The sequence below is a fragment of the Dipteris shenzhenensis genome, chromosome 17, assembly GCF_047967505.1.
Source record: "Dipteris shenzhenensis isolate YYH24624 ecotype China chromosome 17, Dip_SZ_1.0, whole genome shotgun sequence".
Classification (NCBI taxonomy): Eukaryota; Viridiplantae; Streptophyta; class Polypodiopsida; order Gleicheniales; family Dipteridaceae; genus Dipteris; species Dipteris shenzhenensis.
Genome location: NC_141612.1, coordinates 14,774,058 through 14,846,146, shown reverse-complemented (window position 1 = coordinate 14,846,146; position 72,089 = coordinate 14,774,058). Strand labels below are relative to the sequence as shown.

Genomic DNA, 72,089 nt, shown 5'->3' with positions numbered 1-72,089 from the left:
TAATTATATTTGGGCATAATTGAAAGCACAACAAAATTTATATTCATCTTGAGGCCTTCCTTTACGTTAAATTATTTGACACTCGTATTGGATAGCCCCCAACACTCAGTGATGCTTAGTAGTTCTAGAGCAGTCCTTACGGTAGTATGACCAATGTAGGCAACAACCACAACCACATAAAATCTACCAAAAATTTTCAAAAACATAGACCTTTCTATAGCTTCTTCTTGAAAAAACTTGTGAGTTCAAGCATAGCAGGAGCAACCTTAAGGAGGGCTTGAGTTGATGGATTCCAGCAAAGACTCGAATGCTTCAAAGAGTTGCTAACATATCTATTCTCCTGCTAGTGATTCTCATGAAGTGCCGATCCTTGAAGCTGCTGAATCATTTGTGTTTGGGCAAGCCATGGAAGGGAATCTACCAGATCTCAAAAATACTGTTGAATTATAGGAGCGTTCACATGATCTTGATCATACTGGTGCAGCCACATGATACTTGTACATGCTAGTAGTGATGTCCTTCACTGAGTGTTGAATGTGGAATTGGATAAAGCCAATGCCCACCAACACACTAAAAAACAGGTGAAGGTCTGGTCATGGAACGTGAGAGGCTGCTATGATAAAAACAAATGCCTCAAGGCTGCCCTCTCGCTGCACTGCGAAGGGCGTCCCTAGGCTACATGCATGGCTTCCCAACTCCATGATCACAACAGGTCAAAACTCGAGGACGGGTAATGAAATGGGTCTGGGGGTATGTTAACTATGTGTCAACATGGACTCAAGCATCACAGAGTGTGTGTGTAGAGTAGTGGCAAAGATCCGCTTGTACTTACATGAGCCTAGTAATAATTTCTTAGGAATCTTAGGAATCCTACCTACGCATCCTACATGCAATTCCTACATGTGCATCCTATATGTGATTCCTACATGCAAGAATTTAGATGCAAGTTCTACATGCCATTTCTATATGTGCATCCTAACTGCAATTCCTACATGTAGAGAGAGAAAGTCGTACACATACACACAGAGAAGAGCTCCAAATTTGTATAAATATCTCATGATGGAATGGGGGGCATTGCGTTTAGTTCCACTTTGGTGTTCTATACAATTGTCTCCAAATGTCCATGCTCCACCATTGCATTCTCATGTCAAATAGCATGTCCTACCCTTGTCTCCTAGTCTCCCCCCCTCCAACCTTGTGACTCCTCCTCCCCCTCTCCTCCTCCCTCTCCCCCAACCCCTTTTCTCTTACACCTTCTTTATCTCCCACTTCTGCACTTCTCCTAATGCATTACACTCCTAGATCAATTTCTCAACCCTTGTTCTCCAAGACCTATGAGGGAGACAAGCTCTCAACCATTTAATCTATTCTGAAACCTGAGTCCTCCTTTTAAACCTCGAAACCTCCTCTTGAACCCTGAAACCCCTTCTAAGCCTTAACTCCCAATGGAGGCAAAAGCCTTCAGTCCCCCAAAGTGTCATAATTTTAAGATTGAAAATGTAAACATGTATAGGGGTTTAACCATTTACATGAGAAAATGTTAAAATGCAAGAATAGGGGTAATTTTAACACATGCTTGCTTGCACATGCTTTATGGGTTTATGAAGAATGATCCTGAGAGTGCAATTAAAAGGTAGAGGATGTTGGTTTCTTTTTGCCAAAATAGACAATGTCTTCTTGTTCCCTATTATGGGAAACCTTGCTTTAAACTTGGTGCAAGAAATTGGTCAAAATTTCACAAAATTCATATTTTGATGCACACTTTTTTTTGATGGTGCGAAAAGGCATGATATTCATCTAAATCATGCCTTGTCATTTGATTTGATATGTAACATTATGCCATTTATATTTGACAATCAAAAGATGCAGGGATGATAAAAACTCATATTTTGGGCCAAAACAATAAAATATTAACATCTTGCAAAAATACAGGGATGTGAAAATGTCCTCTTTTGGGCCAAAACAAGGATTTTGGTTCAAAAGATGACATTTTCACGTACCTATATCTTTGATTTACAAGTCCAAATGGGGTCATGTTACATATCAAATCAAATGGCAAGGCGTACTTTAGATGATCATCATGTCTTTGTGAACCATCTAGTAAAATTTAATACACCAAACTATGAATTTGTGGTCAATTTGTTGCATTAGTAAGATTAATGGGAGGTAAGAGTAAATCATTAGGGAAGGATATTTTTGCAGTAACAAAGAAACATGGGCTTTGTTCCAAGGGTGAATAGTGTCAAAAAAGCTAAGCGTTTACATATGCATGGAATCTAGACTAATTCATGCAATGAGCCCTTGGAAACGCCCCACTTGTGTGGAAGGTTGCATTGATGATCTCAATTACTTGTGGAAAGAGAGAACTTGATTGAGGGGGTTTGTCTTTTATACAAACAATGACTTGGAAATTAAACATACAAACTGTCTCATGGATGATGTGATGTTAGTGTTAGGGGCTTTAAAGTTATATGCATATTTAACCTTCTAGCATTGAGGAAACATATGGACTTTTGAATAAGTTATTATTTTTTGCTACTAAAATGGGGGATTTATAAATCTTTTATTGTTTTTTACGCTCATTTTTTTTGGCTCGCTCGCTTTTTGGCAATCCTCATGAGGATCATAATCTATCTTTATATTATATAGATGTTTCCATGGCATTCTTAAATTACTCTCAACACTTTTGTAAGGGGAACCACTAGTAAATCTCTTCTATTTTTTGGGTTTATATCTTAAGGCTTTCACTACGATTGAACAATTATACTTAGTTCTTTTTAACACAACTTTAGTCTTATAATGTCAATAATCTTGATTCTCTTTCACCTTGATGTGGTTGGTTTGCAAATTCCCACTTGCTTAGTTGTTTCATCTGTTTGCCCTAAAGGGATGATACCCAATGGTTCAAGGCTTTCATGAAAAAGTGTGGCGTCATCTGTTCAACTCTTATAGCCAAAGGGATGATAACCTAGAGGTCCAAGGCTATCATGAAAAAGTGTAGAGTCATGTGTTCAAGTCTTACAACCACTATGGTGGTAGCAATTGCACATGTTTTCTAGGGCTTTGGCTAAACAGAGCATTTATTATGGGTCATGAGCCACTATGGTGATCATTGGATAAATTTCAAAGCTGCCAAAGGGATGATAACCTAGTGGTTCAAGGCTTTCATGAAAAAGTGTAGACTCATATGTTCGAGTCTTATAGCCAATGTGGTGATAGCAATTGCACCTATTTTATAAGGCTTTGGCTAAACTGAGCATTTATTGTGGGTCATGAGCCAGATCATTGGATAAATTTCTAAGTTGCCCCATTTTTTCCCTTTCTCTTAAATCATATTGAATTTTACAATTGCAGTCTGTTTATATCATAGGCAGTTCATTGTAATAGGACCTTCCCTATTGGACTTGAAACACTTGATGATTTTTCTTCTTAGAGTCTTCGCTTTTGTTCAAGTTATCACATTTTTCTTCTTTTCAAGAAAACCAAGTTTAGGTTTCCAAAATGGTTTCCCACTAAGCACTTTCTTTATTTGAAAAGATGCAGGTATATCTATTGAGAGTTCACCCTCAACATCATGTGATCACGTGTGCATAGCACCATCATGTGATAATATGTGCATAGCACTAACCCAATAGAGTGCTATAAAGGAAAGGGTTAGATCCCCTAACCCTAACCCTAAATGGGTTTGTATATATTCTATTTTTTCAACTAAATCTAGTGTACAGTTAGTCATTTGTGGTGTGCTCTCTAGCTGTGCCCTCTCTCCTCATCTCCACTCTTCTCCTCTCCCCTCTTCATATTTTGTCATGGTATCAGAGCTCCCTTGCCTTCCGCTGAGGCATTGCGATTCTTGAGAGAGCGAGAGAGATTCAGAGATTGAGTGTTCTTTCACTTCCGTTGAGTGATAGAGAAAATTCCATCCATGTGAGGAATTTTCGTCCATTCATTTCCTTGAGAGTTCTTTCAGAGAATTCTGTTCGTTCTTATTGAGAGAGAGACACTTTTTAGTTTTGTAAGGTACTCTAATTGTGAGAGAGATAGGGAGAGATCTTGTTCTTCATTTTGCGAGTGATTCTTACAACTACTCAAGCCTTATCAATAGGCTCCTTGCGACCATGCGACTTCGAAGGCGCACCTTCTCCAAGGCTTCTCCAAACAACTTGCTTCTCTGTATCAACAAAGGTCTCCCTGCAACCGCCATCAACAAGGAAGGGAAGGCCTTCATCTCCTTTGCCTTCATTTGGCTTCTACTATGACCTTCATCAACCTTCAATAGCTCTCGCTCCATAGCTCATAGCTTATGCAACCTCCAGTAGCCCTACGCTCCATCAACAAGAAGCACACAGACAGCGGCTCTCTCCGACTGCCTCTTCCATGACTAACTCCTAGCCTCTAAGCTCCATCTCCAATGCCTTGTGCAACAAACCTCTACAAAAGTAGCGCATGCAAGCTTACGACCTGCCTCATATGACCTCCAACAGATCTAGTGGCTTTGCAGTAGCTTCAGTGCAACTTCTCCAAGCCTCCTTCAATGGAATCCACCAAGCCCTTCACTGCGGCTCTCCTACGAACAACGCACATCTTCTATAACGCTCTATCTAAGGCTCCCTCATCATGCATGATCTTCTGCAACCTTAGCAAAGCTCTGGGTCTGCCATGGCCAAGCCAAGCCTTCTACTCACAGCTTCCAAACGCTCTCCTCGAGCGACCTCCAAGCGCAGCTCCTAATGGATTCTAAGGCCATCTAGCAAAGGCAACCTCAATCGGCCGACCAGCTCCAACGTAGTGCATCACAGGCGCCTTTTTCAAACAAACACACGATGGAACCTCGGTAATGAAAATCTGTAGGCAAACAAAATCTCCCTAGATTCCATCAAAATCCAAAGATTCCAACAGCCCCTGCAACGGCCACGTAGCCCTTATCCTACTTCACCACACCTATGGTCATCTTTCTGCCACGTGGCCGATAAGGCTGTACCAAGGTTGGTTGGCCAAATTTAACCCTGGTCAAGCTTTGTCACCCAAGGGCTCTCCTATTGACATGTGGCACAATCGACTCCATCCACATGGCACCTTATCACAGCAGTCCATGTCAGCAGTCCCGTGAGGCTACCATGTCATCAACTCATCTAATCTACCACATCATGAGATTTGATCCTCTTGCCACGTCAGCAAACACATCATCAGTGCCACATCACCCTACTAGCTCAACTGCCACATCATTAATAACACATCATCTGGCCATGTCATCTGCCACATCACGTGTGCCATGTCATCTGCCACATCATCTATGCCGTGTCATCTACCACATCATCTACCATGTCAGCATTACCACGTCAACTACCATGTCACCTTTGTTGACATCATCATCTACCACATCATCAGTGCCATGTGGCACACTGGACCTCTGCAGGCACACACAGTGCTCCACAGTCACTGCATGTGACCACTCCTACCACCTCAGCACAGGGCTCCACTGGCACACCTCTTGCTAGGCACAATGCCACATCATCATTGCATGTGACCCACAGTGACACATCATCATTGAGCACCATTTGCACTTCTTTTGCTCCTCCACCTAGATAAAGTCGTATCTCTTGGGCACTCCAAAAAGGAAAGTCACTCGATTTTTTGTGCTCTATGCGCTCATCACATCACGTGCACATTTTGGTGCAAGTTACACTCACATTTGAGCCTCGTCGACAAAACCACTTCCTTCATGCACATTCGCCTCTACATTGACGCATCTGACCCAGCACTTAAAAAGAACAAAAGAAAAGGAATTATTTGATGTTCTTTCATCGATCGACGGTTGGTATAGATCTAGATCAGAGTAGACTAGATCGCCATAGAGGGAATGCTTTGAATTTCCCCAAGTTGCCAATCTAAGCCATGCTCAAAATTCCTGACTAGTACCTACTCGGAGTCAGTCCATACACTCACATACGATTTCACATCATTACATTACCTAAAACCTTACGTTCATTAATTCAGTGAGCAGAATTAAGAGAGTATAGAGGCATTGCAGATTGTTTCAGTGGGCAGATAGCACTTGATTTCACACACACATGCCACCATTGTAAAGCCTATTTGGCTATCTCATGGCATTGTGCACATCATTTCAGCCTTGTAAAGCCTATTTGGCTATCTCATGGCATTGTGCACATCATTTCAGCCTTGTAAAGCCTCTTGGCTATTCCCAACATCATTGCCACAAGCCTTGTAATATAGATCAGATTTTATATATTGCAGTTCTATCTTCATCGACGGTTCAAAGATTTCACTTGGCACAGTCAGTGTATTTGCAGTTGATTCATACAGACATTTTCACAACACTTTTGAGTACATTCCTTGTACCATGTCTACGACTAGCAACCTCAATCTGGAGGCATCTGCTAATTTAGACAACTCCAATTATGGTACTTTTAGCCGGAAAAGAAACCGAGACCAAAGGCTAGAGACTAAGTATGGCGACGCTCAAAGGCCATGGAGAAAAGGAGATCACGAGGCGAAGGGATGTCATAGGGGTGAATAAGGAATTAGAAGTGGAGCGAAGGAAAAGGGAGACTATGACACAAGGGGAAAGGGAGAGTGGGAAGAGAAGCAAGTACATGATAGGAAGAGGAATGTTGAGATGTAGACATCAAGGGAAGTGAACCATACTTTATTGGAAAGGAGGGATGAGAGGGAAATATCAAAATACTAGCTAGGGGGCTTTACAAGAATGAGTGTGTCCCATCAAGGAATCGCCCCTTCCTTTTATAGCCAAAAGAGGGGGTCTCTCCACATTAATGTATCCTCCCACATGCATGGTGTGTGTGGAAAAGTCTTCCATGTGGGCTAGGTGGGTACGCACTCTCAATTGTGTGCGACAACCCTTTGCCTCCATTTTCCGCATAAATCAAGCCCCATATCTCAAGTCTATGATACTCCCTTGGTCTCTTTCCAATTTTATAATAGGTTCAAACCTCTAGGAGGACAAGTGGAGGGTTGGCACAAGGAATCTTGCCACCTCATCCTACTTTCCCCATTATTTAACTAGCTCTCTTTGTCCTTCTATACCTCCCCCACATGGGCCTATCCCATATGGAGGGAATAACTCAATATAATAGCCATCTCCACCCTTTTTATATTGCTTCTCCCATGGACTTTGAGCCATATCTCAATTATTGCATCCTAGGTGGAGGGGTGGCACATGGAGGAGCCATGCCACCTTGCATTTTATAATATTACTATTACGGATTATGTACAACACACCTTATGGGTCCTCTTACATGGAAGGGTGGCACATGGTCATGCCTTGCCACCTCAACCTTGGGCCCTATGCACACCATATTTGATTATACTATTGCCACATATACAAACACACATACATATTAATGCCTTTTTCCTTAGACAATTTTATCCATAACAGTTCCCCCCCCCAGGCAGGGAATGCACCGCATTTCCATGCCTGGGACCATCGCGCACAAAGAAAGGCTTGAGGTAGCGCTTGTTGATCACCTTCTTGCTATATGGTTCATGCAGCTCCTGAACTTGTACAGACCCATTGCTACGTTCTTTGATGACTTTGTATGGACCAGCCCACAGTGGCAGAAACTTCTTATCCATTTGGTGGTCCAATCTGTTATCAAAGCATAGCACAACATCCCCCTCAGCAAAGTGTCTTATCCATCCCTTGCGAATCTTAGCATCCAATCGGGCCTTTTGTCGATTCTTTTGGATCTCTGTTTGATGTAGTGCAAGGTGTCGGGTCTCATCTAACTTCTCAAGTTGTACCAATCTGGCCTCTACATGTTCATCTTTTGTCATCCTCTATTCCTGCGCCAATCTCAAGGCCGGAATCTCTATCTCAAGTGGTAAAACTGCCTCAGTACCATACACCAACTCAAAAGGGGTGTGACCTGTAGATGTTTTATGAGTGATGTTGTAAGCCCACACTGCTTCAGTGACCTTCTGATCCCATTGGCTCCTATTCCCTGCGGCCATTTTTCCTATGGTTTTACAGAGGAGGCCATTGGTCCGCTCTGTTTGACCCATGGATGCTGGATAATAGATGCTAGAAGTGTGATGATCAATGCCCATGCGATCCATGAGTAACTCCACTGCTTCATTTAAGAATGGACTCCCATGGTCAGAGACTATCTCCATGGGTGTCCCAAACCTTGTGCAGATACGTTCAAATATGAAACTTGAAACTGCCTTGCCAATTGCAGCAGAGAGAGCGATAGCTTCAGCCCACTTAGTGACATACTGAGTGGCTACCAAAAGATACTTCTTTTTGCAGGTAGTCATGGGCAAGGGCCCGACAAAATCTATTCCCCACTTCTGAAACGGATGGATGGACATCACTGGGTGATGTTGCCCGGGACGCAAATCCTTCCTACCGAAGAATTGACATGGTTCACAGGTTTTGCAATACAAAGTGACATCCTTGAACAATGTCGGCCAATAGTATCCAGCATGTAAAATCTTCTTAGCTGTATAGTCACTGGCATAGTGGCCTCCACAAAACCCATCATGATAATGCTTCAATACCTTAGGCACTTCATCTGCATCAATGGCCCGTTTGAGTACCCCATCCATGCCTTGATGGTACAACACCCCATCAAGGAGGGTGTAGCGCCTACTATCTCTACGGATCTTCTTTCTCTCATAGCTTGTACTTTCTGAAGGAAAGGAGAAAGCGGTCAAAAACGTATATATACCACCATACCAAGGATCCCCAACTTCTATGGCTGCTACCAGGGTTACATCAAGGCACTCCTCTAAATCAATCAAAGCATTCTTCAAGTTGGAACAACCCCCTTTTACAATTTTGAAAGAAAAATCATATTCTTGTAGAACTGCCAATCATTTGGCCAACCGGCCCATGGGATTTGGTGATTGAAGAACCTGCTTTGCAAGACCAGTGTCAGTGAGTATAAAGAAGGACCTTCCACCCACATAATGCTTAAATTTCTCAATGCAAAACACCAAAGACAAGGCATGCTTGTCGGCCTCTGAATAGCATCGCTCAGTGTCGAGCAATTGTCGAGAAGCAAATCGAACGGGATACATTAACCGATCCTCCCCTTGCTAGAGAAGAATACCTGCCAGAGTGTTCTCTTCAAACCCAGGATTGATATAGAAGGTCTTTGACCAGTCTGGATTGCGTAGAATGGGTTCTGAAGCCAGAGCATTCTTGATTTGTGCAAACCCATGATCACAATCCTCATTCCAAGAGAAATCAACCCCATCTTTTAATAGCATAGTCATGGGCCGTGTCAAAGCAGCATACTGATCAATGAAGCGGCGATAGTATCCTGCTAGATTGACAAATGAGCGTACCTGACGTTTGGTTGTAGGTGGGGAGAGCTTGAGGATGGCTTCTACCTTCTCGGGGTCAGGCTTGATGCCCTCGGATGAGACAACATGTCCCAATAACCTCCCTTGAGTGGCTCCAATGGTGCATTTCTCAGGGTTGAGACTGCCATTTGCATCATTGACCCTTTGGAAGGCCAATCTAACCTTCATGATGTGCTCCTTACGTGATGAGAATATACAGAAATCATCTAAAAACACCTCCAAGAAATCCCCCAAATAAGGAGCAAACACCATCTGCATGAATCTTTGAAAGGTGGCAGGAGCATTGGTGAGGCCAAATGGCATTACTTTGAATGCAAATGTCCCCCAGGGTGTGGCAAATGTGGTTTTAAGCACATCTTCCTCGGCAATTCTGATTTGATAAAACCCAGAGTAACCATCACAGAAAGTATACATCTCATGTCCACTTACCTTCTCAAGAATGAGGTCTTGAAAGGGTAGAGGATGATGATCCCTCTTGGTGGCAGCATTGAGCCTCTTATAGTCGATGCAGACCCGCCACTTGTTGTTTTTCTTTGGGATGACTACCACTGGTGAAACCCATTCAGTATTGTGAACCGGAACAATAAACCCAGCCTCTACAAGCTTCTGCAACTCTGATCGCAAAGTGTCGGTCTGTAGGGGCCCTAATCTCCGATACTTCTGAGCCATAGGCTTTGCATCAGGCTTCAGCTCTATCTTGTGCTCTATGGCAGTCACATGGCGAAGGTGGTGGTAGCTAGTTGCAAAGAGGTCAGGGAAATCTTTGAACATTTCAAGAAACTCATCTTTCTCACCTGGAGTGAGGTCTGGAGAAAGCATTGATTCGAGCTGTTGAGGACTAGCTGTTATCTTTTCTACAGGTGGTAGGGTCGGAGACACCCCCATCATGTAAACTTCCTCCTCTGAGAATTCCTCCCCCCCGTCTGATTCTTCCATGGACTCAGACATGGACTCAGACACTGAAGATGAGAGAGTATCACTGTCATGCTCCTCTTCTTCTTCCGGTTCCATGGCACCAGGTTGCACAGGGATTTTCTCCTTGGAAGCACCAAAAGACATGTGTCCTGTCTTCCAATAGCTGACTGCATCACTTTTTCTCAACCATGGTCTCCCGAGTATGGCAGGGTAACTTCTGCCTGTATCTTCAATGTCCACTACATAGAAATTGACAGTGGTGGTCAGCCCGTTGACAGTGATGGGCAAATCCTCAATGACTCCCATGGTGGCGAGTCGTCGACCATCTGCTACCTTGATTCGAGTGGAGGAACGCCTTGTACATTTCAAATTCAATTTCTTCATGATGCGGGCCACCATGATATTACATGCAGCTCCCCCATCAACACACACATTTTTGACACGGCAATTATCTATGATGACATCTACTGTGTGTGGGTGCCGATCAATTTCTTCAGAGATAGAAGATACCTCTCGTACCTTTCCCTTTTTCTTGCTCTTCCTTGTTGAGAGACCTTGCTGCAGCTCACGTCTCACCTTAGGGCTTAATGCTATTAGTTGAGGGAGTGTGATGCTCAAAGAACGATGAGCAAGGTCTTGAACGATCGAATAGTCCTCTTGCCCTGAGCTGATGGGAAAATCCGAGGGTGACCACTTACTCCTACGAGATCTTTTAGTCTTCTCTGTTGGTGGGTCTGCCATCTCAGCGTCTGAGGGCTCTGAGAAGGACACCTTCTTCCTGGGGCGGCCCGATCCACGGTTTGGAGAGGGGTCCGAGGTAGCACGAGTTCTTTTCCCGAGATCAAGGATCTCCACATCAGAATCCTCAGTGCCTTAGAAGATTCACCCTTGGAATATTGGGGCATTCTGTGCGATAATGACCCTTCTGGTGGCACTCGTAGCATACAACATTAGCACGATCTCTTGGAGGGCGGTTGGCTTGATTTCTGATGCCCACCATCTCAAGCCGAAGATCATTCAGGGCCTTGGCTAGGTCATTGACTCCAGGTTCTGTTGCAGGGGGGGCCTCTTTAGTTTGAGAGGCCACGGGAGTAGAGAGGAGGGGGGCTCGTGGGCGAGGCTGGGGAAATCTTCGAGGTGGAGGATGAGGATATCCACCTTGTTGAGGGTAAGCAGCTAAGGGAGGACCATACATCTGAGGTGGAGGCGGTGGATACATCCCTGAGGGGTGGGGGTATGTCCCTGAGTTAGACCCCCCAGGTTGTTGTTGCAGGAATGGAGGGGGATGCGGAGGGACAATCGTCTTCTTTGAAGCGGGGTCAGACTGAACTTTGTCAAACTTTTGAGCAATCTCATGTGCTAGCACCATAGTTTCTGGATTCTCCCATTTAAGCTTGAGGCAGAATTCATCACTCGCTCCTACTACAAGGTAGCCCAGCACATGCTGAGTCATTCCAGCTCGAAATCCGGCATTGTCCTCCTGTGTGGCAATCAAACGGTCCAAGAGCACGGCCGCTCGATCCACATATCGACGTGCCGTCTCACCTTCTGACTGCTTCAAATTTTCCACCTGCAGGTACACATTCTCCGGCTCCTCTTCTTTGCCGAAATACTCAATCATTGCTGCTGTCAACCTTGGCCAGCTTTGGCGAACATCTTCGGTTTGCTTCTCATAGCACACTTGAGCCAAACCTTCTAGAAATGTGGGGAGAACCAATAGCCATTTGTCTTCAGTAAGAAAGTTGAGAGAGACACAACGGCGTTTGAAAGCCACAAGATACTCATTTGGATTTTCTTCTACCCGTCCACAAAACACGGGAATGTCAGCCATGCTTGGAAGATGGGAAAGAGGGGCTTATCTATGGACGAACAATAGTAAGAGGAAGCTTGAACTAAAAATCGGGTGAAGTTACATCCAAAAAGCACACATAGGCAGGGTAAGGTGTGACTGGTGTAGTGTGAAATATTACACGAGAAGAATCTTCAGCATAGAATAGCACATAGACAATCTTAAAAGGACCAGTCCTCATGATATCACTTTGATCATTACACGCGAGGGTTAGAGGTGCGGCGTCGCATGAGGTTGTTCATCAAGGCAAACAAGAATGCCATGACAAATGTCAACAGTTGGAGAGCTTGCACATCACCTTCAGCTTCTTCCAGTTCGTGTAGTCGCCATTCTATTTCTTCAAGGGGTGTGCGGTCTGGCATCCTTCTTTCGAGCAATGTCCTTGAGAACCCTCCTGATGGTCTGCCGAAGTCGGTGAACTCGTATCAAGTAGGCCCAACACTTAGTTTCATGATGACCACAACCTTTGCATTCCTTACAAATGATCACCCTCCTTCGTGGCTTGCGGCTTGGTTGGGGTGGCGCTTCCACTCGCGTCATGCGTGATTGAAATACAAGCTTCACGTGCCAAGAAATCAGCAACAAGATTTCGAGCTCGAGGGATATGCTGAATTTTTACCTCTTCAAATTGGTTGCAAAGTTCCAAGGCTTGTTGATGTCGTGGAACCAAGCCTTGCTCCGCACCTTCCACCTTCCACTAACTTGTTCACACACTAGTTGAGAATCTCCTTGCACCTCCAATTGCTTGGCATGATGTTCTTGTGCCTTTTGTAGCCCAAAAATGAGCGCCGAGTACTCAACTTGATTGCAAGTATTTGTGGGCGAAGACTTGCTGTAACAAAACTCTTCACCACCCGGTGAAGTGAGCTTCACACCCACGCCAGCTGCCTTGGTCGAAGGTTTGTAAGATCCATCAAATTGAAGAATCCAAGATGTCATCACACCAAGACGAGAATTCGGACATCCCAAGTTTCTCGGTAGTCCAAGATAGGTAGGAGGAGAGGGTGGGGAGAATTCAACACTTGAGCCAAACGTTCAGCACCAAATAAACTTGCAATTCTTTGTTGATAGTTTATCTTAAGCCCAAAAAGAATTACAATTTGAAGCTCGAAATGAGGCACAAAAGGCTGATTAGGTACAAATGGATTCCTTGGTCGAAACATTACCAACCATAGCCAAGGCCTAGAAACCTTTGTAATGAGATTGTGAAATAACCATTCAGGACGAGCTTTTCCACAGGAATCAACAAGCAGATGCGCCAAATCTCCCCCCAAGCTTGGGGAACATCCCACCCTTCGAAGAAGGAAACCGTTTTGATTACCTCTGAAGCAGCAAGTAGTTCGATCACCGCACAATGAGTAGAAGTAAAGTCAAAATCCTCCCAGCGTATCAGTAGTCGGTCACCCTGAATCATCCACGGTGTGTCATTCCACCCGTCATCACCATCAATAATGCACTGGACAATCAGCCGTTGAAGGTCGACATGAAGATCAAGGAATACATCTCGTGCATTGGTAGCCGTAAGGTGCGGAGGAACAGGCACCAATTCCTTAAATGCGTCGAGAAGTGACATAAATGTCCACCCTTCTCGTGAGGCGTGCGTCCGTGAAGTGGGCTTGGAGAAGTTCTGAATTGGCGATCTAGCAAGAGAAGTGGATAGAGAACATAAAATGAAATATTTTTGCTTTTTACAACAAGAGCAAACTCCTTATGGTTAGAGAGTTACAGCTCCCGCAATTTCAATATATGAACAAAAATCATTACATTTTTACCACTTCCAACTTGTTGGCCCAATGATAAGACTTTCTTTTGTGAAGAGGGAGGTCTTGGGTTCCAATCCTACTCTTTAATAAAAAGAGAGGAGAGGAGAAGGAGAAGAGAAAGAGAAAGAGAAGAGATAGGGGGGCGCGGGATCTGCTGTTACTCTTTTGCAGGGGCTCAGGAAACAGTCCGCGACCAGAGCAGTCTAGAGAACTGTCGCGCGGAAAACTGTCCGCAACCAGAAGTCGCGGCAGTCCAGAGAACTGTCCGCAACCAGAAGTCGCAGCAGTCCAGAGAACTGTCGCGCAGAAAACTGTCCGCAACCAGAAGTCGCAGCAGTCCAGAGAACTGAAGCGCAGAAAACTGTCCGCAACCAGAAGTCGCAGCAGTCCAGAGAACTGAAGCGCAGGAGACACACGAAGCGAATGCACGCGCAGTATCTTAGAAAGAGAACAGATGGTATAGTTTTGTTGATGTAACCCGTACGAATAGAAGATTCGCCAACAGCCGTGGAGATTCGTATCCCAGCAGCCACACCAAAACTTTTAGCCGGAAAAGAAACCGAGACCAAAGGCTAGAGACTAAGTATGGCGACGCTCAAAGGCCATGGAGAAAAGGAGATCACGAGGGCGAAGGGATGTCATAGGGGTGAATAAGGAATTAGAAGTGGAGGGAAGGAAAAGGGAGACTATGACACAAGGGGAAAGGGAGAGTGGGAAGAGAAGCAAGTACATGATAGGAAGAGGAATGTTGAGATGTAGACATCAAGGGAAGTGAACCATACTTTATTGGAAAGGAGGGATGAGAGGGAAATATCAAAATACTAGCTAGGGGGCTTTACAAGAATGAGCGTGTCCCATCAAGGAATTGCCCCTTCCTTTTATAGCCAAAAGAGGGGGTCTCTCCACATTAATGTATCCTCCCACATGCATGGTGTGTGTGGAAAAGTCTTCCATGTGGGCTAGGTGGGTACGCACTCTCAATTGTGTGCGACAACCCTTTGCCTCCATTTTCCGCATAAATCAAGCCCCATATCTCAAGTCTATGATACTCCCTTGGTCTCTTTCCAATTTTATAATAGGTTCAAACCTCTAGGAGGACAAGTGGAGGGTTGGCACAAGGAATCTTGCCACCTCATCCTACTTTCCCCATTATTTAACTAGCTCTCTTTGTCCTTCTATACCTCCCCCACATGGGCCTATCCCATATGGAGGGAATAACTCAATATAATAGCCATCTCCACCCTTTTTATATTGCTTCTCCCATGGACTTTGAGCCATATCTCAATTATTGCATCCTAGGTGGAGGGGTGGCACATGGAGGAGCCATGCCACCTTGCATTTTATAATATTACGGATTATGTACAACACACCTTATGGGTCCTCTTACATGGAAGGGTGGCACATGGTCATGCCTTGCCACCTCAACCTTGGGCCCTATGCACACCATATTTGATTATACTATTGCCACATAAACAAACACACATACATATTAATGCCTTTTTCCTTAGACAAATTTATCCATAACAGTACATGGAAATACCGAATGGAGACCATTCTTGTACTTTAGGACAAATGGGAGTATGTCGATGGGTCTACACCTAGACCATTGGACGATCCAGCCAGTGGTAGCTCTACTCCATCTGTTGTCACAACACCAGCAATGGGATCTACAGCTACACACACAATTTTTGCATCAATAGTAGATCCTACCATCGCCCAAGCTCAGGCAGAATGGGATAAGAAAGACAAGTATGCCTATCATCTGATCAAGCAGAATGTGCAAGATGTCATGCTAGGATAGCTCAACATAGTCAAGACATCGAAAGAAGCATGGGATATGTTGGTAGCTCTCTACGAGTCCAAGAACACATCTAGGATTCTCACACTGAGAAACCAAATCAACTAGAGTTTTTGCAACAGCAGTGAAACCAGTCATGCTTATATACTCCGCATAAAAGACTACAACAATCAACTTACAGCAGTAGGAGAGACTATGAACCCTGCAGAAATGGTTCAAGTCATTCTAAATGGACTAGGAGAGGGATACGAGAATCAATCGAGAGTAATGCTATTCAACGGCAAATTCCGATACTGGAAGAACTTTAGTATGTCCTACTTGGTGAAGAACTCAGGACTCAAGCTATTCAAGCTCGAAAAGATCATTCTAATGCTCAAGCATTCATAGCTTCAAACAGAAGCAGAGGCAGAGGCAGATCATATCAAAAAAGTGGTCATCATCAGCAAAGCCAAAATCAACATCAGCATCAGCAATATCAGCATCAGCATCAGCATCAGCAATATGAGAATCAGCAAAGAGGAAGTCATTCCAACTGAGGAAGATTTCAAGGACGAGGTAATGCATCCACCAACGTGTCAAACATTCAGTGCAACTACTGTCACAAGTTTGGACACTATGAAAGAGATTGCCGCAAGAAGCAGTATGACCGAGGCGGTCAATCCAGTAGCAATTGAGGGAATTTCCGCAGCAGAGGAAATCATCGTGGTGCACATTCTAGTCACAATCATTTTGCAAATGAACATGGGAATATGTTTCTTACAAGTGAGGAAATGCAGCAGACTGATACAGTGTATCTAGACTCTGATTTCAATCCCAAAGAGGATTACAGCTATGAAGTCGACCAAGTGGAATAGGATCCTTGGTACATCAACAGTGGTGCATCATCTCACATGACAAATCATTAGGAATGGTTCACAGAAATGAAGCCATTAGAAGGACAGAAGAATGTCATCTACATAGCAGAAAATACACCGAATCCAGTTCAAGGGACCACACCTGCAGCATCAATGGTTCACTTTACTACTTGACTTTTATCGACGACTATAGCTTTATTGTTGGGTCTACTTTCTGAAAGAGAAATCTGAATTGTTTTCCAGATTTCAAGAATTCAAAGCCATGGTAGAAAACCAGACAGGCAGAAAGATCAAAGTTATGAGGTCAGACAGAGGAGGTGAATACATGTCTTCAACATTCATGAACTTTTGTAGAAATCATGGCATTCGAAGACAATTTACATGTGCAGATACTCCTCAGCAAAATGCAAGAGCTGAAAGGAAGAATGGGACTTTAGCAAATAGTGCTAGAGCAATGCTTAGTGAAAAGCATCTTTCGAATCAGTATTGGGCAGAAGCAATAGCTACAGCAAACTACTTGCTTAATCCGCTTCCTACTGAACCGATACAGGGTATGACTCCTTATGAAGCATTCATTAGACACAAGCCACACATTGGGCATCTCCGCATATTTGGTTGCATAGCATATGCCCACATACATGATGATCATCGTAGGAAATTGGATGCGAAGTCACGCAAATGCATCATGGTTGGCTATAGTGAAGAAAGTAAAGCATACAAGTTGTATGATCCCATTAACTGCAAGGTCATTATCTCCAAAGATGTAATCTTTGATGAGGAATCAGAATGGAAAACCTCACCTACATAGGAGATAGAAGCATTGACTTCACAATCATCTGCAGAACAGTTTGATGAAGAAGAGCAAGAATTGCTAGCAACACCCTAAGCAGAGCCATAGCACCTCAGACGGGGTCTACTAGGGAAAGCAGAGCACTAGCCAAATTGACATATGCTTAGAAAAGCAAAGCAATTCAGGTGGAAACCACCAACTATGCTCTTATGACTACCATCATGGCTACAGAAGAGCCTTCGTACTTTGAAGACGCAGTAGACAAGCCAGAATGGCAAACTGCTATGAATGAAGAAATAGATGCTTTGTATAAGAATAATACTTGGGAACTATGTGACCTTCCACTAGGAAAGAAGGACATAACAAACAAATGGATATACAAAGTGAAGTACAATCTAGATGGAAGTATTCAAAGATACAAAGCCAGACAAGTTGCAAAAGGATTTGCATAGCAATATGGTCAAGACTATGATGAGACTTATGCTCCAGTAGCAAAGATGGATTCGATACAGTTCTTGATACCCCTAGCAACACTCAGCAGATGCAATGTGTACCAACTCGATGTCAAGAATGCAATTCTCAATAGTTACCTAGATGAGGAAGTCTACATGCAACAACTAGCAGGTTATGTTGAACCAGGAAAGGAGAATAAGGTTTGCCATCTCAAGAAAAGTCTCTACGGTTTAAAGCAAGCACCCAGAAGTTGGTACAGATCATATGTAGATCATACTCTCTACTACAAAGTTCAAGGAAAAGACATTACTATTGCACTTTTGTACATAGATGATCTGATTGTGACAGGAAGTAAGGATAGCTTTATAAAAAAACTAAAACAAGACTTATTTGCAGAGTTCGACATGAAAGATCTTGGACTTATGCACTATTGTCTTGGAATGGAGTTATGGAGAGATTCAAATAGCATATTCATGAGTCAGCTCAGGTATGTTGACAGTCTCCTTAAGAAGTTTCATATGGCAAATTGCAAGATTGCAACCACTCCCATGGAATAGATTTTGAAACTTACTAAAGATTCAGAAAAGCCTACAATCAATGACAAGTACTACAGGCAGCTCATTGGATCTCTTATATATGTGACTATCACTCGGCCAGATATTTGTTATGCAGTAAGCTCACTAGCATAGTTTATGGCAAATAGTCTCATTGGAATGTAGCCAAAAGATTCTTGAGATACATCAGAGGTACAAGACAGTTGGGGATAGAATACAGAGGAAGTCATCCACGGTTGCATGGCTACTGTGACAGTGACTATGCCAGTGATCATGAGACTAGGAGATCGACATAGGGATATGCATTTTTCCTTAGTCAAGGTGCTATATCATGGTTGTCAAACAAATAGCCAACTATTTCTTTGTCTTCGACTGAAGCAGAATATAGAGCACCATCATAGGTGCATGTGAGGCTATATGGCTCAGTAGACTATTGTCAGAAACAAATTACTTTGATGAGTCAAAACCAACAACAATATACTGTGATAATCAATCGGCTCAAGCGTTGGCCAAGAATCCAGTATATCACTCCAGCAAAGCACATTGATGTCAGAGAGCACTTCATCAGAGAAAGAGTGTTACTTGGTGACATCACATTGCAGCATTGTGACAGCGAAGAGAATGTTGCAGACATCTTTACAAAACCACTCGGTAAAGAGCTATTTGAGAAACACCAACTAGCTCTTGGTTTGACGCAGAGGAAGGACATTCCCATTAAAGGGTTGTGATGGAATGTAATGCTCAGTCCTTCTTCGATTCCCCATAATCATCATCTTGAGGGAAGACCTACTTCATGATGTTGATCTTGATGGAAGGTGTTGAGAGAAGGAAAATTAAAAGGTTTGTGAGAGTATTATCTTATGATGAATTCCAATTGTTAAAAGTAGTTCCTCTTCTTAGCAATCAAGCCTTGTGGATGTGCCAATGCAATTCATTTTGAGTATGCTTTTTATTAATTTGGGTTTGATATCATTGGGTTGGTTGTAAAATATACCATGGAGAGTTAATGCTAAATTTGTGTTTATAAATTCTCCTATTACATGGACCACCATTGATTATGCATGTCAATATTTCAATTAGGCATAAGATGAGTTTAAAATCTCAACGATGAAGATATGTAGAACCACCATCTTTAAAACTTTTGGGATGGTTGAGCCTATGTTCAGCACAAAAAGTGACATTGATAAATGTTTTCTAGCCAAAAAAGATGCACAATAACCTTTAGCAAAAGGGTCACCCCCTATTACAAGAAGAGCCATTTTGAGAGAATAAGAATTCTATGAAATATATTTTGTGGGTTTGCAAACCATCTCATTAAAAATTTTCCTTGTAGGAAGGACTGCACCTTATGATGTTATGATTCAAAGCTCAAGAATACATAATGTAGTGCAAACGGATTTGCAGAACACAACGTAAAAGTGGATAAAGAAAGAGACATGTGTTAGACAACAATCTTGATGGCAATGAAAGTGGGACCTAAAGTGTGAGAAAGAAATAGGGAAGGAGAGAGACTATGAGAGACAAAAGAGAAATTCACTGATGGCACTAATGAGAGCAAAACCTTATAGGAAAGGCAAGCCAAAAAGTGGAGAGAGAGAGAGAGAGAGAGAGAGAGCAAGTCTTTCAAAAGAAATGACTTGAAAAGACATTTGGCAACAATACATAAGCAAAAAAAAATTGTACATATATAATAGTTTGGGGTCTTTTTGTTCGAAGGGGGTACATATTTTGAATAGGGGCCTTATAAGTTGCTTAAGCTTCCATTTGAACATGAGGTACCTACAACAGAGAAAGAATTGAATCACAACAATAGTAGTTGCTATAACTTATTTTTATGTAGTTTTCAAGATTGAGATACACATTTAACTATTAGTAGGTCCTCTAAAAGGTCTTATATTCATTTGTCCTAAAAGTAAGGAATGTTCAATGCCAGATTCTATGACTTCTTTAAGATTGACCTTTCAAGGGTGACCTTGAAGAGGGTGTTATCGCTTTGATTAATTTTGGTTGATAAAAATAGAGAAAGACAAGTACACATGATTCGATACAAAAGTCTTCTAGAAGAAATGTTATTGCATCGTGAAATCATAGATTGGATAAACTAGTATTATAGATTGGAGAAACTAGTATTCTAAAAGGAAAAGGAACTCATGATACCAAGGTTCATCTCTAGAAAGGTTCATCTTAGTTTCTCCTACTTATTTTAATGTAACCTTTCAAGGTCAAGAATCAACCTTGAAAACAACGTATTGCTTAGATGTCTCCAACATGGCACATAAGGTAGTAAGGCCTTTATGCGTTGGTACTTTTGCTTCCCTAGGAGTCCCATGATTGAGAAGCATTCTTATAGAGCCCTCAGCTTTCCTATTTTTGGGTGAGCCTTCGATCACTTGCTAGCAAATTATGTGTAGGTGCATTTTGTAATCATCTTTTCCACATGCAAAGGGACACGTGCTTCACAGCTTATCAATGCAAAAGATCTATATTTTCTTTTTTTCCAAAAGGCTCACTTGTGGTGAGTGACAAAGAGAGAGAGAGAGAGAGATAGAGAGACTTCCATTTGAGGCCAACTTTTTTCTTAGTTATGTACACACGCATGCGTGCATACACACACACTTTTTTCTTAGTCATGTACACATGCACTCTGTGCAGACACACACACACAAACACACACACACAAGTATGTATATTGCATGTATGACCATTCTTGCTCTTCCAATGAAATGCTCTATCATCACAAGTGTCGAGGGTATCTAAAGATGGCGAAAAGCGATGTGCGGGGCTACGTGTGTGCTGGTGTGGGACGCAAAGAAACACATGGAGCGAGCCGACGACCGGTGTGTCGATGGGCGGGGCGAGGGCGCCTCGGTCACATGAGCGGTGAAGTGGCAATAGGGAAGGAGAAAGGGGCTCACACGTGAGGGGGGGAGTGGCACGTGACTGACTTCTCTACCACCCTCCTCATCCTGTGTTTCTGCTTCTGCTTTTCAAGCTTTTCACGTAATGCACAGGATCATCTTCTCCTCTTTGCCATCTCGATGCTCATCCCTTCTGTTTTGCTCACTCACCCCTCAGTTTTTCCACTTCCATCGCTTCCCCACAATGCTCCTCTGAGCTTTCCTCTCTCCCTACAGCGACCATCCACCAGCTGCCATTTTCTTCCTCCATTTTTCTCCCCCCCAAATGCCTCCTTAGTTGTTTTCCTGCATGGAGTCTCGCAGAGAAACCGCTGGCCCCCGCCCCCCTGGAGCTTCCAATATCCGGTCATCAGGGCACGCTTCTTCTTTTGGCACGATCTATAATCACCACCAGCAGCATCAATACCATTTTCATCATCGAGGAGGCGAAGCAGGAGGAGGAGGAGGTGGTGGCGTTGAAACAGAAAGCTTTGCATCCCGTAGTCCGTTGATGCCTCTTGTTCATGCCCCTGCTGCCACACGACCTAGCCCTCCTCAGACGCTCGCAATACCCGCCAACCCCAATTCTTCTTCTTCGCCCTACCTTCCCGATCCTCCGGTTTCTGCCGCTGCGCCCCATCAAATGTCTGTCGGCCAACAGCGTCCTGAGATTGGTGTGACGATGGGCATGGGGGGGATACCTAGTTCAGAATCTCTCAAGAAAAAAAGAGGAAGACCCCGGAAGTACCTGACCGACGTGAACGGTTCGGCATTGGCATTAGCCCCGTTCTCGTCGAGCGTTGGCTCTCCTTCGGATAAGAAAGCACGCTCTTCTGGGAAGAAGGCGCAAATGAATGCCCTTGGTATGGCGTCATCCGTTGTCACGCCGATTGTCTTAAAATCGACACAAGTTTGCTACATTCGGAAACTGTGCCCAAGTGCTTATTGTCAGTTGCGGAAAGAATTCAAGTGTTAAGTAATAATTCCGCTCTGTTTGCTTGAAAATTTTTTAGAGGCTGTTTGTGAATAGATCATTGTCTAGGTGGCTGTTAAGGAGTTCCTGTGTTGGCATGCCGTTTAGGTGCAGCCGGTCATGGTTTCACTCCACATGTTATAAAGATTGCTGCAGGAGAGGTACGTTATCTTTCGTGCTCGTGGGCTTAAGCACGCTTAGGGTGTTTATTGTTTAATTTTTCTATGAAATTGTGGCACTTTTGATGATGGTAATCAGCATATGCCGTGCAGCAAGACAGAGAGCTTTAATGTTGGGTTTTCAAAAGTGGGTTTTTTGGGGCCTGACCTCGCAAGGTTTGTGGTTGGAAGAAGACGAGCAGTGGATTCAATTACATTTCTTTTCGCAGAAATGTAGTAGCGTAGGCCAGAGTAATTAAATTGATGTTATGTGTATAAAAATGAACAGTAAAGTTGATTGAACTTTGACCTAATCGGATTCGTAAGGTCACTCGTTCTTTAATGACATTATGACACAGTTTGAGCCAGCAACAACTTTCGAACTTTTGAAGCCCAAAGCAATGATGTGGGTTAAATTAATCAAAGACTTAGTAAAAATGAAAAACGCGATCCGTGGAAATGATAATTTGTTCACTTCACCTCTCATAATCTCTCTTTTTGAAGAAAGGGACGAGAATGCTATGTTCTGAAACAACATTAAGATAGCCCTGAAGTGGGGCTTGTCAAACCTAGGATTGAGACATGGCTGATTGGGATGGGTTGTAGGCAGCTTGGATTTACTTGTCTTTGCTTATGACAGCTAGGATCGTCCAAGATATCATTATACATTAGGACTCTCCTAAGATTCCACAGGGTTTGGTTGGTATCAGCTTTTGGAGGGGTAGGGCAATTCCAACTCGTCTTGACCTAGATGTCACCAGCCTTAAGGACGACCACCTTGAGTGGATCGGATTGGCAATGCCATTTCCAGAAGTGGGCAGAATGTGATGTGACATGCCTAATATCTGGAATTTTGTTGTGACTATGAAAACTTAGTTAGACTTGGGTTCAGGGGTGGCTCGGTGTATCAAGTCTATGAGGTGACTCAACCTTGCTCCCCATACTCGGGCACCTACCAAGACTCGAAGCTGTGGTTGTTTGCAAATACTTGCAAAGTGAGCTGTTCCAGCTCAAAGATTTGACCCTCATGAGTTATGGCGTGCCTTCATGGATGTTGCAACAAGCACTGTGTTATGGCAAATGTTTTCAAACCATCCATGTCATTAAATGGTACAGTCCATAGTATTTTTTCTCGAACGTGGCTAGGCAGTTAGGTGAAGTCGAAACAGCTAGACACTTGAACTAGAAGTAGCTGCAAAACAGTTGAACGAGGGGTAAAGGGGAGGAGGTGAAAGTCACAATTGGTGAGGCATTATTTGTAAAGATCAACTTTCAGTGAATTAGTGTGGCAGATGATGTAAGTGGGGATATCAAAGTAGCTAGTCCTGGGTAGGTCCTTACCTTTTGGTTGACTATCATGATATTAAAAGTGCCTTGCTCATTTTGCTTATAGGATGAGTTTGGGCCTTGTTCTATTTTAACTAGAAGATGATTTTCTGGCAATAGCTTAAATGTAAATTTCATTGGGCATTTCGTCAAAGTTTTGATAATGTGATAATGATTCCATTTGGGGATACGTTGCCCTCCTAGCTACCCTTTCAAAGCATTTTTGTGATGGAGATTTAACCTAATTTAATTCTCTCTCTCTCTCTCTCTCTCTCTCTCTTTGCTTTTCTTGTAGTTTTCCGCTTGTTGCTTCTAATTTCCCACTCGTTTCTTTCTTTTGCTTTCAAAGTTTTTGTTGTTTGGTTGTGATTTCAAAGTTTAGTAAGCACTGGGTTTTCTTGAATCTTTAAAAACCCAGATTTCAGCTTATCCTTGGGTACCGATGAGAACACAAGTGTAGCTTTGCCTACTAAGTTCTTTTTCTTCTTTTTTATTTTTCTCATTTACTGTTTTATAAAATTTTACCCTTTGTTCTTTTGCTTGTTCTATAAAAAAATTTAATTTGTAAGATGGGATATATTTTAGTCGTATGAAGGTATACCCTTTCAAGCATTTTTACGAGAATCATTTATTTTGGGAGAAGCTAAATTGAAATAACCTTATCTTCGTAGTATTCCGTTCGGCACCACAAAGTCGAAGTCAATAAGGTAATCTCATATGTACTTTATGTACTTGATCTCCATAGGGACCTACTCTCTATTTAGTCAAATGAGGAAAAACAACATGAAGGTGGAATTCCACAATTAGGGATCCAAGTCAAGTCAAGAGAGACCAATGAAAAACAAGCAAAAAGATTGGAAGAGAATGGTTTGTACCAAATCAATGCATTGATACTTCAAAGATTGTGGCGTGAAAGGTTCGGTCATGTCAACTGCGGTACTTTTCAAAAAATGTGAAAGGTTGGATTGGTGGATGGACTTCCACCAATAGCAAGCACTTAAGGCATTTGAGAAACTTACAAGGAAGGCACACAACACTAAGAGCCTTTTCGAAGGAGGCCATATTCACGACTAAAGTTCCACTTGAGTTAATACACTCCGACATATGCCGGAAGATGTTGACCTTGTCGTTCACAGGTTCATTACCTTTATTATGATGTTAGCCATATGATCTGGGTATACTACTTGGCATAGAAATCATAAGCTTTTGAAATGTTCAACCAAGGTTGAGGAAAAAGAATTGAAGATATTCCGCATTGACAAAGGGGGAGAATTCACTTTGAAACCTTTTCACGCTCATTGTAAGAAGAATGGGATCAAGAGACAGCTTACTACTATGCATACATCCTAGCAGAACGAGGTGGGTAAAAGAAAAAGCCATAGAGATACACGTGGATCAGCATGTGAAAAATAAATAAATGATGATAAAATAAAATATATTACCATGGAAACACATAACACTAGGGTATTTTAAAAGGAGAGGTCTAATCAAAATCTAGGCCACGTTGTCTTCATCTTGCAGTTCTGGCCATCCAGTCTCTACTAAAGAAATTGAGTTTGATGTGCAAGTTCCATGGCTTTGAATTGTCTCTTCTTGTTTGACATGTGCGGTGAGATTCCTCTATCAGTTTATCAAAGCTCTTCATCCTCAGTCATTGAATGTGTAGAGTGATATCAACTCATGACTTTAACTCTCCAGTCGTTACATTTGCTAAATCAAACTTTGTATTTTCCTTGGGCTTGTCTTTCTTCTTCTTTTACGATCCGCTTTCTTTGTCCCCTAGTCCTTTGGGAGATGACTAAGCTTCTCCTAGTAGAAACATCTATTTTTTTTCTTCTTGTTTCTACCATCTTCAGACTTCTCACTTTTGGAATCATTTTTGGACTTATCCTTAGCGGGGTTGCCCTTGTCCTTTCCTTTTGTTAGAATGGCCTTGTTGCTATTATATTCATACGGCTTTTCCCGGCTTCTTCCTACAGTAACAAGGCCCAAGCTGTTCAAGTGTAAGTGGCTTGGTCTATGCTCCAATTGTCACGGTTATCAAAAAAGCTTTGAAACTCCTTGGAAGAACCAATATATATACCTAATTGGCTTGAGTCCACCTTAGGACCAACCATTGCCATTTGATCTTTCAATACCTTCACTTTTGTGAGATGGGTGTGCCTAGTCCCCCTCCTTCTATCTCATCATGAAACAAATGATTTTGGAGGAATAGCATTCTTGACGAATTGTGTGTCATGTGTGTATGTATATGTGTACGCACATACAACTTTTTTTTTTGGGGGTGAAATCTCTCTCTCTCTCTCTCTCTCACACACACACAGTGTGCATGTTTGACATATATATGTATATACATATCTTTTACACATATACGTGCATTACACTCACACACTTTATATTACAAGGTAGCTATCCCAAAACTGGGAAGCTCAAAATGTACATCAAGAGTACATCAAGAGAAAATCTCCATGTAGGACAAATATACATCGTAGTTCGTGTAGTGAGTTTGCAGAAAATCAAAGAGTGATTGCTGCAAAGAACGACGAAAGAAAACAAAAGGAGAAAACATAGGATCACCAAAGACTCTGGGGTTTCTATCTTTCCAGGGAGTCCAGAGTGCCAATTAGCGAACCCAAGTAAAGAAAAACTCAAAATCTGGCCGTCGAGGGTATATCCCAAAAAGCCAGAAAAGCTTCCTGAAAGAAGCCTGAGGAAATCTTAATCGCAATCTTTGCCGAAGGATGCCCAAGAAGTCACGTGTCTTGGGGCAGGGCCAAAAAATATGAGAGACAGGCTCCCTCGGAGCCAAATATCAACGACAAATAGCCGGAGCAATAAGTCTGCATGATATGTACATATAGATACGCACATGTACAGACAAATACATTTACATATTTACATAAACATGTACACAATTTATTTTATATAATTGCCTTAGTAACTCCCGGTTGAGTTTGATTAGGTTTTTGGGATAGTTTTACGTTTAACTTAGGACATGGTAATAAGTGCATTTTTAAACATTTGGTGGTGTATTATGCTGGAATTTGGTAATTTGCTAAATGCACAGTTAATACAAGCTATAAAGCTCATTCTAAATCTTTTCTGCAGGACGTTTTAATGAAAATAACATCATTTCTACAGCATGATTCTTGGGGAATGTGTATCTTGTCTGCAATTGGTGCAATATCCAATGTGACCCTGCGTCTGCCTGCTACATCTGCAGGCATAGTTACATATGAGGTAAATGCACTCATTGTTTTTGCAGGGTCTCTGAGTTTTTACATGGAACATCCTTGAATTAATGCTCTCACATGCAGTTGCTCATGTCTAGCCAGTCATGTACCTGCTTATACATAAACAAAGGGCACCCAATCTTGATACTTACAGTTCCACAAATTTGAAATTTCGAGTTACAAACATATTTTTTTAAAATAACATTGTAGGTAGATAGATGCGGATATTTCAAAAATTTGAAGTGGTTAATATTAATTTATGCAGGGACGCTTTGACATTCTCTCTCTATCAGGCTCATTTCCACCTGCTGAAAGTGGAAGTTCTCATAGAAGAACGGGAGGTTTGAGTGTGTCATTGGCAGGGCCAGATGGACGAGTTATTGGAGGTGGAGTGGCAGACCTTCTCATTGCAGCCAGTACTGTTCAAGTGAGTATTTGATAAATCCATGCTATTACCTGCCAGGTTGTGATTATTTAACCCAAGCTTATGTGCTTGCATTGCTGAAGGTATTTAGTTTGTGTCCCTGGCTGATCAAATACTTTTTGGTGCATGCTTTATTCGTGTCCTTACAACTATGGTTCCTCTATTACAGATGGTGGTAGGTACCTTTCTCCCTGAAAGTCGGAAAAATCAGGGACGAACAGGCAGTGGCACTGTTACTCATGGTATTCAAGGTGCTGAAGGAACAACTGGCTCTCATATGTTTGTATCTGTGCCCCAATCATCTATGCAGGATCAGAGTTCTAGAGGTGCTGGGGACGAATCTGCACAGAATCATCATCTACCGCATTCCATGCCTTTCCAATTGATGGATTGGAGAGGGAGTCATGTCAGCACTCAAAGTAGAGGGGATACGCATACGACATCATCTCCAGGTCAGTGAGAAACGTTTAGACCTTTTTACTTGCACACAAGTTAGCTGGGTAGGTAGGGAATTGTTGGGGGACAAATCTTTTAAAGGTGCATAACCTTGCTCTGCCAGGTGCAATTTATTGTGCATATCAATTGTGAGCGTCATGCGTTATAAAAAGATGTATTGATTTGATTGCGTTAAAGGTGTGGTGTGATTCACATCCTTGACCATGAATGAGATGGTAAGTATGGGTGCTTTCAAGGTGTGCAGTTGGCTTCCTTGATCGATGGTGAGGAAATATCCTTTTTAGGTGGCCGTTTCTGAAGCTGAACGAACCCACTCTGCTCTGACGTCATGCTTTGTCGAGTACTGAACTGAAAATTACAGCAAGAATGCACATACCAGGCACAGCTCTCTGTATTGATAGTACTGAATTTTGACGTATCTCAAGATGCATGCCCCTTAAAAATTTATTCATTAGAAGAGGGCCACGGCTTGGCTGAATGGAATGAGAGAGAGAAGAGAGTCGAGCGGATGGGGTGATGGAGCTCAGCCAGAGGAGGTGATGGGATGGGCTGAGGGGAAGGAGGGTGATGGATTGGGCTGAGTGGGCAGGTCTGAGTGGAAGGGATGCCTGAACACTCTTACCCCTTTCAAGGGATGTAGAGGGAAGAGTGAATGTGATGGAGAGTGGAGGTGAGGCAAGACGTTATCCTTGGAAAGGAATAGCTTTATCGCTTGGGCACACTTTACAAAGTAGCTATCTTAATAAATGTATCATGTTTGAAAGAGTTAGGAGGGTCTTCTAATTTAAGGGAAACAGATGCCAAATTGTCCCCTTGGAAAAATTTTGCAATGAGATGAATGCAAGGTATCTCTTCGGGATTTTGTTTCTTAAGCTATGGCTTTTTAATTTTTTGTCTAAAAGCATGAAGTTTTCCTTAATGAGTTATTGGTTGAAGTTTCCTTGTGTTGTAACTGATGGGTTGCTTTTTGAGCGAGATGCAAATCATTGTATACATATTTCTCTTTTGTAGAGCCTCTTATAGGCTTAGTAAAATTGAAGACAAGGAGGTGAAAAGACAATTAGTTGAATATCTTTGAAAACCCAATAATTCTCCATGGCCTTAACTAGTCTAAATAGTGAAGCAAAAAGATAGTACTATGCTCGTATGGATACATTGAATGAAATTGCAATAAAGAATAATTATCTAATGCCTTGCATTGATGAGCTCTTCTATTGATTGCAAGGAGCAAAATGTCTTGCTAAAATGGACTTAAGGTTAGGATATCAACAATTTTGTATTAGTACAAAGCATGCGCCCACAACAACCTTTAGAACACGGTATGGGCTTATGAGTTCAAAATAATGCCATTTGGTTTGACCAATGCTTCACCTACATTCATGACACTTAGAAAGAATTTAGAGAAACAAGAAAAGAGAACAAGGCACAAAATAGACAATTTTTTTTTGGTTAAGTAGAAAGTTAGACTAGAAGAGAAATCAACATGCAGAGGGTGAGCGGTGTCCAAAAGAGGTTCTCAATTTTGTTTCCAGAATGTAACTTGTCTAAAGAGGAAGGGAATATCATGTCAATTCTAGTACCAAGATAATACCGAGACCATAGGTATGCTTTACAATAAGGAGAAGGTTTGATTAGCTTGGTAGAGACTTGTTAACAAATACCAAGTCTTGAGCAACCATTAAGGTATTGCCAAACTCTTTGTGCTTCCAATACTTGGTCTTCCTCAAGCTTGGCGAGACAAGGGTCAAGCTGGAATTTGGAATTTGACCATTTTATTCAATCTCTCCTTGAGCTTGGTCAAGCCATCCTCCCTATGCTTCTATAGCCACTTCTTCTCTCCTCCCTTCCAAAACTTCTCAAGCTGCTTTCATTCTTGTTGATTATGCTTGAATGCTACTAGGCAGGGTGTGGCCTCATTTACTTGTTTGCACATTCTTTTGAAGCAGGGTGAGGAGCTCCGCCTCCTTAATGTCATTGTCTGTCTTCACTGTCCTGGTTTGATCCTATCACTCGATTAAAATTGTAAGGTCATAGAGTGCCTATGAAGGCTTAGAGAAAGAGACCAGTTTGGTGTGTGTGAGTAAGGATGACTATACTTGTTATGTGCTAATTTGTTAGGCAAATATGTGAGAGGAGTTCCTAAATTGGAATTACCCTCTATAACTGCTGCCAACTGCAGAAGAATGACTATGATTGTTACCGCCCCCTACACTTATAGATGCTGCATGTTGTGTTCATACTGCAAGCAGCCTGTTTTCATTTGCTTCTCATTGCAGGGCATTGTTCCGGTTTGTGTCTACCTTGTCACACTGAAGGCTATACATGGTTTTTTGTGGCAGCTGCCCAAATATTTAACAGTTTAGCAATTCTGGTCTCCACAACCATTTTGATGGGTGTCCCATTTTTGTCGTCAACTATGGTTCCAACTTTTTATGAGCAAGTTGGTCCCATTTTATCACAAGGACCTGCTTGTATGCTAGCATAGATCTGGGTGCGAGTAGATTGCCTGTTCTCAGCTCAAGCAGTGTAAGCATTTGTCAATTAATCTGTTTGCATTGTGGCGACGACAGTGACAAAGGTGTACCTTGGTAAAATCAGACCTCACTGAGTATTTGCGCCCCATGGATGAGGTGCTATCAGACACGCAACCTTGTGCTTTGACATGCCTCTCCAACATTGGGCAAGTCTGTGTGAATGATGCTACCTGAAGCTAGAGAATGGTCCTGTGATGGCAAAGAATGCTTGGCCACCTTGGTACTCATGTGACCTTTTCGTTGGCTTGTGCCAGCAATGAACAGTATCTGCAGTGGTACAGTCAGCGTAGCAATCATGGCGAAGCTGCTATATATTACCTTTAACATCTGCAATCGGTCTCGAGCTGCAAGAAATCTCGAACCCATTGATATTGTGATCTTGGTTTGCAGTTTCTATCCAATGGATCAAAACTGGTCGTGATTATCACAAGGTGCAACATCTATGATTACAAGTATTGCTTGTCTTGGGGCGAGTATGGGCAGAGTATATCAAGTACTTCGCATGTCACTTGATTGATCCAATGGATCATTGCCACAGTCACAAGGTGCAGAAGTGTGCGCGAGGTATGTGACTTGCACAAAAATACGACGTCTGATCATCGATTGCTAAATAGAGTGCCAAAACAATGACAATGGCGATTTTGCACATAGGAATTCAATGAAAGAAAGATATATAGCCAATGATGAATGCTGAATAGACCAGAGCTGCTTTGAGAGACTTGACGTAAGTTTGATCAGGAGGAGTCAATACTTATGGAGAAATCGCAACCTTATTGGTGCCTTGTTACTTGAGAAGAATCCAGCCTAATAAAAGCTCTATGTATAATGTAATGAAGAACATGTTGAATGTCAAATATAAGACTTTGGAGCAACACATCTCCTTGTTTCTACTCTGAGAGAGACAGATCGTAAATCAAGCATATCCATTATGCACATGGAGCGAAGGAAGACTATGTGAATTTCTTCAGCATAGACGATCTTTCTTGACAATCCTTTGACTTTTGACCATGATGGTCTATATATGGAGTACTGAGTTTAACATGTCTATGTTGATTCAATGGCTCACTCCACCTCACTCAATTTTCCTTGTATTGTGGGTTGATCTTTTACCTCGAGTAATTTGGAATGTATGATATGCTGTATGAGACTGCCTTGAGGAGGGAGGAAGTAACCAGTGTTCGACTGTTGAGTTTATCTACGTCACCTCTGCACTTGTGAGCCCCCAAATGAGGAGAGCATGGGGGAGGTGTATCAACAAAGGGGCCATGTGGGTAGCCATGGGGGCAGAACTGGGAAGGAATGCAGGGCTACCACATGGGCAGCATAAGGAACGTCCACCTCTGTTTTCTAACATCGACCACCCAATCACTTGAATAAATATCCAAAGGGCTTAAGAGTGCCAGTGAGACCTCCTAGAGGTAGAATGAGATTGGGTTGTGACTGACCACCTCTGTAGGTGTAGTTCAAAATAAGTTGGATTGGTACCAAAATCATGTTCACCTTCGATAAGTATGTCTTGTATGGGCATCTGAACTGGGGATTGGAATTTAAGTATTCCTTTGCTTTATCACCTTTGTTGACCTGGAGTCTTCGTCACCTGGCCTAAGCCTCTCCTTGGCCTTTCTTCCTTCTTTGCTCCTCTCTTTTCTCCCCCTGTTTCCTTTGTTAAGCCACGTTTGAAAATTTTGTCACTCGGTCTGGGTTCGCAAATGCAGTTCGGTCACTTAGGGTGATGGATGCTGGAAGAGATTGGGATTCACCTTCCTGAATGGGTTTGAAAATTGTTGGGTCATTGGTCTATAAAGGTGAGTACATTGGTTCCTGGTACAATTTTAGCACTAGCAGGGAAAGTTACAGGAGATTCTAGAACTTGTAACAGTATTTGCAAGCTAGGAAACATCATTCCTATCTCTGTGTATGATCAGTAAAGCTGATTGCTTGAACATACTAAACTTAGAAGCACCACAATTGTGATTGAGACTCTAGATACTCTTAAATATAGAGGTGCTGAAGAGCGTGAGTGCTGTATTTCTCTCATCAAGTTCAGCAGTCTTTTGTAACGTCTCCATACAACGCTGAGTTTTTTCTACAAGCTATGCATGTTGATTACACCTTTTCCATTTTTTATAGGGATCTATGTTCAGAGTTCACTTAGTGGTGTTGTTCTTGAGAAGCTTTCCAAGTATCTGTGGAGGTAATAATATCATAGTGTGTCCAGAATGACATTAATTTTCTTGGTGTGCAGACTACATGTGACAGTAAAAGAACAGTTGATTTGAGAATTGTCTATGGACAATGAGAAGGCAGGAGATGATTGAGCTCAAAAGTGAGTCCAGACTCCCATTACTTCACTAAGTGCTTTACATTTCCAGTTGTGTGCTATAATGATAAGCCTCGATGCCATTTTTCTTCATGCATTGGAATTTAATATATGGTGTCCAATACATGATGTTCTCTCCTGCTCTTTCCCAATGCTTGATTATTTAACTGATGTGCTCCGCAAATCATTAACGGTGTGTTACTTTTCTTCAGTGAGGTACAGTTTCAGAACAAAAGCTATGGGTTGTTTTTTGTTATCTTTCCAATTCCATAGATATGCAGTTTTCATAAACCAATAATGTCAGGGTTAAATAATAACTGCAGTCAGTGCCTCAATATCTTAGTTGATGAAGGTGTTAAGTTATTTGGGAAGTTGAAGTTTGAACACTGGCCCTTAGACCTGTTGTCCCCCAAAGGAGTTTTGATTTGGGTGGTTTTGTTTTCTGTGATGCTCATGTTGATGAAAGCAGAGAAAGCTTGTATCTATTTGACAGTCTACATTTTGCAGTGCGATTAATAATGTTAACAGGTATATGTGGCCTTAGTTCGAGCAAAATGTGTTTGCTGTAGCTTGACCTTCTACTGTTTAACTTGTGTATCCTGAAGTATTTTAAGTGCTGTGTGGGTCCGACCAGGGTGCTATTTGGAGTCTTGTGCCTCTGACCATGTCCAAAATTTCCTGTTGTCATACCTTCTCTTCAAAAATTTCAATGGTTCATATTAAGCACCTTTGGTGCATAGCACAATTGCATGATCATCTATGGGCAATAGTTTTATCTTGGAGTGCTTTGGTCATATGATTATCAAGCTACCACGATGGTAGGAGTTCTAATTTGCAGATTTTTATTAAGTTGCTCTGTGGAGAACTCTACGTCACTTTGCTGTATGTTGAACTAGATTTTTTCATGAGTTGCTTTGTTCAAGGGATTCCATTATTTGTGCTCACGTCAAGCTTGACTAATGGGCACCTTGTTGAAATGAAACTAATGTCAAGCGAAGAGGGGCATAGGTTTTCTTATTCCTCTCCCTCATATTTGAGGGGGATTGTGGAGTTGAATAATAGGAGTTTCCATTTTGCATGGCAGAGGACATGATAGAAGCAGCAAGTTATAAACTTACTAAAAGTAAATATGAATACCATCCAAGCATATTATGATAACTTTCATGAAGTGCAATGGAAAAATGATGCCCATAAAGTGTAGAGTCTCAAGGAAAATTGGACCAATCCAATTCGTCTAAATATGTGAATGCACGAGAGAGAGAGAGAGAGAGAGAGAGAGAGCTCCAAAGTTTGCGGAAGACGTCACTGGTCTATGAGACAAAGTACAAACTTCAAAAAGTGACCTAGTACGTTTGAATAAGGAGTGCACAGAGGTAGCTTCTTGTAGGACATAGCTACATTCTAATACTATCATAGTGGCCTTTATAACATCAATTTAAGACTAAGAGTGTTTGGGTTTGCATTTGAAGTTCCTAATTAAGGCTTGACCATCTCGATGAACCGCCCATTTGCTTGCTTTATGTGCTTGCTGTACTTTGGTGAGTTCATTGTTTCTTTGTTTGAGTTGAATTAGAGTGAGCTCCTCAGATATCCAAATCTTTTGTACCTTTCAACTTACGTGTTTGTTTAAGGATCTTAACTCTTACTATTATGGCAATCTGCATTTAAACTTACATGTTTTTCCTAATTTGTTCAAGGACTCTAACCCACATCCTTATATGTAAATACAATAGTTAGAATAAGTATCAATCCTCCCCCCCTCCCCACATTGTGCCTTGTCCCCCTCTCTACTCTCCCTCCAAATTTTTCCATTGTCCAATCAATAAGATAAGTTGAATAAATTTAAATGGAAGATATTTAAAGTTTGTGTTAAATTATGCTCCAACAATGATCAAAGCATATTTAAATATTTAAACATAGCAAGCTATTAGTTGAACAAGATTTACTTTTTGTATTCAAAACTCCAACCTGTATAAAGAATTATTTAGAATTATTTGATGAAAAAGATGCAAGGAAATTTTAATTTAAAGTTATGTTCTTAGTTCTTTGACTTGTTGTTCTTAAAATAATGGTTTTGATAGAGTAATGATTTGCTTAATGCAATTGTTAGGATGCATTAGAATTAATCATTTTGGGATGCAAGCTTTGGGTCAAGGATAATGTTCTTTGAATGGATGTGTCATTGTGTTGTCATTTTTAAAGGCTAATAACCTTTTAGTGAATTGGAAAGCTAGCCATTGTAAAGTCTCATAAGGACATTCTAGGATTACCATGGAGAAATTGCTCAAAAATTGGGAAGGGTAAAGTCTCATAAGGACATTCTAGGATTACCATGGAGAAATTGCTCAAAAATTGGGAAGGGTTTCTCACTTGTGGAGTCATATGCCAAGCGCTATACATAATCTATGACAATTGAATTCATGACTACAATCGAGCATCTCTTATGATGAGTCTTATTTTTTCTATAAATCAAGAAATTGTATATCCAATGTGCATGGATGCTAAATGCTTTCATTCAATGAGTATTGTTATTTGCTTTTCTTTAATAACGAAGGAACATTTCTCTACAACAATGTATATCAATATTTTTGTTCTATATTTTATCATATTAATGCTTTAAAAATGTGCCACTCTTTCTTACATAGAATGGAAGTTGACAACTTGGATATGAGAACATTGTTCTTTGAATGGAAAAGTCCATATACATTGGTGATATGGAATACACCATGTAACATTTCTTTGCTTTAGTGGGTATCAGTTTTTCCCTCTATAATTTATGGCATTAATGCTTTGGAAGTGTCCTACTCTTTGATATCGTTTCTATTTAGTTGTCTAGGTTGAGTATGTATTATGTTTTATAACTTTGGATGCTATAAAATATAAGAAGCGATATTACATTTTAATATGCATTAATATACATTCTTAGCTACATCATGTAAATCATATAGCTTCTTTAAAAGATCTTAGTCAAACGGATCAAAAAATTTTCTTGAATTGAAAAGGTTCAAAATCTTTAGATATAATAACACAATGCATCAATTATAGATTTGAAATTATGTGGCAAACCAGCTTGCAAAACTTTAGTAAGAAGATAGGACAATGGTGGGAAAAAAGTTGGTAAATGTCTCATTTAAAGAAGTGAAAAATACGGTGTATAAGTTTGGTATATAAATTTTTTATGGTTTAGAGCTAGCGGAAGTACCTAACATGACAAGTTTTTGACATCTAAAAGAAGAGACATGCAGATTGATTGCACATAAGTATAGAACATGTGCATGCATACCAGTTCTATGCACATATATTAGAAAATGATGTACAAGGAGGTAATTATGGGTGTACATATGTTATTTCCTTAAGGATTATGTTATGTAAATAATATTAATGATGATTGTATAAGGATAACACATTTATAATAATAAAAAGTCTCTAAAAGTTTAAGGGTGACATTTGTTCTTATAAGTTTTAATGACACATGTAGATGCTAAAAAAGTAATTGGAAAAGGGCATAATAGATAGGAAAGGAATTTTGTTGTTTTTATTTAAAAGATCAACCTTGTAGGGTATCATGTGTATACATCTTGTGAATAACGATGCATCAAATGTGAAATGAATGCACATGGGATATGCATAACTATGAATTGAAAAATAAGTATTTGTATAGTCTACATCTATGAGGATACATAAGAAGTGAAAACAAGCATTTAAGTTTGATAATTAAAACAAAACAACTAGCAATGAACATAGCATAAAATAGATTCCATACATATACTATAGTTCTCTGTGTCATTTACCATACAAATTGTGTACATCATTTGCATATATTGATGACAAACACTTTGCAAAAATTGAGATGAAATCTATCTTCTATCTACACCATGTCATAGCTCATCTCATTTCCATCGCAACACCATAAGAAACATCCAAAGCATAGTTGGGGAGCAAAAGTTACGATTATTTAGTGTTGGGAAGAAATCGGATACTTGAAGAGGAGAAAGGAGACCATAATTCAATGATAGACTTTACTCTTAGCCCAAAATATCACTTATTACCTTGCCATGTCTAAGCTCATCTCACTCCCATTGCAACAACGTAATAGGTGTTCAACTCACAATTTGGGAGAAAAAGTTATGATTGATTTAGTTTTGAAGTGAAGTGAGACACCCGGAGAGAAAAACAAAAAGCTACAAATAAAAAATAATAAAATCGGGATGTGCGAGTAGGCATGCATTTGGGTAGGAGGGGACAACCATTTGGCCAAATGTGTGCTTGCTCGCACCCCCAATATTTCTTTTAATTCTATTTGTTCCCTTTTTCCTCTTCGGGTGGCCGACTTTACCCCAACACTTAATCCATAATAACTTTTGCTCCTAAAATCCCATTTGGATGTTTCTTATGCCGTTGCAAGGGGAGCTAGATAGCTACAACATGGTAGGGTAATAAATGATATTTTGGGCTAATATTAAGAGTTACATTGATTATATTGTTCTCAAGAGAAGTCCTTCACGATGGCTTCATGTAGACCTTGACTAATCTCAACACAATTTATGTAAATGGTGCAAGAATCTTTCACACAAGCCATATATAGAATAACTAAATGTCATCAACGTTAATCCAAACATTAACCTAGACTAATCTTAACACACATTGTATCCAAATGATGTAAAAATATTACACACTAGATTGTGTGTGTGTGGGTATTAGGGGGCTTTGCGCACACGCACATACATAGGACAAAGAGGCCCTTTTTTAAAAAGAAAACTAGAACAAAACCATGCCCCCCCCCCCCCCCCCCCCCCCCCTACACACTTTCCTTTTTCGAACATATCGCATTTAGACTCACACACACACACTTCCTACCCCTTCCTTCTTTTGAACACCTCTTGTCTACTACCCCCCCGCCCCCCCCCGCCCCGCCCTGTTCCCCTTCTCTTTCATTTTTCTTCCTTTTACTTATAATTCTTTTGATTATTTACACTTACTCTCCTTTAATTTTTTCTATTTTTCTTCCTTTTATTTAAATATTTAAATTAAATTCCAAAGTTCTTTTTCCTTTATTTTATCCCTTTTATCTTTCAAACCCATAGCACCCCCCCCCCCCCCCCCCCCCCCTTTTTTTAATTTCCTAACTTGCCTTCCTAAATCCCTTGTACTTTTCCCACCTTCCCAAAACTCCTGACTATCCCTCTTCCTGACTACTCCCCTCACGGATCTATTTCAACCCCCCCTCCCCTTATGTACCCCCTCATAATCCTCTTAAGCTTCTCTACCCTGTCAGTACATCGTGCGATGCCTTCTCCCGGTGATCCTACATACTCTATTACTCTCTACCTTGTGGAACATACCTGCCATCTCCCTAGTACATTGTACCTCTGCTCTGCCATCTCCATCACTCCGCAGCCGCTCTCCCCACCAACCGCCCCTCACTGTTTGTGCCTCTTCTACTGCCAAACCTACAGTTTGCCATGCCGTACACTTTCCTTGCTCCTGTATGAACACGATCTCAGCACCGCATCACCATCGAATCGCTCCCTCCTTCCTCAAAATGGACACACAGGTCCCATTTCTTCTCCTCCGTTATCAATTTCTCTTTTTTAACTTTAACACTCCCCTCTTCCTTTCATGCCTCTCGCTCATTACTTTTTTTAATTTATTTTTCTTTAATCTTTCGTAATTTCGTGAGTTTAGCACCTTTCTATTTTTATCTCCTTTTATTCTCCCCCCTCCCCCCCCCCCCCTTTCCCCTACTTCATTCATCAAATTCACCTTGTCTCTCTTTTTCATTGAAATCAAACCCCCCCTCTCTATTTATAAGAAGTTCCTTTATAAATTGTTTTGCCCCCCTCCCACTACTTCATTCATAAAACCCACTCTCTAGTTGGTGTCTTGTGGCGAATGTTGGGGGCACTTGGGAGGTTGGGGCTCATAAGGGGTCCCGTCTTGGAAGTCCCATGAATTTCCAAGCCCAAAATTTTATCTAGCAAAGTCCCTCATCCATGGGTCCTCGTCTTCCATGCACTCTAGGTCAAGGTGTTTAGTGAAGACTGTGGGTCCTAAGTCCACAAAAACGGCCTCAATCCCTACGCGTGGTGCAAGGACTGGCTGTTGCTAACCTCCCCTTCCCATGGGAATACTGGCAAAAAGGTTCTCCATTTCTATTGTGCATAGTAGTATGAACCTGCTGGATATAGTCCCCCTTAATCAAGAGGATACTGAAGGAGTAGGAGAATGAGATAGAGCTATGATTGTGTAGGGAGTTTCAGAGGCCCTCGAGCCAGTTGGTTCTTGCATTTCCTCGTTCAAGCTCTCGGTCTCGTTTAAACTATAGGGATCACTATGTCGAGGCCCTAACACTGAATGAGAGCTGGGAATTGAATTCCCTATTGAAGATGAACCAAAAATGGGGCGAAAGGTGGGTTGTAGTTTGAAATGCTATCCTCGTCTCAGGCTCCTGGGAAAAATTCTCCTGGACCTCAAGTGGTGTATGCCACTGAGTTAGAGAGTTAGCCGTATGGTGTCGGTTTGTGGGATAGCAGATGATATGTGTCGACTGGTTGGGTTGGATTGGGTTGGTATGTCCTCAGATAAATGGGTTAACGTTAGCACTGGATGGTGGGACAATTTAGGTCGACGGCGTGGACGGATGGCACCATGTCGTAGGGTTAACTATCGATAAGATAGCTTGCCTCACAGGAATACTAGAATGGCACCGATCGGAGGGATCATGGTTATGGTGCCGGGTTAATGCCTACCAGGCCAATGGGATAGTAACCCCTGACAAATCATTATTAAGGAAATGGGTTAGGTGACTGACATGTTTTAGTCACAGCGGGATAGAGACTAAGACGATGGGTCAATGGGATACCGAGCTATGGCGACGGGATGGGAAATGTCTAGGAGCACACAATGTCACTAACTCTCTTTTGGTGATTCTTTGTGATTCCTCAAGTTCTATTCCAGGTTTGTGTGCATAAGGACCTAAACTACCTACCACAAACAAAAAACATGACAAAACAATACAATAAGCTTAGCAATCATTCTAGCTACCCTCTTGTTAAAATAAACATAAAAAATAATAAAAACCAAGCTCAAATTCATGAAAATGGCTTTATGGGTGGAAAGTTGAAAGTAAGCCTTTCTAATATAAAATCACTCTTTCTTCGCTCTTTTCCACCTTAAATCCACTCCTAATCCCCACTAACAAAGCCTAAGGTCATGTGCAATGGGTTGTTTATGGGAGACAGCTAAATAAACACAAAAGCATACCTCATTTTTCCCAACAACAGTGTCAAAGATGTGTGGTTTGGGGGAGACACACATGTCGTGGGGATGCTAGAAGTGTGTCGATGGGGCTCCTCACTCCCGTGCTACTCTTTGTGGGAGCTTGCATAGTGAAGAATTCACTCATGTCACTCGAGTGCCTACCGAATCATTGCAATGGGGTTTCCACCGAGAAGAAGGAGGTGAGAAAGAGAGACAGGAGGCGGAGGGAAGAAGGGAAGGGGATGGAGAAGGAGACAAAGGTGAAGGGGAATAGTGGCAAACAGCAAAGGCAAACAAGGAGAACAATCAAACCTCAATCTCAAAACATGAGCAAGAAGAGAGCTTGTATTTCTCAAAGGTTGCATACAATAATCAAGACCAAAGTTAACTACTTGGCCTTTTATACAAGTCACAAAATAGCCCACACAAGCACACAAATTAACAAGTACTTTGGATGCCAAAATGGTATATGATGGGCTAGGAAAATAATTCATTGCATGGTGTTTTTGTGTGTGAAATTTTGCATTCAAATGGGTTCAATTTGAGATTCAAATTAGTAAGTTCTGCTATGTCAAAGTTAGGTGAAAATTTCTTCAAAATGAAAAAAATAAGTGACCTTATTTTGTGATTAAATTAGGTGTGGTTAATTTAACTATGGTCAAAATTCACTAAATGTAGGTTAGATCTAATCTTACATGTAGACTACTATGGTTGGATCTAACCTTACCTGTAAACTACTGTGGTTTGGCTAAATTTAATGTGGTTAACTAAACTAAACATGGTTAGGTTAAATGCATTATGGTTATCTTAACTTAACTGTGGTTAGATATCATGGTTAGGCTAGCTAATAAGGTTAGGTATAGTTAATTGTTAAGGTGGGCTCGATTAGGTTTAGGGGGGGCTCGATTAGGTTTAGGATGGAGTGACGGTGGCAAGTCGGGTGGCAAAAAGGCAATGTGGTGGTGAATACAAGGTGGGGGTTGTGCTGGGGGCATAGAGCTCGGGGGTGCGGAGGTGTTGGATGGAGTGTCACACTTTGTATTGGGAGGTGAAAGAGCGGCGGTGGTGCGGGGTGTTTATGTTATGGTGACACCGGTGGCAATGGGTAGTCGAACCAAGGGGTAGGGCAAAAGTGGCATCGGATGGGCAGACCTTTGGTGCCATCATGAGAGGGCATGGTCATTGATGCATTGTGTAGTGCGCCACACCACGTGTGTGAAAGAGTCATGGATGTTGCAACGAGTGCATCAGGAGGTGTGCCTCCGGATGGAGGGGAGAGCGGACAGGATGGTGATAGATGAATTTACAACAATGAATGGTAGCAACCCCGTTGCAATGGCTACAGATGACAAGGTGAGAGAAAGAGACAAGGGGTGAGAGAGAGAGAGAGAGATAGATAGATACATATATATATATATATATATATATATATATATAGAGAGAGAGAGAGAGAGAGAGAGAAAGAGAGAGAGAGAAAGAAAGATATATTAATGTCGTCGGGAGGCCTCACAAGCCTATGGGACAAAGTACACCAAGCGCAAAAAGATCATCCAAGCCTCAAAGGGCTGAAACAAAGGTTGCATTAAGGCCCTTGTTGAGTACTGCAATAAGCTAAAACTAAATCTAAAGAGTTTAAGAGCTCAAACAAAATTTAGAACTCAAACACAATAAAAAGCTAAGGCTAAGAAATTGAAGCCCAACACCGTGGTGGCTCTTTGGTGAGTTGCGATGATATCTTGGATCTGTACCTATGCAGTTGTCTCACACTGTGGTGGAGGACATGGTCTCCTTGATCTCTAGATTTAGTGAGCTATGTCAAGAGTGAAATCTCACCTCTGGTGGTCCCGTCCAAGGAGGGAAGAGATAGGCCAAACCTCAATCGTATCTATTATGATCCCTCTCCATGTTGGGTGAGATCTCTATGCCCCTTGCTCAGAAGTGTCATGTCAGATCTCTCTACTGATCCATGCTACCCTCGTATAAGAAATCTCCTCCTCCTCCACCCCACTATGTCCTAGAGGTTGACTCAAATGCATAGTAATCTATTACATGTCTCTATGCTCAGTCTGCCTCAGTAGCCTGTGGTGTGGTGGACGCCTCCCGGTGTTCTTTGATCTATTGTAATAGCATATCTCTGTGTCATCGCATCTCAAGTAGATAGAGCCTCATGTAGACCTAGTCACGGAAGTGGATGAAATGTGAAAGTGGACCAAATCCATGCTCATTGTTAACATCCATAGGGTATAATCACAGAATACAGGGTAATCAGTGATTAGAGGTGATTAGGCTTCATGATTTACTTCAATGGTTGTAACCATGGAAGGAGTATAGTGCAAGATTCACGGGGTTTGAACCACAAATAACTCAATCGGTTACATGTCTCAGGGGGTTTGAGCCCCAAATAATCCAAGCAATTTTACAAGCTTAAGGTGCAAATTGCCACAAATATCTCAAGTGGCTATGGGCCTCAGGGGATTTGAGCCCCGAATAGCTTCGCACTCGAAGGCACAAGGCTAATGCAAGTGCTATTTGGTGCTCTTATATGGTTAACAGAAGTGCTATTTCCGACACACTAGAGTGGAACAGTAGAAGATAGATGGAAAGGATAGCAAATATGCCTTGGCACCCTATGGGCCCAACAGCCTTTGAAATGTAAAGAAAGAGAGAGTGCTAAAAGGAAAAGGGTTGGCCCTCCTTCCAAAGGTGACTTGTATAAAAGACCAAATGGTTGACCTTGGTCTTCATTGTTGTATGCACAAGTTTGGAATACAAGCTCCCTCTTCTCTTCAAGAGTGTCTTTGGGTTTTCTCTTATTTCCTTTTTGTAGTGCCTTTGTGTTTGCCACTCCATCCCCCTTTACTCCCGTCTTCCCTTCTCCCTCCCTTCTCCCCTCTCTTCTCCCTTCTCCCCCTTCCCTCTTTCTCTCATGGAAACACACTACAACAATTTCAAAGCTACTTGAGTGACACATGTGGATGGCACGTGCCTTGCATTGCTCCCACAAGGAGTAGCTAGCAGTGGAGGCTCCATCAACATTCCTTCAAGATCGCCATGAACGTGAGTCATCATCGAGACTACACATTTTTAACGCCACTACCAGGGAGTTCAAGGTATGCTTTTGCATTGCATTTGCTTTCTTTCATAACCTACCTAGTGCACATGGCTTCAAGCTTAACTTGGAGCTTTGTTAGTGGAGTTTTAGTAGAGGAATGAGGAAGGAAGTATGAGTTGGATGGAAAAGAGACAGAAAACTATCATTTTATGTTGAAAAGCATTTTTGAGTTTAGGAAGCTTGTTTTTTAGGTTTGTCAGTGTTTTGAAATGATAGGATGGTAGTTCCTTAGGTTGCTAAGGTGTCTATGAAGTCAAATCTCACAAAAAAAACCAAGAATGAAGAATCAAGCTGAAAATTGAAGTTGTTTTATGTGTTGACAATACAAAATCTCTCATTTTTGCACTCAAGTGTTGTTTTTCTTTCATGTTTTTTGCATTGAGTAGGTAGATTAGGTAGTTTAGCATCCCCCCATCACAAAAACCTTGAACAAAAACTTCAAATTTGACAAGAATCACAAAAAATTTCTCAGTGAGATAACGCATTCCTATCCCCATGGGTCGGCATCTTAGCGCTATCCCGTTGGACGTTGCCATAGCCCTATCCCGCCAATCAAACTTTGTTGACCCATGGCCATAGCCCGTATCTCACCGACCTAACTTATGACCACGGTCTAACTCGCCACCCTAATTAATGCATGTCAAAATCAAGTATCTCGCCGGATTGATAGTCGTTGACTCGTGGCCTTACCACTATCCCCACTCCCATCGCCATCATCCTAGCACCACTCCCATTGCCACACTTGTATCCTACCAATGCCTTAATCTTATCCTCATGACTGTCACTATATTTGTAACCCACCGATCTAGATATCCCACCGACCGGCGCGTTAAACTTATGCCCGCGATCGTTGCCATATTGCTATCCTCACACTTGTGGCCATACCATTATCCCATCGATCGTAGTCTTAGCTCATCCCCATGATCGTGGGGATACCACCTATGTCCTATCCCACTGACATGTGGCACTACCCATCCCGCCGAGACCGATGCCTTAATCTATCCCCATGCCCGTCGCCATACTTGTATCCCGTTGACCGATGCAGTAAGCCTATGTTGAGAGATCATGCTCAACATCATGTGATGATAGGTGCATAGCACTAACACTCCAAAGGACCTGAACTAGCCTCTCCAAGCCACTCTCATCATCAACTCTAGCAATTGCGACACCTGTGAGCAGGTGCCTATAGGCTACCATAGCTTCACACTCAGGCCATCCCAGCATCTCTGTCACCAACAATGAGCCTACAGCTTTGACTCCACAGCTCCTAGTGGCTGTTGAAGGCACCCAACAAGATGACTCCATCTGACGGCTGAGCAGGCAACCCTGTCTACTCAAAAAGGCCACCTCCATAGCCAGCTACCTATCTGCAACCTCACCAGTGCAAGCTTCTCATAGCCCATGATCTAGCCAGCCACAGTGCCACGCAGAGCAGGCCTTCTAAAGCACTTAGCTCCTGGCTATGCACACAATCTATCTCCAGCTTCTCCAATGCCGCACGATGATCCAGCTTCTCCAACACCTAGCGAATAGTGACTAAATGACCTGACAACCTGCTCCAAGGCTCTCTATGCACAACTCCAACGAAGGCCTCCAACTCAACTTGGCTCTCGCGGGCATCAATCGACCACCAAACCTTCTTCAATGAGCTCGCGCAGCCAGGGGAGAAGCTCCAACGACCTTCTGCAACACCTTCCAAGGTCTCTGCAAAAGAAAAGCCATGTGGAAGATAATACTAAACTATAGTTAAGTTAATCTAACCTTGGTTAGATTGGTAGAGTTAAGTTACTTTGGGGTTACCTCCCACTTTGCTAGAGATATTCGAGGTGAGGATGAGACATCTCCATTTGCTAGTCTTTATCAGTCCATTGTTGACTTCTCTAGCTGAGGAGAAATCCTCCTAGTTGGGGACTTCAACGCTTTCTTTACCATTTCCACTCCCCCTTGCACAACACTTTCCACCCCGCTAAGCTCTTATTCCACCTACCATGATATACACTTTGATCGCAATCACTCACCTATGTACTCTGGCCGTTTGTACATACTTCTCGCCTACATTGACTTCATACCCCTATTAGAGGATCGTGCTGCCCTAGTCACCTGCTCACTACACGAGGTTGCTCTTCATGCTTTCCCCCACACCACCCGCTCCACCCACCCACCACCCCCTGGGACTGTACCCTATAATAGATGGTACAATGATGAGTGTAAGGCTTTATGCCAGCGGCTCAGATTCAAAACCAAAAATAGTCTTACGAGCAAACCAGAGACACTACGTGAGTACCGTTGATTGGTACGCAGAAAGAAACTAGACTTTGTTCGCCAGAACGAGGAGGAGCTACTGAACATTTTGTTCAATAACAACTCTAAGGACTTTTGGTGGAGATTTCTAGAGGGACGGTCCCCCTCACCACTCATTGATACTCAGGTGTGGTTTGATTATGCATGCACACTCTATGATATCCCAAATCAGCCAGTCCCTAACCTCTTGTGAAGATAGTGGGAGAGAGGGAAGGAGTCTCACTTGAGGCTTTCTCACAATCACAATGGGAAAATACACACAAAGGTGGAGGCTGAAAACAATTTTCCTCTTCTTAGTTGTGTAAGCCAAAAGAACTCTAATACAAAGAAATAGAAGAACCCTATATGTGGGTCTCAAAACCAAAGTCAACTAACTAAGGTGGCATACTAACTGAGCCACGAACTAGTGTAGATAAGGATAGCTGTCATCCAGCTATTATTCGTGGGCGGTGTACCAACCGCATCTCCAGCTAACAAGTCGGTGACATAAGTACACAACGGTCACCCTAGCATATCTCGAGTGGAGCTCGATATCTCAACACTCCCCCTCGAGCTCAATCCCAAATCCTGCACAACCAAGCAGGTCTCTGAACTTGTGCAGCTTCTCTGCGCCCAATGCTTTCGTGAATATGTCAGCTACCTGATCCTCTGTGCTGACATAAACTAGATCAATAAGACCTAGTAAAACCTTCTCCCGCAGATAGTGATAATGCACCTCAATGTGCTTTGTTCTAGCATGAAAGACTGGGTTCTTTGCCAAGTGTATACTGATCATGTTGTCACAATAAATGACAACCGGCCCATCTGTAGACTGATGCATATCATAGAGTAGCTTATGCAACCAAGCTACCTCACATGCAGCCATTGCTGCACCCCTGTACTCAGCCTCTGTGCTCGACAAGGCAATTGTAGGCTGTTTCTTGCTGCTCCAAGTGACTGCAGCACTCCCAAAAGAGAACATATATCCACTGGTAGATCGTCTATCAGAAATACTACCAGCCCAATCAGCATCAGTGTATCCATGCAACTGTATCTGAACCCCAGCCTCATAAAATAGTCCATACTGCAATGTGGACTTCACATACCTGAGTATGCGTCTAGCTGCATCCAAATGCGGTTTCCTTGGAGCTTGCATAAACTGACTTACCAACCCAACAGCATAGCTCAAATCTGGCCTGGTAATAGTCATGTAAATCAAACTTCTACTATGCATCTGTACATAGTAGGGTCTTCTAGAAGCTCACTTGCATCTGCTCTCAGCTTCACATTCTGCTCCAAAGGAACTGAAATAGGCTTACAGCCTGTCATCCCATATTTGGACAGCATGTCCAATCCATACTGCCTCTGCAAGAGCTGTATCCCACTTGGTGATCTAATCACCTCAATGCCCAAGAAATAACGCAGCTCTCCCAAATCCTTCATCTCAAACTTCTGCCTCAATAGCATTTTCACATGAAGGATATCTTCCTCACTATCACCTGTGATGATCAAATCATCAACATAAATGACCAGCAGCATAATCCCTTTCTCTGTTTTTCTCACATAGAGTGAGAAATCTGCCTTGGAAATCTGAAAGCCAATAGTGACAAGATACTGTCCTATCTTGTCAGACCATGCTCTAGGTGCTTGCTTTAAGCCATACAAGGCTTTCTTCAACCTGCAAACAAACTCAGGATGAGTAGCATGAACATAACCTGCTGGCTGCTCCATAAAACCTCTTCTTGCAAATCACCATCATCAATGCTTTGTTCTGAGCCACTGGATTCACCATCCACAGAAGAGTGACTTGCATTCACATCAAACATGGGCTGATCTACCTTCTCTTTTCCTTTTCGTGATACCTGCGTACCACTCTCTGCATTGCTTGAGGAGATTCTCCTGATCTCAATCTGCCTGTCCATGGCGAAGTATGTGAACCACTGCTAGAGGACACTCCAGGTCCACTGATATTTTGTGATTGCTGCTGTGAATTCTGTGCAGCATTACCATTTTGTGCATCTACATCAATCACATTTACTGGTTTATACCAGCTGCTCATCTCATCAAAAACATCTCTGCTCACTGTAAACTTTCGTGTAGAAGGGTTATAGCATCTATACCCTTTTTGCTGCAGAGAATAACCAATAAAGACGCACTTCTCAGCTTTTGGATCCAACTTGGACCTCAACTCATCTGGCACATGGACATAGGCAATGCAACCAAAAATTTTCAAATGAGAAATATCTGGTTTCCTACCAGTATACATCTCCTCTGGTGTCATGCCATGTATTGCTGCAGTGGGAGTCCTGTTCATTATATACATTGCTGTAGCAACTGCTTCAGCCCAATAATAATCTAATAGATCTTTTTCATTTAGCATAGCCCGAGATACCTCTCCAATATGCCTATTTTTCCTTTCTGCAATTCCATTTTGCTGTGGGGTATGACTGCATGAATATTGCTGCTTTATACCATGCTCCTGCAAGAACCTTGCAAACTCATTTGAGAGGTACTCTCCCCCTCCATCTGACCTTAGGCATTTTATTTGCAGGCCTGTTTCTTTTTCAACCATAGCTTTGAAAGCTTTGAAGTGCCCAAACACTTCACTTTTCTTTTTCATAAAATACACCCACAGTTTTCTACTGAAGTTATCAATAAATGTGACAAAATAGTGACAGCCTCCAATAGATGCAGCTTTTGTAGTCCACACATGAGAGTGGATTAATTCCAATGGCTTTCCTAGGAAAAGGTTTCATTGCCTGTTTCCCAAATTGACAGGCTTCACAAACCTTGTGCATTTCTGCAACCTTGAATTTAGGCAATCCTGCAACAATATTTTGGGCTTGCATTGATTTAAGTCGCTGTATATTAACATGACCAATGCGTTTGTGCCAGATATCAATATCTGCAACTACACCGGTCCCATGTGCAAACATTGCTGCACTCAATTCAGGCATGTCTGCATCCAACGTAAACATCCTGCCCTTCTTCTTTCCTTTTGCTATCAAGCGACCGTTATTTTTCATATCCTCAACAAAGCATCCATGAGGATTAAATCTAACCTGCAAGCCCTGCTCAACCATTTGGCCAACAGAAACCAGGTTCTTGGTGATGTTCGGGACATGAAATACATCAGACAAGTATTTCTTTTTCCCATCCTGCATAGATAAAGGAATTTTGCCAATCTGCACAATAGGATGTGTAGTATCATCACCAGTCTCCACAAATCCTGGTTTTTCCATTTTTCTTGCATCCTGCATCCATTTAGTGTGACCTGTCATGTGGTTTGATGCACCCGAGTCAACATACCACACATCATTGCTTTATTCTGCACTTGTTACAGACTTTGTCATATGCTGCACCATAAACAAATGCTCATTTCTATCATCACCCTGTCTACTAGAGGATGCATAATTGCCTTGCTGCAATGTTCCATTCATAATGTAATTTTGCTTTTTATAGCAGTCCTTAGCCATATGACCCATTTTGCCACAATAGTAGCATTCAATATTACTGTTTGCATTTTGGCCTCTCTGCCATCCACCACGGCCTCTTTGGCTCCCCCTGCCTCTAGAGTTACCACGTCCTCCTGCATAGGACTGGTTTTCTTGCGTTTGCTGCATATTCTGATTTCTACCACGGCCTGCAGATCGGCCTCCTCTACCTCTGCCTCTACCTCTGCCAGCATTTGAGTAGAAGACAGTTTCTTTTGAAGTTCCTGCTGAAGAAGATGCACCACCATTTCTCTACTCTTCAGAAATTAGAAGAGCAATCAACTCCTCAAAATCAGGAAATTTTTCACGGACGGCAATGGATGTCCGGAACTGTGCATAATCCTTTCCTAGACCATTCAAGGTCACAGAGACCAAATCATCATCATCCACTGGCGACCCAATGGAAGCAAGTGCATCTGCAATTTTCTTCACTTTCATGTGGTAGTCATTTATGCTCAAATTTTCTCTCTGCACATTGTGCAACTCCTGTTTGAGTTGCATTTTCCTGGCTTGCGTATTTGTGCTATACATTTTTGCCAAAGTATCCCATGCCTCCTTTGGCGTATTCGCATCCTGAATATGCACAATCATGGAGTCCGAAATACTGATAGACAGCCAGTACATAACTTTCCTGGCTCTCTCATGCCATCCTTTGAATGCCTGCATTTCCTGTTGACTGGGAACATTAGGAAGAACAGGTTCTTCTTCATTTCCTGTAATGAACTCCAATAGCCTTTTCCCATCAAGAAATATTTCATTCTAAACTTCCATGCCTGGAAGTTGTTCTTGTCAAGCTTTTCAGTGACAATCTGTGAAAGAGAATCAGATGCCATTACAGAACATTGCAAAATATTCTGTCACTGCAAAAAACACAGCGTTTGCCTCACACGGGCAGAACTGCAAAACTGACGAAAGTGGTATTTCACCACACAGTCACTTCCTAGTGACGATTTTGCATCAACAGGCAACAAGCATGAATCTGCAACTCCCAATATCTCTGCACAAAGGCATACGATGCAATTTCTGCGGTAACTTTTCACCGACCCGCAGAACAGTGGTCGCACAGCAAAAACAGGGCCTTTTTCTGAGTGCCTGCGGAGAACTTCCGTCTCCAAAACGGGCCACGAAATGACCTCGAATCAGAAAAATAACGTTGCCACACCACGAAGGGCGTCTCAATCTGCGCTCTCGCCACACCGCGAAGGGCGTCTCAATCTGAGACAGTGCACTCTTGCACTTCTGGCTGTGCTACCTGCAGAGATTTGCTCCCAAACTCGAAATAGGAAAGCAACACTGGTCCTCTTACCAGGACACCACGAACTTGGCTTGCTTTCTTGAGCTCCTTACCACGAACAAGGCTCTAATACCATGTGAAGATAGTGGGAGAGAGGGAAGGAGTCTCACTTGAGGCTTTCTCACAATCACAATTGGGGAATACACACAAAGGTGGAGGCTGAAAACAATTTTCCTCTTCTTAGTTGTGTAAGCCAAAAGAACTCTAATACAAAGAAATAGAAGAACCCTATATGTGGGTCTCAAAACCAAACTCAACTAACTAAGGTGGCATACTAACTGAGCCACGAACTAGTGTAGATAAGGATAGCTATCATCTAGCTATTATTCGTGGGCGGTGTACCAACTGCATCTCCAGCTAACAAGTCGGTGACATAAGTACACAACGGTCACCCTGGCATATCTCGAGTGGAGCTCGATATCTCAACACCTCTCACATATGCCACACCCCACATCCTGCACCCTCTTCACTAGGGGTGGGGTAAAGGATGCCATAATGAAATTTCATAATGGCTAAGTGAAGGATCATGAGAGATTATGCACTGAGTTTATGCACTGAGTTCATTGCATATGGGATAAACCTCCTAGCTCTGATCTTAGCAAAGCTATTTAATGAAGCTGCTTGTTTAGGGTTTCCATGCACCTAGACCATTAACACTACCTCACCCATCCACAAGGTAGGGAATCCCATGAGCCCGGAGAACTACGGGACCATAATTTATGATTGGACATATCATGTCCAAGATTTATGTGTCAGTACATGATTCCAAGGTCAGCAGATTTGTAGAGTGTCGAGGACTTAGAGTAGTAGGACAGGCTAGATTCTTGCATGATCATGGGACCATGGACCACATTCTTATGCTCAGATGTATCATCGAGGAGATGAGGGCACGAAAGCAGAGAGTTTACTGTTGCTTTGTGGATTTCCACAATGCAATTGACATGGTCCCGAGAGCCCACCTCATACAGGGCCTACAAGATTTGGGTTATGACTAGGAGATCATTTGGGCTATCATTGCACTTTATGAGAGAGTTTTAGGCATAGTCCAGGTAGGATCTGGGTGGATAAACAAGATCATGAGCACTATTGGGGTCAAACAAGCGTGTCCATTATCACCTACCTTGTTTGGCCTCTACATTGATGAGCAAGATAGTGATCCAGACACAGGGGGTAGGTTGCTCTCTTGCGAGCATGCTGATTGGATATTGCTTTATGCAGATGACATGGCTCTCTTGTCTTCCTCTACAGAGGGGATTTGTGCCCTATCTCTCATGGGGAGAAGATTTCAAGGCAGGTCTTTTTACGGTTATCAAGGGAGGTCATCCTGCAATACTCATCAAGAAATGAATATATGGATCCTTTCTCAAATTTGGGGCTTGGCTCACAAGATTTGGGGGAGGGCTCATGGGAGTTGTTGGAGGGCTCATGCTCTTAGGACTTGGTGGAGGGTTCACACGGAGGAGAAGGCTCATGAGACTTGGGGGAGGGCTCACGAGGTTTGGGGATGACGAGACTTGGGGGAGGGCTCATGGGAGTTATGGGAGGGCTCACAAGATTTGGGGGAGGTGCCACTAGGACTCAGAGAGGTTTGTGTGTGCAGATGCCATGGAGGTAGTGGAGCTGGAGGAGGAAGGGTGGAGGCGGCATCTTATGGGTCTACTGGCACTGTTCTTACTTGTGCCATTGAATAAAGAGAGTTATAGTTTTAAAAAACGTTTTATATAGGCCTATAATCTTTTTAGACCCCTTTTAATTATGTTTAGGGTTCCATCCAGCCCCCCGCCTTAACCCCTTCAAACCCCCCTCTCCCTTGGTCCGCCCCCTCCCTCCTCTCCTGTTGCCATCGCCCCCTCATCCCCCCCTCCCTCCCCCCACCCCTGCCACCATATTGCCCCCCTGCCCCTCCCTTCTCTTCCCCCTCCCTCACCCTTCCCCCACCTTCCCCAACCTCCTTACCTCACACAGACCCCGGACTCCAAGAGTTGAGTATACAAATTGCGGTCAAAATAAGCAAGATATTCATTTCATAACTACATACAATAACACCATAGCTTCTATTTCTAGTTGGATCCATTTGCTCCCTTCTCTCACTCTAGCTTGCAACCAATGTGTGACTCCTCGACTCTATGGAAGCTTTCTAAGCACTATGCCTTCTATTCTTTGATAGAATTTGAGCCGCTTTTGCAAGTTCTGATGCCTTTGCCTTTTCAGATTTCAAAGTCCTACCTGGTGAACATCTAAAGAATGAGGCACTCAATAGAGTGAGCGAGAAAAAGCGAGTGGGCTGAAAAAGGAGTGAAAAAGCAAGCAAGGTTTTCCACAATTTCCTTTGAAAGGATCCTAAACATAGCTTCATGGAAACCCCTAATTAAGAAGTATCTCAAAGATAAAACCAACCTTCCTATGTTTACTAGGTTCATGTAAATCCCTAATTGGGAAGTATGTCAAATATAAAGCTTACCTTCCTATGTTTACTACACTAGCTTTGCCAATTTCATAGCACGATTTGGCATCATTCATAAATAATACTCTTATGACATAGAATGTACCTTACTATGCTACCCATACTACCATTGTTGATTTTAGTCTACCATAACTTCCAATTCATGCTATACTCACATTATGCAATGGTAGCACATGTGCTTAAAAGAAACCAATGTTCCTCTCCGAAACACGAGATTCCATTATTGATATGACATTTATTTCGCATTTCAAATGGGTTAAAAAAGTTTCATAAGGAAGCTGTGCATTTCAATTCAATGCTTAAAAAATACTCCACCCACATCTTGATTAAAATTCAAGTGCCATTTCAAAGCCATCTTCGGCATCATATCTTGAACAATAACATCGCATCTAGAAACTTGAATTTTCAGAAATAGATTTTCTCAACCAAATGGTTATCTGCAAACCATGAACAAGTATGTTTTCACAACAATATTCTACTCTTCCTCACATTCATCGTCAACAAAGAAGTTGCACGGTTTTTTCCTATGTGAAGGCCTCTTATCATATCTTCGGTTGCTTCCCATGAACTTTGCCATTTCTTCTGCATAGCGTGGCAATGTACTACAACCAAACATACATTAAAAACCATAGTAAGTCAAAGTGGGAAAGTCATTCATGGTGCTCACAAGATGAACTTTTAATATTAGAAGGTACCCATGAATATCATCTTTGATTTAGATTACACATGCACATAAATAGAGTGTAAAAGTAAACCATATGAAGAATCCAAATTTTTGTCAAAAAAGAAATAGAATCAGCAACATACTACTCATCAAAAGGATTTGGGAGAGGGTCCACTCTATCCTCTTGCCCATCTCCATCATACATTAACCTCACCCTTTTTCCAGAATGGTCTACTACAAGTGGCTCAACAATGTTAGCCATAATACTACTGTCAGAATCAAAAGAGAAGCACGGCCTACCACTAGCCTCTGGCATGCATGCATCAGAGGAGCTGTGCCACAATCCATCTCCAACACAAGCCCACCTAGAATACACAATAGAGATAGAAGGCACCCAATAAAAAAGCTACTCCTCTCTAGCCCACCTCGGGCTACATGAGAGGACATCGGCAAGGTTGTCCTCTTAGCTACAGGTACATAGTGCATGAACATATCATCCAGAGGATCAATCAAAAGACTTTGAAACAAAAATGTACTCTCATCCCAAAATACAGGTGGATTCTTCTTGGCTCTACAAAGCAGAGCCAATAGTGATACATGCATCTGCATAACAAGAATACAAAATTACAAACTAGAGAAATGAAGTAGGTCTGCAAGCATCATAGCATTGAGACACAGCATGATTCAAAACAAACAAAAATTAAACTCAAATGAAAACATTTATTTAAAATCCACAACATACCATTTTCGCAATATGTAGCAACACACTTGAAAAAAAACATCGAAAGGTCAGAAGATATTGCTTACCTTATGAGATTTGCCCCGTTCTTTCCAATATCCATACGGAAGTTTGTCATGAATGATGATACGTCTCGCAACTTCCAATCCCTGAACATAAGCAAATCTCTCCATCCAAGCCATACAATATCCTACAGTCAAAGAATTCAATCTTGAGCCAATTGAAATAAAATAGAATACATACAATTCAAGTAGAGCTAGTACATCTTACCAGCCATAGGACATATGCATGCCAACCAACCACTGTCAGACAAAGATGTGGCTACAATTGCTAGCCCATGATGAATGTGCTCCTCCAATAACACATTTCACACTGGGGTGGGACTCCTCTCCTCTAGTGGGTATCCAGTCGGGAAATCAATCAAAATAAAATCTGCAGCCGATTTTACCTTCTTACCCATTCTCACTCTCCCTCACTAGTACTTGTCCTTTAGGGAAGTCAATCCACCAAGAATATTTTTCTAGCTCCCACTAAGAGAGACTATCATGGCAGATGGATAAATACATGCATTATGTCCAACTTCTAGCAAATTCTTGCATAAATTGAGAAATTCAGGTATCTTCTTCTCTTTTACCAAATGTGCAAGATACCTTTCAACCAACATGCGGAAAAGAAATGAAATCCATTCACCAAGCACATGTTCATGAATCAATTTGACAACCAACAAGCTCAACAAAGTAGACATGCCAACATATAAATTAGCTTGTTTCTTTAACACACACATTGCTTGAGGAGGCTAGGATACACTCCCCTGATATGAGTAGACCAATGACAGAGCCTATGAGTGTGCAAAGAAAGAGGAATTCCACATGTTCATTTGTGATAGATGCAATTGATAGCCGAATACATTATAGTCACAACAAGGAGAGTGGCTGGAAAGAAATGACAACTTCAGTTTGTGAGTCCTTCCAAGGAGGAGGTTTGTAAAGAGATAGAGATGCATGATGCCAATTGGGCAATTAGGAGAACTAAGCCACACAGTGTTGTCACATGCTTAAGATACCTGCAAGAAAATCGACGACGATGTGGAGAAATGATCAATGCACTTAGAAAAAATGCCAGCCATGGTGTGCCAGCTCCTTCAAGGGAAGAAGACAACACCCTAATGGAGTGATAGAGCAGTTTGTTTGGTTCTACAACACTTCAGTGACCCACACTTGGAAGGTTGATATGTCCATTCAAGGTGTTCCTGGTAATGCCCCAGGTGTTTGGAAGGTTGCAAGTAGGACATCTATTACTATGAAAGAGAGGGAGAACCTCATGAAGGCAAGGTTTGTGCAGATGATGTTGTTGGTAACATGGGACCCTTGTCTCACTTGGAAAAAACACATACACCAAGCCACGTTCGTCCTTGACGTGACGGAAAGATTGTGTCATGGAGAAGTAAATTGAATAAAGAGTTCATTGAAAGGATTGACAAGGCACTTACGGAGAAAGCGGAGGTTGTTAGAGAGAATATTATAATTCCAAATGAGGTACATGTGTTTCACGTTTGTACATCTGGTTCAATCTCAAAGGGCCTGACATACTCTGTGTCAATTTCAAAATTTCCACGTTGCACATGCCTTGACTTCACATAGAGGGAGGCAAGTAAAAACCTTACATGCCTTGCAAGCACATTTACTTTGTGTTCACTACAGTGCTGGGATTGAGTGACAAAGTGCATCAATTCATGCACCAGGTAGCTCCGACAAAGGTTGAGTTATTTCAAGCTCTATGCGGTAGGAGACAACCAACTTCAATTGAGTGGATGACGCCAAAGTCTTTCTGGAGTGGAGACAATTTATGTATGAATCCTCACATGTTTTCCTAGTGCATCAGATGTAGTGTGTTTTTTTTCTCTATAAAGCTATGGCATAGCTGGTTTGACTTCCATGTTTGGGATCAAATGTATGGTAGATCCTATGCAAGCATGGGAGACCCAACATGTATATGTGGTACATCGGCATGTTTACATATTTTGTCATCATGTATGGATGTTCAATTTGATGTGGTCTTTATTTTTTCCAAACCCAATTTTTTTGTGGTTTTATGTCTCTATGTAACCTCAAATAATGTAGTGCGACAGTATGATGATGAAAGATAGGGGAATTGTGAGTTGGAAGCTTGCATTCAATGTTGGAATATGTTTGATTTGCTTATGTCCATCTCAATTGTTCTAATCATTCTGAGAAGATTTAGATAATAAATGGGGAGCTCGCTCGCTCAAATAATGTTAAATCTTGCTTGGTTATTTGTGGCCGCTCACTTTTTGGTAATCCTCCTAAAAAACTAGTCAAACACATCTCATGCAATGCATTGCTATGAGTGACACCACCACCATGCCTTGAGTTCTTGAAGTAGGCTTCCTTGGCTCTCTAGTGTGACTTCTTCATGCCTTGTGTATTCCAAATGGACAAAGGGCCCCAATTTTGTACAAACCATGGTCCGTGTGCATAGAGAATATGTTGCAAATGTGACGAGCATCATTTTAGCAATAAACAATTTTAATAAAGTATGTGCTACATATTATGATGGTGAGAAGATTACCATGTAATGTGTAATGTGCGACTCCTCCCATGCTTTCACCATTAATTGCATAAACTCTTTCATAGCCATCCTAAACCTTTCATAATACATCTCATCGATTCGAACCTGGTAAACAATTTTATCAATGCATCTACCTTTGTCCATACTTAAGCTCTCAAAGTTGCTACTTGAGGATGAGAAGCCTTATTAGTCATGCATTCACACAATACTTTCCAGTATTCCCAACCCAAGCTGCTTTGAGACAATGTATGTTTGCCTTTGTCGAGATTGTGGTTAGATAGGAGGGCCCCTTGCCTTCACTCCACCTATGGACACTTTGGCAGGAAGATTCTGTGTTGCCCTAGACATTTTCTTGTCCTCCTTAAGTTTGACATGTCCTCCATGGAATCCCATGTTTGAGAGCAACTTCTCAGCTTTTGTAATGCACCATGTGGATACTTCTTGTAAAATTAATTTCCAAGCATAAACAAGATGCAAATACAATGACTTATCAAGTATGTGCAGTTTTGCATGTAAAGTATATATGTGTACTCTCTCTAGTGGGATGGGCAAGATAGGATCACACTTTGGATCCTTCTTGTTGCGATTGAGAGCTTGTATTTGGCTACAAGAGAGAATGCCATTCTCCCATTGTAATCCAACCTTTTGCTTACATTGAAAATACATGCAATAAAGGCATGTAAACATTGCATTTTCCCTGTATCACAACCATGCAAGCACTTGAGGGTTTTCAAATGACCAGCAGGGTGCCATTCAACTTGAAATGCTCCATGGCCATCTATTTGCCCTTCCTCTTGTCTTTCGATCGTTGATGGGATTTCTATTTTATATAAAACCCACTTCAATGTCTCATGGTATTCTTTCAGAGTCTCAAATGCTACAAGCTACCATATATCTTTCTCTAATTGAAATAAGAAATCTTTCTCTACTTCCTTGCTCCCTGAACAAAGGCTGAGGATTTGTTCATAATGTACATGCTCACTCTCGCTAACTTGTGTTATTTCACCAATTGAGCATCATCCATTTTGATGACAAATGTGAGCTTTCCATTGCATTATGTACAACAAAGGATTACTAAAAAGCGAGTGAGCCAAAAAAAGAGAGTGATACAAAATAATAAAATATTTATAAATGCCCTATTTTAGTGGCAAAAAAATATAATTTATTTAAAAGTATGTGTATGTTTCCTCAATGCTGGAAGGTTAGAACTTTAAAGCCACCAATACTAAATTCACATCCCCATAAGAGATTTAGTATATTTCATTGCCAAGTCATCATTAGTATCAATGACAAAATTTATTGCAATCGATTCTCTCTTTCCACCGTAGTAATTGAGATCATCAATGCAACCTTGCACACAAGTGGTCTCAAGTGGTGCATTTTCAAGGACTCCTTGAGTGGACTAGTCTGCATTCCATGCATAAGTAAATGCTTAGATTTTTTAACTCCTTGGAACAAAACCCATGTTTCTTTGTTATTGAAAAAACATACATCCCCAATGATTCACTCTTACACCCCATTAATTTAACCAGTGCAACAAATTGACCATAAATTAAGATTTTGGTGCATCAAATGTTACTAGATGTTGTAAAAATGTCATGATAATCCCCTAAATCATGCTTTGCTATTTGATTTGATATGTAACATGACCCCATTTAGACTTGTAAATTAAAAGATATAGGGATGTGATGATGTCATCTTTTGGACCAAAACAAGTAGCGCATGGCCCAAAAGATGACATTTTCACATCCTCATATCTTTGTAAGTTGTCAAATTTTCATCTTTTGGCCCAAAAGATGAGTTTTTTGACATCCCTGCATCTTTTGATTATCGAATCCAAATGGCATAATGTTACATATTGAATCAAATGACAAGGCATGATTTAAGCATGTGCAAGCAAGCATGTGTTTAAAATTACCCTATTCTTGCATTTTTAGATTCTCTCATGTAATTGGTTAAACCCTTGTACATGTTCACATTTTCAATCTTAAAATTGTGACAACCTTCATAAATCTACATATATAAATTATGTTAAGTAGCTATTTTATAAATCCTGTCAGGCACATAAATGGCATGTATTTAAAAAATACCCCTCAATGCACAAAAGTGCTATGTTACATGTTTACCCCTGGGTAATTGCCAAACCCAAATGGGTCATGTTAAAATAGTCCTTAACTTTCAACTACTCTATTTTAAGAAACGTGACACATAAAACCCCTTTGGAATTCTTTCTACTTCAAACAATTATTTTATGGGACACTTAGATTCTTTCTTTGCTTGCTTGAGTTTCCTACCCTTCAACAAATTCTCGCTCGCTTTGTAGGCTAGTCTTTTCTTGGCTCACTCTATCAACTACCTCTGTACAATAAAAGATAAAAAATGTTTAGGATAAACACGATATAGGAAATGAACTAAGTAAAGTGCAATGGATTTCCTCTTACCATCTTCTCTCTTGCCATAGAATTCGACCATTGCTTTGTTGTAGGTCCTCAACATCTAAGTAGAGATTGTTGAAAGCATTCATCTCAAAGGTTTGCAAACCAGATTTCTTTTTACTCTTCCAAGTCATTGTGCCCCTTATGCAATGGTACCCTCCAAGCATTTCTCTTGCACATTGGTTTGTTTCTCATCGTGCACACCGTATAGACCAAGGTGTGGGTAGTGGCACTATAGACTTCTTATACTTTCCCAGAACAGCAGACTTGATAATTTTGAAAACAAATGTGTAAGCTTCATGACTTATACCAGCATTATCACAAGTTGCAAGCATCTCCTTTGCATCCACAATGTCCTTGAAGTCCTTCTCTATGGCTTATTGAACTTGGTTGTATATAGATCTTTCCAAGCCTTTTTGGTTTTAGCTAGCTTATAGAATGAATCTTTTTTTGTCACTCCAAGTCCAATGCTTTGGCTTTATCATGAAGATATAACCAAGCAACCTCGCATGTCCATTTCCAAAAACCCAAACTAGGTCAGGCATTGTATGAAAATGAGGGCTCTTTTGCAAGATCTAGAGGATACCAGGACACTTCTACCCAAAGGTCAAGATGCTTCTTTCCTTGTAAACAAAGACTATGGATCTTGGAAGCTCCCCTCAATCCTAAATGTGGTACTTGTTGGAGACATCCTCGAATGGTGCCATGAGTAAAGGAGTGTAGAGGAGGCGTAGAGAAGGAGAAGGTTTTTGGATCTCCTCCCTCACTATGAGCGCATATTTGGGATTCATAGGATAGGGACACTGTCACACTGGCTTGATATCATCTACCATGGGTATAGTGTGCTGCATGACTTTAGCAGGAACACCCTTTACGTATGTATACTTCCAAGCCATGCAATCCCCCTTAAGTAGGCACCTCTTACATGATAACTGACATCACTGATGACCTCTGAGCTCCACAATCATCTCCTCAATCTGCTCCTAGATTCTCTCAATCATCCTATGTGGCTTCTACCACCACCTAATTGTGCTTATGGGCACCTAACTGTGCCTCTAGCACACACACATAGAAACCAAGGTGTGCCTGAGGCATACACCTTGAGATATCCCAACAAGTTCTACATACGATTTCTACATGCAACTCCTACATGCAAGTTCTACATATGAGTTCTACATGCAACTTCTACATGCAACTCCTACATGCGAGTTCTACATATGAGTTCTACATGCAACTCCTACATGCGAGTTCTACATACGAGTTCTACATGCAACTTCTACATGCAACTCCTACATGCGAGTTCTACATATGAGTTCTACATGCAACTCCTACATGCGAGTTCTACATACGAGTTCTACATGCAACTTCTACATGCAACTCCTACATGCAAGTTCTACATACGAGTTCTACATGCAACTCCTACATGCAACTTATATATGCAAGTTCTACATGTAGAGAGAGAATGTCTTACAATTCCTACATGCAGAGAGAGAAGCTCTCCAACTTGTATAAATATCCCATAATGGAATGAAGCCCACACTCTTTGGGGCATTGTGTTGAGTTCTACTTTGGTATTCCAAGCAATTGTCTCAAGTGTCCATGCTTCCTTGCACTCCATGTCCAAAAGCATGTCCTAACCTTGCAACTCCTCCTCCCCTCTCCTCCAACCTTGCAACCCATCCTGTCCCTCTCCTCCTCCCTCCTCCTCCTCCTCCCTCCTCCTCCTCCCTTCTCCTCCTCTCTCCTCTATCTTCTTTCCCCCATGCTCTTACACCTTCTTCCTCTCCCACTCCTATGCTCCTCCTAAACCCTTAGATCCTCAACCCTTAATCTCCATGATCTACAAGGGAGACGAGTTCTCCACCATGTACTCTACTCTAAACCTTGGAGCCTCTTCTAAACCTTGGAACCTCTCTCTAAACCTTGGAACCTCTCCTCCTAAACCCTGCAACCCCCAATGAAGGCGAAAGCCTTCATTTCCTCAACCATGATGATACATGCTCCTTTTACACATGCATGCACTATGTTTGCTTACCACACTTAATGTTGAAGAAGTGAAAGGAAAGCATGAAGCTGAACACAAAACAAGAGAATGCTTGCTTATGGAATGAAGAAAGGTGAGGTCCATATGTAGGCACTTCTACATGAGCCACCAAGGTCCACAATCATCTCCTCAATCATCTTCTCAATCAGCTCCTAGAATCTCTCAATCATCCTATGTGGAATCTACCACCACCTAACAGGGCTTATAGGCACCTAACTGTGCCTCTAGCACACACACACAGAACCTAAGGTGTGCCTGGGGCATACACCTTGAGATATCCCATCAAACCCCCCCTCAAGGGAATGCCTCAGGTTATGTCAAGGATACATCTAGTCTCATAGTTTCTCATGCCATCTCATGGTGGTCAAGGATAAATCTATGGCTAGGATCTCATGCTAGCAAGGGTTCCCAAGGGTGTGAAGTCAAACAAAGGGATACATAAGACTCCCCAATGGTTATCTCCCCTATATGTACATGCACACAATGTCTGCAGGAGCTACCATGGAGCTAAACACATACACATGGCCTACATCATATGGTGACCAGAGGTGTTTACAAAGAACACAATAGTTTATTCCATTCATTTTGGAGGACTACCTAGGTAGAGTACCTTGACTCAACATAAAAGAGAGATCTGGAGCATATATGGAGATGGTTCAAAAAGCATAATCATCATAGGAGGCCTCATCTTGTGGAGGCACATCAACTGAAAGTAAATTGGCAGTTTCTGGTTTTGTAGTTGCTTCCTTTTTGGCCTTACAAAACTTTTCATGGTGATTGTTTTTGCCACAATATTTGCAAGGATTGATCTTGAAGCAATCTTTTGAGAGGTGATTAGTCTTCCCACAATGTTTGCAAGGTTGAAACTTGCCCATTTGAGTTTTTATGGAATAGGCTATGTCATTGCCTCTCTGGAGTTCCTTGTGCCTTTCTTCTTCTTGAAGGGTAGTAATAAGACCTTCAAGAGTAGGATTAGGAAGATTTTTTAATGTGGTAACAACATGATCATAATCTTCAGGCATACTTTTGAGCAATACTACCATTGCATCATCTGTAGTGATTGGAGAGTTGATGGAAGCAAGTTGAGTCATGAGACTCTGCATGTGATTGACATGGGCAGCCAAGGGAGTGCCACTAGCCATCTTCAATTCAAAGAAAGCAATATTAAGTGACAATTTTGAGATGTGAGATCTAGCACCAAAAATAATATCAAGCTTCTGCCAAGCTTCAAAAGGAGACTCCAAATTAGAAATGTGATGAATATAGTCATCTCCTAAGCTAAGAGCAATAATGCCATAGGCTTTCTCCTCTCTAGCAAGATCTCATGCCGAGCATGTAGGAGTTGAGGGTTCTCCAGCATTAGAGGCTGTTGAAGCAGGTTTGACAAGCCCCCAGAGGTTTTCCCTCATCAATGAAAACTTAACTTTCATCTGCCATGTGTGAAAGCCTTTACCATTGAACTTATCAATATTCAAGAAGGTAGCCATGAGAGGGTCTAACCCAAAATGGGTAGTGTCTACTCTCTTACAAGGCTAGAAAAAGTTGAAAAGCTTCAAAGTACAAGCATTTAGTGTAGCAAAGACTTGTAACCAAATTCCATAAAAATCATAATGAAAATGATACTTCAACTTGCATGCTTCATAGAGGTGGCTAAATGAAAGTATTCCAAGCAAATCTAGGTATAGCAACCTAAAGGAAAGTTGTAGCCACAATTATGCTGGTGCTATTCAACACTTTAAAACATCAGAAATGCCAAAGTAGCATCTAATGTAGCACCAAACTCACAACATTGTCAAAACTATCCAAAACAAAGGCCTGATCTTGGAGGGCTTGTATCTCACTTTTCAAAGCATAGAAAAGAGGGCTTTTTAGGTAGAAATAAAGCTGGTATACCAGAGAAGAGCCATTGAAGAGGAAATGCAAAATGCCACATCAGGTCGCCATAGCTAGGAGCTTGATTGTTGACTGGTTTTTTGTCTGTTTCTCCCTCCTTGGTGGACCATTTCACTTAAAATCTGGACAAGGCCTAGCTCATGATGTTGTGCAAGCGTGGATCAAAGGAATTTTGAAATGGTTGCTCTAGCAAGTCGTATTGCATGAAATGGCATTAGGAAGAAGGCAGCTGTTGTGTGGGTCTGTGGGCACCATTGCCTAATTGCTCTGACGTGGAATATTGCCCATATGAAGGGTCTCTCCAGCCAGAAGGACTCTGGGAATGGTTGCTTGTAGGTGGAGAACTCAGCCCTCCAAGTGGTTGGGCAGGGCAAAATGGAGAGGAAGGTGAAGAAGAAGAAGAAGAAGATTACATGGCATAAATGGGCTCAAGGAGGATCATAGTGCTCTGATACCATGTTGAAGAAGTGAGAGCAAAGCATGAATCTAAACACAAAACAAGAGAATTCTTGCTTATGTAATGAAGAAAGGTGAGGTCCATATGTAGGCACCTCTACATGAGCCACCAAGCTCCACAATCATCTGCTCAATCATCTCCTCAATCAGCTCCTAGAATCTCACAATCATCCTATGTGGCATCTACCACCACCTAACAGTGCTTATGGGCACCTAACTGTGCCTCTAGCACACACACATAGAAACTAAGGTGTGCCTAGGGCATACACCTTGAGATATCCCATCACTTAAGCCTACGTCTCTCACTAGAACACGACTCAAGGTCCTAAGCTACACGTATACTACAAATGACAACCTCGATATATTTGTAGGTGACAAAAAGCCTTGAAACCCTACATACTGAGAATACCTTGCTCTTCTTATAGAAGCCGTAGGAAAGAGCCAACATTTGGCACTGCTATTGGGGAGACTAGCATCTCAAGTAACGAGTAAACATATGCAGGTATGTGTAAAAAGCAAACTACTTTGAACTTTCACAAACATAACACTCAAGGCCAAGGAGAGTAAATTTTTTTTCATTTCGAGCCAAACATTTTAACCCCAAGCATCAACCTTGGGTTACTACCTTAAGAAATTTTCTTTATTTCTTAAAAAGAAGCCACTTGATAAACAATTAGGCTAGGTAATGGAAACAAATGCATAGAGCTTGCAATTTCAATCATTTCACCTTTTTACAGAAGTGCAAACCGAGCTATCCATAAAAAGTTACAGCTTGAGAAGAGTTTAGGGTTTGACCCTGAACCTAAACCCATTTCCTATAAGAACCAACTACATCCCGTCATTCTTCATCTTTCACATCTTGCCTCCATTGTCTTCCTCATTCCAAGCCCTACACAAGACACTCCTCCCTCTCCATCGACCACCACCCTACTCCCATCCTCACATGGTAAGTGACTTCGAGCCCATCTCACACCGATAACCTAGCCATCCACCCATTGGTCCTCAACAATCCTGTTACATCGAGAAAGACTTGTAGAGCATTCAGGTGACCACCTCTTCCTCTCTTTGGATTTCCGTCCAATTTTTTTTTCTTCTCTCTCCCCCCCCCTGCCACCACCACCACTTCCCCCCTCCCTCCCTCCATCTCCACCACCCCTCCTATTTCCACCACCTCTTTCTTCCCTCCCTCCACCCCCCTCCATCTCCACCAACCCCTCCCCCCCTCCATCTCCAACACCCACTTCCACCACCACCACCTCCCCCTCCCCCCCTGCCATTTCCCTTTTTCTCACCCCCTTCCCTCCACCCCCCCCCTTCCACCACCACCCCCTCCCCCCCTCCATCTCCACCACCCCTTCTCTCACCCCCTTCCCTCCACCCCCCCCCCTCAACCACAACCCCCTTCCCCCCTCCATCTTCCCCCCTCCCCCCTCCATCTCCACTACCCCTCCCATTTCCACCACCTCTTTCTTCCCTCCCCCCACGCCCCTTCATCTCCACCACCCAAAAGTAGGATCTCTCTCTATTTGGATAAATCTAGGATATCATAAAATATCGTCTTGTACGGGCTATGACCCTCTATGGTGATCTCATGAGCATATGATGGTGTATCTAGAGGGAAGTAGCATATTGTTGTCATGACAAGAGAAATGATCTTCACAACTGCAGTGAAAATCAGGCACATACTAGGTGGCTGAATACGTCCCCACACATGGCATGCATGCTCTGGTAGCCTGTGGCAAGGTCCAAGGGCCGTGGGCTAGGCGAGGGTTGAGAACAAGCCCCCTCGTCCTGTTTCTTGAAGTGCCTAGCTCCGTCTAGGGCCTAGGATCCTAAGCAGAGGCCGTGGGCTGTCCTGCGGATGACAACAGCAAGGCTCTCTCTCTCTCTCTCTCTCTCTATCTCTCTCTCTCTCTATGCACCGCTACCTCCTCCTTGGTGCCATTGGCGCTGCTCTTGGCCCCCCTCGATGCTGCTCTACCCCTCCTCGCTACTGCCTTGCCTACCATTGCCATTGGTGCTGCCCGCTACCCAACCACTGCTGCAACTCCGCTCCTCTTCCCACCTACAGCTCCGCTCCTCCTCTCCTCTCCCCACCTCCTCCTCCAACTAACTCCTCCTACCCTCCAACCAACTCCTTCTCCTACCCTCCTCCACCAACCAAATCCTCCTACTCTATTTGCCTAAAGCCTAAATCCTGCTACTCGGGTGATGGAAAGATTGAGGGGTGGGGCCCGAGCCCACCTAATTTTCCCACCATCATTTGCGACAAACCACGAACCAAAACATGTCAATTTGGCTTCAATAGGCACAGCAAGATGCAAGAAAGAGGAGGAGAAAGATTCGAAAGGCAAGAAAGAGATACAACTCAAACTCAAAGATGTTAACAGATGCTACAATTGTAGCGGACTCGGAGTGGATAGTAAGGCGGTCCAGAAGACGGCTATGTTAACAGGATCCTCAGTAGAAGCTTCTTTGACCTCATCAGCTTCATCATCCATGTCCATCCTTGCCTCGCAGACACTCCCACTGACATCCACGGTAATGACTCTAACCCTTGATCATACACTTGCATGGCGCACAGGCACGACTTGTAGCCTTGCGTCTTATGTGACCACCCTTCGATCTCTATGGATGAGGACCTCACTCCCCGACAGATTGAGGAGAGGCATGCTATAGCAATGGGATCAGGCCCGCAAGGAGGGGAAGTGGGCAGTGGTCTGAGATGGTCGGCTCCTTACAAGCCCTCGGCAAACACCCACCCCCAAATAGGGGGATAGGGTCTATGAGACATTGACATTTGAGACCCTATCTTGTACCATTTGGAACTATAATGGTACCTTATGGTCAGACCCAGAGAATTTCTCAAAATCCTACATAGGTCATGACATAGTTTTTTTCACAGAGACACATCAAAGTCTAGAGCGCCCTCTCCCAATGGTCAGCGGTTACGCTTGGGAGACTAATTTTAGAGACGAGATGAGGGAACAACCGGGGTATGAGGTTCAGGAGGGGTTGTAGTACTTTATAGATCCTCTCTTTTGGGATCCATCTCAGTGGAGAGAAAGGATTCACACTCTAGATTTCTCTGGGCTTGGCTCAGACACATGGACAGCGAGGATCTATTTGTCACAGTATGCTATTTTCCCCTTGAGCACTCTCACTTTGCCCGTGACATCCGAGAGGAGGTCGACACATCACCATCAGTAGCCCTATTCTAGGATATAGTTGACTTCTCGAGTCACGGGGAAGTCCTCTTGTTGGGGGACTTCAATGCAAGGACAGGGGCACATCGTGTACCACTCATAGACTTCACAGATGACTCCATTCTTTTTCCAAATATTGATATGGGGGATGCAGGTATGCAATGGGTCTCAGTAGACAAGAGGGGCCCGGTTACTTCATATGGACAGGCGCTACCGTGGACCTTGGCCGGATGCATGATCTCATGAGATATAATGGTCTCGATAGATGGCCCTCCTTTGGAGGGTTCACCTGTTTCCCGCATGGAGGAGGATCTAGTGTTGTTGACTATATTATGGGGTCCCTTGACTTCACCTCGTATATCACTGACTTCACACTAGCACCTCTCCCCCCCGCAAAGGAGGGTTCACCTGTTTCCTACATGGAGGAGGATCTAGTGTTGTTAACTATATTATGGGGTCCCCTGACTTCACCTCGTATATCACTTACTTCACACTAGCACCTCTCCTCCCTGGAGCTAATCACACCTATCTTTTTTTCTACCTCACCATACCTCGTCTGTTAGTACCCCCCCCCTTGCAAAGAAATTCTGGAATCTTTTGAAACCCAGATCGCAGCTTATGCTAGGGTACTGATAAGACCATAAGCACAGCTTTCTTACTAAGTTGTTGTTTTTTGGAATTTTAATTTTCTCTCATTTACTCATAATTTTGTCTAAAGTCTCTTACAACTCCCTTCTTTCATTTGTTTTTCACTTGTTCTATTAAAAAGATTAATTTGTAAGGTTGAATATATTATAGTCTTATGAGGATATATTTATATATATATCAAAACTTCACAATGTTCCAAGAATTAGACTTCTTTTGAGCTTGTCAAAGTTCACTTCAGTGATCATGCTTGATTGTGCAACATGTTCCGTATTCTCCTTCACCAACAAATGTGTGGAATGTCCTTTTATTCACACTGGTTAATTGTTCAATAGTATTGTCTATTGAATATTGCTATTTTGTCTCTTTGGTTTGATGACTGAAGGGTTATCTCCAAGGTAGTAGGAAACATCATAAACATTGTATGAAATAATGTTGTGCTTTTCATGATAATGATTGGAATTTCTAGACAAGACAACTGAACCTGAGCTTCTTTTAATTGGAAATTCAAATATCAACTTGAGACCATGAGGACCTGTTTGATGCTTATTTAATACTTTGATCAATACTCATCATATTTTTTCAAGCCTATCGTGCATAGATTCTACAATTCGTATGCATGCATATCAAATATGGCTTGGATATTACCTATCATTGAACATTGTGGGGCTCAATGAAAAGACAATTGTCAGCCATGCAAATGAGTTCAGTGTTTCAATTGGCTTTGACCTCCCTCTAGCACTTCCCAAATCAATTGTTTCAAAACTAGCTTTACGTTGGAAACGGCTATCAAGAGCAGACTCGGCTATGCATCAACACCCAGACAACTAAGACAAACTACACTTTTTCTCCCACTCAATCTCAGAAAATCAAAAACCCCACAACAGAAAACCACTCCATCACCAATCCAATACTTCAAACATAAAGAAGGCACCAGGGCTGATTATACACAAGAGACCATATCACTTCATTTTTCAAGAAGAAGACCAACACTATCACTATGAACATGGATTGCAAGAGTCACTTTTGCTCACAAACCCAAATCGGCTACCCATGAACTCAAGTAGAACTTCCACGAGTCTCTTCTACATACAAGATGTATTATGAAATGCTAATGACTCAAAACGACCAACAATGAACATCTTCTTAGAAACCTTGTGATCATCCACAATTTGGAAGTGAACAAAAGCTCTTGAAATAAGGTTCTCTTTCCTCCACTACTTACAGCGTCACATGTAGAGCCCAAAATCCCAATGTGACTAACAACAACCTCCCACAAAGCGAGCAAATATCTTGCAACTCAAATCACCACTCACAAGCTGGTGGTACTACCATGAACCAAAACAACCTCCCCTACAATCACTAGAGCAAGGAGAAGCTATAAACAAAGATGAGTAGCCCCTTGTGAATTCGTGGGACATATAAGAGCTTGTGAACTAAAAACCATCACACACAATCTACTCAAATGATAAAAAGCAAAGCTGCTCATGTACCAAGATTGACCTCTCTTGCTGATGGCAAACCCATTATCAACTGCAGCAAATAACAAGCTGATGCAAACATCCACGATCTCCTTGAATCAATCAATAACCTCTGGGAACAAGCAAGACTTGGGACTCTGTAGAAATGAGCAAAAGGCTAGTGTACAACAATCGTTTGCCCTCCTCTACTCACACCAACAGCTTGATTGTAGCAATCAGAGACCCCGACAAATCAAATCAGATATCATCCTGCTCTTCTGATGAACCTAATTGCTCTATGTCCTCCCACAATCCTAGAGCCTGGCGAAACAAAAACCAGCTACCCTCTACAATTGATGACACATCCAAAACAAATTGAAGCAAACAAAGATCTTTCTTGTGATCTCTCAAACGAGCTAGATTCCCTTAGATGAAATCAATAACTACCTCTTACTTCTGCCACACTTACAACTCTATGGTCACAACTTGATTGTCCAAAGATGCCCACAAACCCACAAACAGCCACCCACAAACATTGGCGCAACTCTTGTATAATGAGAAAATGCTCTAAATTAAATCACTAGCAGCAACTTCCTTTGCTTATGGCACACCCTGCACCTTAAAGACCTCATATAGCTTGATCCTCATCAAAGGACATCAAAGTGAATGAGTGTTTGAACACATGAGGAAATGGGTTAGGAAATCATGTAGCAATGCACACAAAGTCGAAGGCTTGAGAATGAGACTTTCCACATCATGCTTGAACAAAGCATTTTCTTATGTGTGGCTACATCTCATAGTAGTGAGGTGGTGCCATGGTGTCATAGTAGAGGCAGGTGGCATTAAGATATCACTAGAGAGTATATGGAGCAAGGATTCATAAGAAAATACTAGGTAAAGTTCTAGCAAGTAAATTGGAGGGATGTCTTTTGTTGAATCCCTTACTCTTTTCAAGGTTGAGCAACTAAAGAAAATGTTGAGCAACTAAAGAAAATAAATATTGGAGGGATGTATTTTGTTGAATCCCTTACTCTTTTCAAGGCTGAGCAACTAAAGACAATCTTGCATAGGCATGAAGAAAATGCAATTACAAGAGATGGACTAAAAAATGGTTGTTTGGCCATGGTTTACGAGAGTTTGTTCAAGAGATGAAGTTTCTCAAAATGCAACATGAAGTGATGATAATTGCTCCTATGGACATGCATAATATTGACCTTAAAAAATGTTGATCATGAAACCTTAGGCTTTTTGGAATGCAAAATTTGAGAACATAGTTCAGTTGAAGGTTGAATCTAATCTAGATAATCGTACAAAAGTCATATTGATTCCTCAAGGAGAGAAGTCAAATACATTACCAACACACTTTAGGCCATATCAAGACCACATTACAATCAAGCATTCTCTTTAAATGCCATAATGAAGCCAGATGGTAAAGGGGCCAAAGGGTTTACCCTCTATCAACATGTTCTCATGGGAACTAAGTTGCAAGAATGGAGCTCAATGAAAGAGCAATCCACCAGTAGACTATCCACATGATTACCTATGAACTATCACATAGTAGCAAGACCTGAGTCTTTAATGAGGCCACACAAAGAATAACCTGAGCACCATTGCAAGAGTAGAAAAAAGGTCTTCCAAAGCCATGGCCAACTCTAAGGCTTGCGCATGCCTCACGTTGGTATTCTATCAGTAGCATGTTGAGGTTTATAAATTGAAGTACTCCAAAAGCCTGCCAATTGACAAGGAAACTTTAGCATAGATTTTATGATTCTAAACATAGAGGGATTTCTTGCAAATGAACCTCCCATCCCATGATTTCCCTGTGTTGAGATCTTGTCTCCTCCCCCCTTCTAGAATCACATGATGTCATTTTTGTTTGAACCTCCTTCCAAGTGGAGCTCCATGATTTTGGAACCCTCCCCCATGCCTGATGCCTACTATGTGGATCCCTCAAGGTGGGAAGTGTCCATGATGAACCCTTCATTATACCTATCTAAAGGGTATTTCCAAAAGCACCTTCAATTAGTGCCTAGGCCTATCTAAAGGGCATTCCAAAATGCCTATCTAAAGGGAATTCCCAAATGCCCCTTCATTATACCTATCTAAAGGCCATTCCAAGTTGCAACTTCCATGATTATGGCTGATGTGACATTCCCTTCCCCTTAAGAATTATTTACATCCTTGAAAACAACATTGGGAAACCTCCTGTAGATATTTCTTATCTTTCCCATGTCGAACTCTCTTTAAAGGATATCTTTCCAGTTAACTATACATTCTTGATCTATTGTATGTCTTGTTCTTTTTTCTTGTCTATCTTAAAATCTTTCTAATTCATGTGATAAAGATGCAAGTTCAATGATTTCATTCCCAATGAAATTGTCATCATCTCCTAACTCATTTTTAAGCCTACTTACATGAAAAATTGGATGTATTCTACATTCCTTTGGTAAGGCTAATTTGTAAGCAAGTCATTACAAAAAATTTGGACTCCTAGGCACTAGCCAATGTAATGTAATAAGCAAGTTAGGGGCACTTTTCCCTCTTAGAGGTTTTTCCCCCTAACCATAGTCTAATCTCTAACTATGGTTAGTGATTAGATAGGGTTTTGTCTAAGCAACAAAACCCTCATCTCTTTTATTATACTTTACTTCATTCAGTATAATTTTGGGAGTGACCTCACTCTCCATCTTGCTCTCTTCCATTTTTCTCACATTTGGTATCAGAGCTGCTTAAGCTCTTGGACCTGCCCTTAGCTCTCGGATCTACTCTTAGCTCCCAGTTCCCGTGTATACAGTGCATTCCATACAAACTTGTGCTCAGTTTGCATGCAGCTTGAGCTACAAATTTTGCACTAGATCTGCACTACTACCTCCTCCCATCCGTATGCTTTTGTCTGTACACAGGTAATAATCACCATTTGTAAGTGTATGGCATTGTACAGCTTGTTGTACTGCTGTACTATAGTATGGTCGTCTGTACTATGCTGCAGGCTCCCATGGACATTCCGTACTGCCCGCTCATCGCACATGTGATGCCGCCATCTGTCTAGTAGCTCTTCTAAGCTCCAAACACTCTACATCATTCATGGGCTTGCTCAGAACATTGATTGCCTTGTCTTCCTGAATGAAATGGTTTCAGATCGTGGGAGAATCTAAGATGAAAGAGGAAGTGGTGAGATTTGAAGGAGAAGCACCCAAAATAGAGAAAGAGGAAGGTAGGTTGAATCTCATACAAAAATCTTGAATGTTTTGAAAGAATAAGACTGAAATTTGAGGGAACTATAGGTAGAGAAGAGAAGTGACGAGATTTTGGTGTGAGATTCCATCCCATGAGAGGGATAATAGAGAAACAAGCTTCCCACTCAAGAGCTAGCAAAAAATTTGAAAAGAGGGCTGGAGCAAAGAAAAAT

General features: G+C 42.0%; 1 protein-coding gene across 3 annotated transcripts; it reads left to right on the top strand.

The window, feature by feature from the left end:
• The first annotated feature begins 21,291 nt into the window (after positions 1-21,291).
• On the top strand, positions 21,292-33,050 carry LOC147891726 (AT-hook motif nuclear-localized protein 1-like). Of its 3 annotated transcripts, none has more exons than XM_087388723.1 (6): positions 21,292-22,084; positions 22,309-22,355; positions 26,787-26,918; positions 27,177-27,338; positions 27,505-27,787; positions 32,571-33,050. In XM_087388723.1, exons 1-6 carry the CDS (start codon positions 21,532-21,534, stop codon positions 32,579-32,581), a joined length of 1,188 nt encoding a protein of 395 aa, XP_087244849.1. In that variant the 5' UTR covers positions 21,292-21,531; the 3' UTR covers positions 32,582-33,050. The 3 variants fall into 3 exon arrangements, with proteins under 3 accessions (XP_087244849.1, XP_087244848.1, XP_087244851.1); XM_087388722.1 differs by having other exon boundaries at positions 22,303-22,355; XM_087388725.1 differs by lacking the exon at positions 26,787-26,918 and having other exon boundaries at positions 22,303-22,355.
• The last annotated feature ends 39,039 nt before the right edge of the window (positions 33,051-72,089 follow it).

Coding starts and splice junctions, on each gene's coding strand:
- LOC147891726 (XM_087388722.1), top strand. CDS start 21,532: ATGGAGTCTCGCAGAGAAACCGCTGGCCCCCGCCCCCCTGGAGCTTCC. Junction 22,356..26,786: donor TAAAGATTGCTGCAGGAGAG/GTACGTTATCTT, acceptor TCTTTTCTGCAG/GACGTTTTAATGAAAATAAC. Junction 27,339..27,504: donor TTGCAGCCAGTACTGTTCAA/GTGAGTATTTGA, acceptor CCTCTATTACAG/ATGGTGGTAGGTACCTTTCT.